At 29.6% G+C, this 72,089-nt stretch overlaps 6 protein-coding genes across 8 annotated transcripts; 3 read left to right on the top strand and 3 right to left on the bottom strand.

Moving 5' to 3' along the window:
* Positions 1–7,593: 7,593 nt before the first annotated feature.
* On the bottom strand, positions 7,594–11,604 carry LOC114173841 (thioredoxin reductase NTRB-like). Its single transcript, XM_028058490.2, has 2 exons — positions 10,545–11,604; positions 7,594–7,940 (listed from the first exon to the last, which is right to left on the bottom strand). The coding sequence occupies exons 1-2, from the start codon at positions 11,569–11,571 to the stop codon at positions 7,870–7,872; spliced, it is 1,098 nt and encodes a 365-aa protein (XP_027914291.1). The 5' UTR covers positions 11,572–11,604; the 3' UTR covers positions 7,594–7,869.
* Positions 11,605–24,967: 13,363 nt separating this feature from the next.
* Positions 24,968–31,739, bottom strand: LOC114174214 (AT-rich interactive domain-containing protein 6-like). The gene is made up of 13 exons (XM_028059005.2): positions 31,494–31,739; positions 30,261–31,116; positions 30,117–30,156; positions 28,742–28,794; positions 28,168–28,213; positions 27,533–27,625; positions 27,195–27,302; positions 27,037–27,088; positions 26,866–26,947; positions 26,603–26,669; positions 26,465–26,515; positions 25,801–25,893; positions 24,968–25,410 (listed from the first exon to the last, which is right to left on the bottom strand). Exons 2-13 carry the CDS (start codon positions 31,076–31,078, stop codon positions 25,309–25,311), a joined length of 1,605 nt encoding a protein of 534 aa, XP_027914806.1. The 5' UTR covers positions 31,079–31,116; positions 31,494–31,739; the 3' UTR covers positions 24,968–25,308.
* Positions 31,740–36,631: 4,892 nt separating this feature from the next.
* On the top strand, positions 36,632–39,861 carry LOC114173060 (protein PIN-LIKES 3-like). 2 transcript variants are annotated; one of them, XM_028057267.2, is made up of 11 exons: positions 36,632–36,800; positions 37,024–37,200; positions 37,299–37,378; positions 37,463–37,587; positions 38,032–38,153; positions 38,241–38,471; positions 38,681–38,773; positions 38,857–38,957; positions 39,106–39,158; positions 39,260–39,445; positions 39,546–39,861. In XM_028057267.2, the coding sequence occupies exons 2-11, from the start codon at positions 37,066–37,068 to the stop codon at positions 39,668–39,670; spliced, it is 1,251 nt and encodes a 416-aa protein (XP_027913068.1). In that variant the 5' UTR covers positions 36,632–36,800; positions 37,024–37,065; the 3' UTR covers positions 39,671–39,861. The 2 variants fall into 2 exon arrangements, with proteins under 2 accessions (XP_027913068.1, XP_027913069.1); XM_028057268.2 differs by lacking the exon at positions 36,632–36,800 and having other exon boundaries at positions 36,807–37,200.
* An 803-nt stretch (positions 39,862–40,664) lies between these two features.
* On the top strand, positions 40,665–45,322 carry LOC114170029 (protein FAR1-RELATED SEQUENCE 5-like). Its single transcript, XM_028055499.2, has 2 exons — positions 40,665–43,462; positions 44,865–45,322. Exons 1-2 carry the CDS (start codon positions 41,264–41,266, stop codon positions 45,030–45,032), a joined length of 2,367 nt encoding a protein of 788 aa, XP_027911300.1. The 5' UTR covers positions 40,665–41,263; the 3' UTR covers positions 45,033–45,322.
* A 961-nt stretch (positions 45,323–46,283) lies between these two features.
* On the bottom strand, positions 46,284–53,775 carry DGAT2 (diacylglycerol acyltransferase family). 2 transcript variants are annotated; one of them, XM_028058176.2, is made up of 9 exons: positions 53,364–53,775; positions 53,208–53,282; positions 53,048–53,133; positions 52,147–52,253; positions 51,903–52,058; positions 50,625–50,711; positions 48,482–48,579; positions 47,563–47,650; positions 46,284–46,614 (listed from the first exon to the last, which is right to left on the bottom strand). In XM_028058176.2, the coding sequence occupies exons 1-9, from the start codon at positions 53,543–53,545 to the stop codon at positions 46,513–46,515; spliced, it is 981 nt and encodes a 326-aa protein (XP_027913977.1). In that variant the 5' UTR covers positions 53,546–53,775; the 3' UTR covers positions 46,284–46,512. The 2 variants fall into 2 exon arrangements, 1 of the variants encoding a protein (XP_027913977.1); XR_003602534.2 differs by lacking the exons at positions 46,284–46,614; positions 47,563–47,650; positions 48,482–48,579 and adding an exon at positions 48,591–49,122 and having other exon boundaries at positions 49,278–50,711; positions 53,364–53,773.
* A 760-nt stretch (positions 53,776–54,535) lies between these two features.
* LOC114173755 (Uncharacterized conserved protein UCP015417, vWA) lies at positions 54,536–56,856 on the top strand. The gene has a single exon (XM_028058337.2). It carries the CDS (start codon positions 54,746–54,748, stop codon positions 56,657–56,659), a length of 1,914 nt encoding a protein of 637 aa, XP_027914138.1. The 5' UTR covers positions 54,536–54,745; the 3' UTR covers positions 56,660–56,856.
* Positions 56,857–72,089: the final 15,233 nt, after the last annotated feature.

The raw sequence follows: 72,089 nt of genomic DNA, 5'->3' as shown, positions 1-72,089 counted from the left end.
TGAGACATGTGGAATTACCGATGTATTGGAAAATTCACGTTAACATTCATCCAACTAATTTTTTATGCATATCTCCATATGTGCACTGTTCCTTTTTTTTTTTTTCACTATGTGTGTGGATGGTGAGTAAACATTGCATTCCAAACCGGTACAAATACTTTTGTTATGTTCTTAGCAGCTATATTTTTTTTTTACGAAAAAAATATTTTTTAACAAATTTTTGATAATGTATACATGATAATATCTTAATGGATGAAAGAAAAGTTTGATGTGACTTAGAAAGAAAATAAAAAAGTTTGATGTTTATAAAAACAAACTTTATAAAAAATTTTGTTGTGAAAGTATCATGGTACTTTTTTCACATAAGCAATTAAAGACTTTTGAAATTTCAAGTTTTTTAGAGTCAATTCAATATCAATTCCTTTTACTTATTATTAGTTATTCAGAAAGATTAATACCGGTACATTATGAACAAATCCATACAAAAAAAATAAAACACTATTTTTAATCCAATACAAGTCTTTATATTTATAAATTTATTTATTTTTATCCAATCTGGTATTTATAACTTATCTTGAATTACTACTTTATTATACTCGTTTAAGTTGTCACAAATATAAATTATCTCTAATATTACAAGGTTTTTCAATAAGAGATTCCAAAAATATTCAATATTAATAAGTCATATAAAATATCAGAACACTACTCTCAATCAAAATTTGTAAAGATAATAATTTTATTAGTTTTTTTTATATCTTGTCATCTTATTTAATTTTATTTGATATGAAACTTTCAACTTGAATTTCTTAACTGTCAAACGATCACAAATGACAATGTAATTAAGTTTCTTTGCTATGAATATTTCAAAATTGGTTCTAAATAAAAAGAAAAGGATATCAAAAGAAGTAAAAAAATTCCCTTTATTGTATCACGGAGTACTTAATCTAGAAAAAAAAAAAATCTATATCACTCAATAATTAAGACAAGACCGTTTTGTGTTTTATAAGCACTTCTCACACCTTCTTAATTAAGAATCATGTTTTGAAGGTTGAGATTAAGTTTCCTTGATTAGGAGTTCCCAAACATAAGGTTTTAGTGATTCAAATTTAGTCTTTAGTTGGTATTTATTGGTCAATAAAGACAGCTTAACTTACTTTATGTCCCAAATGTTATCTCAGTATAGAAACTACCAATGGAATTTTAGTTATTTTAGCTTATGTTTGTTATTTAACAAATTTTATCATTTGAAGGGCAAGTGAATAATAATGTGAATACTTTTGTAAGAAAAATACATGTATTGAATGAGAAAAATTAACCAGTGTTTACAAAATATTATAAAATCAATAAGATAAATTATAAACTTTAGTTACATACTCAGCCTAACAATTTAATCTTAATTTTAAATCCAATCTTTGTGCAGTATTAATTTTAATACAATTTATGCATGATCAACGTTATATATAATAATTCAAGTTTCTAATGCATTTATTTTTTCTTCACTCTCTTTCAAAATTACAAACATTTCTCGCCTCGTATTCTGAAATTGCTTGTATCTATTTTCAAGCTTTTCACCCTTTCGTTTATAGAAAGTTAATGAAACAGATATTGACCCATAACTAATGTACGAAATAAATATTTAGAAAAAAAAAATTGTAAAACAGTGTGTTATAATTAGAGAAGAGCACTATGGGTGGAATATTGACCCATGAATGTGGGTCAATCTTACTTTCCATCACCACTAAATGTCTAAATTCCAACATAACCATTCAAAGTAACATCAATGAACCTTCGCGTTCCACTAAAATATGATATCAGATCAACTTGGAAAATAATGAATAAATATACCTACTCTTATAGACACATAGGTGAAGAATAAAAATACAATTAATAAAATAATAATGAATATTATTTTTAACTTTCAAAATAATAGTAAACAGAAATGTTTTTTTTTTTAAATGCAACTTTGAAAAAGGAATTGAGGAACTATAAATTAACAGGTTATTAATAAAATATTATGATAAAAACTTTCTTAATGGATCATTGAAAAAGCAACTAAATAGAGTTGTTTTATGGTATAAATTTATTGTTTAGAGTTATTTGTACGAAAGAGAATTAAAATTTATAAAAAAAAATTATTGCATTAAATAGGTACACGTAGCATTAAAAATTAATGCGTGTCTAATTAGAAGTTATTATGGAGAGGATTTGCAACGTTGGTGCTATAGTTAATCAATGACTTAATAATGGTATAACTACTAATTTTATAGAGCGTTCGATTTCACATCCTTATAGTTGTATAGTTGCATAGTTGACGTGAAAACTTATAAAGGGAGTGTTGAAATTTTCGTGCGTTTGAACGAGTAATGTTATATTCTCTCGCAAATTGCCAAATTATTTGAAGGTTAAATATGATTCTGATTTTTTAACTTTTTAATGAAAATTAGAATTAGTTTTTTTAGAAAATTTTGAACTAATTTAGTTTGTCATATTTAAAAATATGTGAATTTAATTATTTAAATCAATTTTTGTAAGTTTTTGAAGTTTAATTGACATTTCAAACACGTTATTAAAAAAAATGTGTCAACCGGTATAAACAAACTAAAATATGATAATTAAATGCGTTTGAAACGTCAAATAAACTTAATAAAATTTGATTAAAATGATTAAATCAATACATCTACAGAGTTAAAAAGTTAAATTAGTTTAAACTTCTGAAAAAAACTAATTTTAATTTTCACTCAAAGTTTGACAAAAACATATTTAATCCATTATTTTATTAGTTTGTGGAAAAAAAAATTAGAGAGAAACAATATATTCATTATTCTAAAAAGTTAAATGCATTTATTTAAGATTACGTCAAAAGGGAAGATGGGAAGCTTAATTAAAATTTGTTAATTTTGAAACAATCGTGAATATTTATTAAATTTTGGCGAGGAAGAACGAAACAAATATGTCCACTGTTACAAAAATTAGAAAGATATCAGTTAAGCAACGCATTGACCAAAAGATTCAGCTCATCAGGTTCATGACAAGATATTTTGTTTTTCAGCTCTTTATTTCATACCATTTTTATTTTTCTAGTTTCTTTTTTATCAGTGAAAATGAAAAAATTATTAGGATTTTTATAGTATCCCACATCCCTTTTTAATCCTGTTAGTGTTTAATCATAATTAATTATAAATTTGTTCTTAACTTATCATTACTTTTATTTAATGTAATGGACACGTTACATTAATTATTTAGTTTTAACAACTTAAATAATTTAATATAATTATAAGTAAATTATGAAATATGCTTACTGTGTAGAGTTGTCACAACAGCTATTAGACTGTATTTGATTTAGTTCATCACACGTTGATTATTCGGTATAGGTCATTCAAACTCAAGTCACTTATTAACTTCATTTACTAATATTTAATATAAAAATTGGAATCAATATTCAATTTATTGGAATAATCATGACAAAAATAATCAAATCATGATATTAATATACATAGAAACAACCATGACATATGTTAATATATTTATTTTAATATGATTTTTGTCGATATGAAAATTGTAACCAAATTCTAAATTTGTGGAATAAAAATGCCAAAAAAAAATATCATATATTAACATACATATATAATGACCATGCCATATTAAAACTACTAATGACTTATTGATATTTAATATCTTTTAAGAAAGTTTTAATAATGATATTTATAATTTGTTTTGGTGTTCGATTCGGATAAAAGCAAAACATGTTTCTTTATAGTAAAACTAACATAATAAAGTTAGGTAAAAGGGAAATGTGTTGATGTTCAGCAAAAATAGACATGTTATGTTTGGTAAAAACCTAAATTAAAACTTAATTTACTTTATAGAAAAATATTATAAATTCAAGTATTAGCCTTATATTAAACAAAAATGAGAAAGATAAATAACATATAAGAAATAAATATACATAAACACATAATCTTTATATGATTGTAATGTCAAAACTTCCTGTATAATTTATTTGTCATTCATTATATAAATCTCAATTAAAATTATTGTTTATTATGTAACTATTTTACAAAAACAATAAATTAATATTTTAAATTTTAAATTTTACATTTTGTAGAACATTTAGAAAAAACAAACACCACGTCCACATCAACTCCTTCTAATAAAAAATATTACGACTCTTATTATTTCGTTATAAAAAAAGATGAAGGTTTGAGCTCTGGTGACTTTGATAAAGAAAGTTGATAAAAAAAAAAACTTGTAAAGAGAGGTGAGAAGGGAAGAGAATTTTTTTTTACCATGCAAAGAAAGAAAGAATGAGAACGAATGAAAATTGAGTTCTCCTTTAGACTAAAGTTAACATCCAAAATTAGGGTTGCAAATGATTTTTTATTTGTTATTTGGCATGTGTCATGTCGCCAAATTTGAAGATAATAAAGACACCTAATTTTTACTATTATCATATATTTAATAAGTTCTTTTATCAATAAAGTAGTAGAATTTTTTTTAGATTCCATTAATCAGTCTATTTAATCATAGTTGTGAATTTGTTTAGATGTAATTAACAAAAAGTTAAATTTCTAAATTTTGAAAATGTATTCCATTTTTAATTTTGATTATACAATGTTGTTGTTTTTTTTAACTAATTAAAGTTTGTTATAAATGTATGAGTCAAAGTTAAGACATTTAATCCACTTTTACCTATAGTTTTTAATAGTTGACCAACAAAAAAATTGTTAAATTTATATAAAAAAAAAATATTTGATTGACTTCAATAATTTTACCTATTTATAGTCAACTACTTAATTTTACCCTATAAATATTAATCCTAAGTATAAAAAAATTTGGAAATTACTAATTAGTTGAGGTCTTCAAAAAAAAAAAAAATACACCTATCCCAACTTGCGTTTAGAAATTAATGCTACACCCACACATTTATACTTGTAATCCAAAAATTAACATGTAACCAATCACATGATTATACCCTTCTAATTGCAATCCAAAAAATAAGATGCAACATCACATAATATTAGTGGTAATACATAACAAAATTGGTATAAAGATGAAAGAATAAATTTAAGTATTTATAAAAATAAGTACTAAATTGGTATAAAATTTTGAAGAGAAACTAATTCTAAAACTCATTAAAATTTGAGAGACAAAAAACATATTTAACCCTTAAATTATTATATAATTAGCTTGATATTATTTTATATTATAATTAAAAACATTAAATTGATCTTTTGACCCTTATATTTTATCACGAATATTTATTGTTTGTTTGAAATTAGAATGGATGAGGCTTAGAGAAAGATTTTGTGATATGTCTCCTATCTTCCATCTTCCATCTTCCATCTTCCACCCTCCACCCAACTCTTTAATATTTTCTTCCTTCCAGTCACATGGAGGACAGTAAACTTCCCTAACAAATGAAGCATATTAGAGTGTATCATGTGTAGGAAATCTTTTTTTATATGATATATTTTTAATATTAATGATGAAATAATAAAAAAAAATGTTTAATATATAATTTCAAATTTCAAATTACGATCAATGATTTATGTTATTAAACGATACATTTAATTATTTTTATTTTTTATAAAAGTTATTGAAATTCATATAGACATAAAGATGTAAATAATTAACTAACATAGATGGATTGCGAAAAAAATGAATATTTAAATAAATACAAAACATAACTGGCTTTTAAAGGTTGTGAAGGAATTTTTTTAAGTTGATTACTCAAATAAAAATAAATTATATATATATATATATATATATATATATATCGATATTTTAAATAAAAAAAAAATTACATGCTTAATTTAGGATTAAATATGTTTTTAGTTCATAAATTTTGTAGCTAGAATAAAATTCATTAATGTTTAAAATTTTGATATATTTTTGTCTTCAAACTTTAAGAATGAATGGATATAGTCCAACGTTTGAGTTATTTACATCATTTGGCATGTTCATGTTTCAATATCAGCATAAAATAAGTTTAACACGTCAAAATAATTTAATGCACTGCAGTTAAAAATACTATACTTATTCATTTCTAAATTTTGGAGACCAAAATATATTAAAGTTTCACACATGAAGGAATTTCAATTTGCACAAAAATTCAAAAGTTAAAAACATATTTAAGCCTTTGCAAAAATAATTTTTTAATAATTTATTCTTTTTATACAATTAAGAATATCAATTTATTTATCATTTTTCAATCTATAATTTTCTTTAAGATATTTAACTCTGCAAATAAATCCAATTCATCAAGATCCAATAAATTATCACGTTTCAAAAAAGTTTCTAGGTTTAAACATTTTTCAAGTGCTAGAATATTTACTTTGAAAAATCTATAGAAAAGGCAATTATAATCTGATAAAATAACATACAACAAGTATCTACAAAAGACAAATTAAGTGATTAACTAACAAAAAAAATTTAATGTTTGACTTTTAGCATTTTACCTCACATGATACATTGGTGCAATGAAAGAACAAAAATGTCAACTAACAACTTCTAACACTTGGAACATAGACAGTTAGAGACATGCTCAATAGATAAGAAATGAGAATAAACTAGTCAGAGACACACACAACAGATAAAAGATGAAAATAAATTAATGCGTACTAACAAATGTTTAAAACTAAACTAGTGAAATAATGTTAAAAAATAAAACAACCAATATTTTAATGAGCCTAAATTTGAGAAAAAATTTTAATGAGCCTAAAACAAGAGGTTACTTATTTGGATGTTAAGCCGGTACCTCCTCCATCAATAGAACACCCAACCCATAAATCAATCGAGATGTTGTGTTTTCCGTGTGTGAAGGAAACGAACAAGCTTAAATATGAGAAGGGAAAGAGAAAGTATGAATGTGGAGATGCACAAGCTTAAACGTGAAGACGCGAGGAAACAATGGAAAGTCTGTGAGAGGGATAGGGTTAAGGGTTTAAACTTAATTTTAATGAAGGATATTTTGAGAATTAAGTTTAATGGGGTGCAGGAAGAAACAATGGGAGGTGCAGGATGAAATAACTGCTTTCCAGTTTTCTCTTCAAAATTCATAAAGTAAACCCAGCAGTGTTTCCGAAATACCGCAAATTCTCGTTCCCCAATATTAACTTTAGGGACTGAAATTTGAATAATTAAAAAAATTTACCCCTACAGTTTTGACTTCAGTTTGGAAAACGCTTATTTATCAGTGTAAAATGGTACTGGATAAAATTTAAAACATGGTAGAAAGAAAATACCGTTCTTCAAAACCCTCTTTTAGTCCTTTATGATTAGACTAACATTTAATAACGACATTTTACTTATCAAAATTGAAAAATTATCAAATTCACACCATTTAAATAATCGGTAGACTATATTCATCAAATTAAAAATAAGAGAATCAAAACAAGATTTGATTAAAGATTCAGGTGATAGAATACACTTTTCCTTTTAGAAAGGCTGCATGAAAAACCTTATGAAGTTTGCGCTCGTGTTCATCTACGCCTACCGGGTAGAATTGATAAAAAAACAATAGACTAATTACGACACTAAATAAAATTGATTGGGTAAAAAGATTTGTAATCCAAGATCAGAGCATAGTTTGAGTTACTCGTGTAAATCAGCAAATAGTTATATTTTTCTTCATAGCAGACTATGAATGATAGTCCAGAATAATGCACGCAACATAAGCCCAATAATCATAATACATGTTCGTGAGCATAGCTGCTAAAAAATATTGCAAGTGCATCTCTGCAATGAAACTATGAATAGCACCGCATAAATGAAGGTTCGACAAGAAGACAGATTTTTTCATTCTCCTATGTTTCATTAAACATTACTTCTGATTAAGCTTCTTCTGAACTCTGGACCCTCCGAAGCTAGTCAATCACTCTTATCTTGTTGTACACCAACATCTTGCAGGTAATGTTCTGCATCCAAAGCGGCCATGCATCCTGCAACAGTCACACGACTTGCATTATCCTTTGAACGAAAAATGTTAATGAAGCGTACAGAGTAACTGTGATTTCTAATTCAATTGTAGTGTAAATTTTAAAAGCAATGGCAATAATGACTATCGAAGCCAAAGACAGCAAACTGCATGCTTTTTTTACATTGGTATATATTACTTCCAGTTCAAATGTAATTCATAATACGTAAGACAACAATTTAATTTAACAACTTCCAATTCTAACAATTTATCCTCTACCAATGAATAACCATATATTCTCATTTGGTATAACTCCAGTAACAAAATCAAAGTTTGAAAATGTCTACATACATAGTTAAACAAGGATTAAAAGCTTCGAAATATGGGTCATCATATCAATATTTCTGAAGGAAGTTACCACATGATTAACCAAAGGTCGCTGGAAAATCAGGGGCAGTCACATACTTAGAATCCTTTTATAGTTCACCACACTAGTACTACTAATGACAGCAAAGACGAAAAGGAAAATATTAAGCAAGAGAACCAAATCTCAGGGACTTAGAAAGCATGGAGAAAGTAGAATGGAACATATATGAGAAGTGTAAAACAGTATATTATAACTAACGCATACGTTCAAGCATAACTATTATGTCAAAAAAGGAATTCCAGATTCAGCATAATAAATTAAATAGTATGTTAAAACCACGAATTGACTAGGCATTAGATTATAGCTAATTGGTAACCGTTACTACTATGAAAACTACAAGCTGATCTTATATTTTTAGACATGATTATACAAGAACCATCTGCATCAAAATGGATTAAACTCTACAAATAACGATATCTCGGCAAGTAGAATTTAAAATATAACGACTCAATTTACCAACATGAAAAATTGGCCATCCCAAACCTTTATACACATTAAATTTTCTTTTGCACTCTTATTTAGACAAAAAACGTAGATTGAGTAAGATCTCACAAATTAAAATATAATAAATAAAAATACACGAGGTTAAAATACTTAAGTGTATGTGTGTTTATTATCAGACATTCATACATACTACTTGAACAAAAGAGTATGATAATGCGAAAATATGATAGAATAATGATAATTTTATATAGATGTTGTAAATACATGTTAATTATTATCCTATGAGTGATTGTGAAGAAAATTTATTAAAAAAGAAAAAAAAATGGGCTTGGGCATGCAAATTGTCAGTCTGTATTTAAGCCGCAAAACAGGTCAGCCTGAATCGGCTGAAAACAGTCTAAATTGTCCATAATCTAATACAACATGATCGGACCAAATATGTTAAGCTTGATGGGGATTTTATCAAAGATAACTTGACAAAGGTATTGGGGTTACAATTCATGTCCCTACAAGACTTATTTTCACTAAAGGAGCTTCCCCTTCATAGATTTCAAGATCTAGTAAACATGTTGGAAATGATCAATATCAATTTACCAACATGAGGGAGAGTAATGTAAATAGAGAATTATTAGGATAAAAATATCCTCAATATCTCCATAGTAATTAGAAGAAAAAATACCTTTAGAAACTTCCTATTCATTTACTTTGATTATTACAAATAGAGCTGATGAAAATGTATTTGCGTGATTGTTCTCTGTTCTCGATAAAATAGTTCTTCATTTCCTTAGATAGTTTGTTAATGATAAATCATATCCCACTAGGTTAGCCCAGGATGACCTATCGCAATTAGGTTTGTCAAAAATCCAAATTCTTGGCGATATTTAACACCACAAGATCTGTTTTAACAATTTCTTCAAAATGTCCTTATCGGTGTCCCTCTACCCCTCTCTCCTCAAGGATAAAATCCATGAGATGTAGTCTACTCACCAATGTCTCGAATTGCCTTCTTTACATTATGTTGTCAAACCACCATAATTGATTTCTTGTCTTCTCAACATGTGTTACACTAATCTATCTACTCATACAATCATTTCATATCCGGCAAAGAAAAAGGCCAAGACAAAAAACTTAGTTAAAATTAAATATCCTTAAATTAAAGCATCATCGGATAGAAGCGGAACACAAAGATGAAGAAAATGAGGCACCAAAATCAATCAATACATTTCAATAAATGGCATCAATATATACTATACAATACTTGTTATCATATATAATATACCCTACAGACTAGGATGTGAGCTCACTCCACTGCTGTACGCCAAAATCTCTCTTGAACCAGCGCTGCCTCATTTGAGAAAAAACTCTGCTAACTTGGTTTACTACTAAGTCAAATAACGGGCACTCAAGAACTCAAGAACTTACTACTCGTCAGGAAAACTACCAAAATCAATTCTTTTCATTGTGACATGTACTCCATTATAAAATCCATGACCGAGATTAATTTAGGCACATATTCTATTTTAAATCACATTCTTCAATGACTCGAAATTAATTTCATTCATCTTTTAAACAAGGAAATCTTAGTTAAACGAGAATCCTTGATAGGGAGCATACCAAATAAAAGCCAAATCAACAACCTTAAAATAACAAAATTGGCAACATGAGGCTGTGTTTCAAATTCAGGGTCATTATACACACGCATATACCAGTGTCAGTCCAACAAACATCCATATCAACTTAAATAAAACTATAACATACCAGAGCCAGCAGCAGTAATAGCTTGCCTATACTTCTTGTCCTGAACATCACCAGCAGCAAACACTCCCTCAACACTGGTCTTCGTAGTCCCAGGCTTGGTAACGACGTAGCCATCAGAATCCAGTTCAAGCTGACTGTCCAAGAACTTGGTCGCAGGCTCGTGCCCAATTGCGAAAAACAAACCAGATACCTTCAAATCAGACACTTCCTGAGTCACCACATTCTTCACCTTCAGTCCCCCAAGCACCCTCTTGTTATCTCCGCCCCCATAGGCTTCAACCACCACCGAGTTCCAAATCACCTTGATCTTGCTATTATTCATCACCTTGCTCTGCATAATCTTCGAGGCCCTGAACGTGTCCCTCCGATGAATTATGTACACCTCGGAACCGTACTTAGTGAGGAACGTCGCCTCCTCCATGGCCGAGTCCCCGCCACCAATCACGGCTAGCGGCTTGTTCCGGAAAATTGGGGCGGCGCCGTCGCAGACGGCGCACGCGGAGATCCCGCGGTTCCAGTAGCCATCGGGACCGTCGCCAGAGCCAGCAAACGGAAGGCGCTTGGCGACAGCGCCGGTGGCGACGATGACGGAGTCGGCCTCGACAGTGCGGGAATCGGTAAAAACCCTAAAAGGACGGTTCGAGAAATCGACCTTGGAGACGGTCTCGGTGTGGATTTCGGTACCGAAGCGCAGCGACTGCTTCCGGCAGTTTTCCATAAGCTCACCGCCGAGGATGCCGTCGGGGAAGCCGGGGAAGTTCTCAACGTCAGTTGTGGTGGTGAGCTGGCCGCCGGGGGCGATGTCGTTGGCCATCCAGCCTTCGAAGAGGATCGGCTTCAGCTCAGCGCGCGCGGCGTACACGGCGGCAGTGTGGGCGGCAGGACCGCTTCCGATGATGCAGAGTTTGGTCTTATGGATCTGAATATCACCCATGGCGGCGGAAGCGTAGCCAACACTGATCAAGTTTCGCGCCTTCGTTAGGAGTTTCTTCCAGTTATGATTATTAGGGCAAATTCTAAATTTCATTTCCCTCCTTCCTCTTCCTTCTTTTAATCTTTAAATTATTATTTCCATACTGTTTTATTGTTACGCGTGTGAAATTTACGCTCTCATCCACAAATCGCTGCTCTTCCATTCTCTCTATAAAACTTGTTAATTATCAAAATAACTATAAATAAATAACACAAGAAATATTTAACATATTTGATTTACCTTTTACTCTTTTTGTAAACTATGGTACTTTATTCTTTTTCTCAAATTTTTTTCTGTTTGTGGTGAATAGATTCATTCACTCACTAAGTCCTTCTTCTAATCTCTTTTTCTGGTGTGGTGAATTTTATCCTAGTCAGAATGCTACTACTACATTGACTTTGGGAATTTCGAATCCCAATTCATGCAATACATTAATCATAACAACCTTTAATCAAATAAACAATCACAACTCGTGAATGGAATGTAATATTTTATTGTCTATTTTTTATTTCAACGTGGTGGAAGTATCGATGGAATTGTTTTAGATAAAATATTTCAAATCTTCGACCTATAGTTATTAACAAAGAGGTTCTTTCAATAACTAATTGTACCTAATTGTACCGTATTATCTATTATTCCAGCTATTCTCTCAGTTAGGCGATCCAAAGATAAGCAGTCAAAAACTGTTCATTATAGACGGACTGTTTTATGATTAGGATTAAAATTTGTGAATTTTGTTGATGTGTCAATTTCTCCGGAGTGATTTTAGGGAGCTTCCAACCAAACGGTCCGAGAAAAAGCGGTCGAAGGCTACCTGTTACGATTGGTCGGCCATAAGTAATTGAAAATCACATTGAGATCCTTCTTAATTTGAGCGTCAACGACACCGACCATGATTTGCCATTCTCATTCCAACTATTTGGGTGCAAGAACATGGCCAATCGGTGTGCAATACGCCTAGCAGCGTCAGCCAGGCGGACCAAAGGGTAAAACCTGAAGATTAAAGTAAAACAAGTCAGTAATCAGGTTTAAAAAACAATTGGGTTGAGATTAAGAAAACCATAATCACAGACCCATGTAGAAAATTATAAATGTAAGTTGGTAAGGACTTTTAATTCGCATTTGTTATAGCATTAATTGCATACACCCAAACGGACTTGAACGGACTTAAGCATTGAAGCCTAATTGACAGGTAGGTACTCTGATGGTCTGAACAATCGAACTGGAAGGAAAGGAAGGAAGACCAAGCGGAAGAATCGTCAAAACTAAGAAGGAGAGTAAAGTGAAAACTAGTTGAGTGTTTTAGATAAATGTATGCTCCTACACCCAAAACACCAATTTATATCTTTTTTTATATCTACTAATTTAACTATATTTAATTTAATATTTTCATACAACTTTTAACTAAGATAAATAAACTTATGGATGAAAAGAAAAAGAGTATACACATGGAAATAGTTGAAGTCACACTGTTTTTACATGAGGATTTACCACTTATTTTAGATTTACAAGAAGAAACATGGATTAGACCAAATTACATGTTTAGTGGGATGAATCAGAGAGTTATAGACCAGATCCATAGGGCAAACACCTTTTTCAATGTGAAAGTCATTATCAAATGCATGTCACATTTTGCCATGGAAATGATTATTTATACCTTATAATTTGGGGAGACTGTTAATTAATTTATCTGCATGACTTGCGTGTGAAACTAAACAATAAGGGAAAGAAAAATAATAGTCAATTAGTTAATGTGTTCTCTTATTATAATATTATTCTTTTTGGTAAATGTTCTGTTTATATTATTAATAATTAATAAAAATATTACCAAAGCTCATTCTTCGTTTTACTTTGAAAAAAACTCGGTCTTTCTTTACATAATTAAACATTCTTTTTTTCTCCTCTGTCCAGTCAAAAGTACCTTCATAAATTTGACCAGCAAAGGGACTAGTGTGTTTATTTGGTATATGATGAGGGTTTTGAGATAATTTTTATAAGAAAGTACCTTTTAAGAAAATTAAAAATACATAAAACATAGTTGCATTAAAAATAAATTAAACTAGTGATAGATAAATCTTATTGAGGAAAGATATAGAGGAAAGATATAGATTAGGTTAGTGTGTAGGCACACCCCAACCTACTTTGGTTACAATATCAAGTTAGGTTAATTTTTTTATCGAATTATAAAACTTAGGGTTATTATGCTAATTACGACTGTCCTATTTAAGTAAGCCTATGACAAAAATATATAATATGTAACTCTATACTCATATATAACTTTAACTACATTTTTAACATAGTTTAGTATGGACTAAATGCAAATTTATTCTCAGGGATTTTGTTTTTGCCATAATTGAATTTATCCATTTTTAAAATAATTTTTCTCGTGATTAAAAAGCCTTAAATTACAATTTATTCATTTGTTTGAATATCAAAGTCCCTTATAAGAAACTTGGTATACAGTACAAAAATTTTATATAATCAATTTTTTTTATTAAATATTAACTTTGCGGTTGTTGGGTCGGTAAATCCTCTCATCAAGTGAAATTGTTTTGATTAAAATCCATATAACTAATAAATGATTGATTGCTGAATAAGTAAGTTTCATTTGTGTATATGGCTTGTTGACAAATCTTAGTTTAAAAAACTCTCAATTTTGTTTTGTTAGGTGAGCTTGCGTGTTCATCGAGCAAGAAAGGGATTTGGGTGAGTAAATTAGTATTTTAAGATGTTAAAAGTGTATTTTAAATATTTTAAATTGTAATAAATGATAAAAGTGATGATTGTATTTTTTTTGTGATGAATTGAATTGATAATTGCGATAAAAATGCATGTATATATGGTTGACGGTGAGAAAAATTGTAGTTATTTGATATGATATGATCATAATTATTTTTAAGGAGAAGTACTATGTTGAGAGGTTGTATGTTGTATATCGAATCAAGATTTTTTAACATCCTGACATTACAAATATTGAATTCATATAAAAGAATATATTAGATTGTGCAAAATTGATGAAGATTCTTATGACTTAGTATGTTATATGAAAAATAATTGAAATGACAATGAATCTATCATTCGTATACGAGAAGAACTTAATTTTTTGATGTATAACTCTATTTGTGTGAAAGTATCATGAAATGTAAAATCTTTGAATCTAATTCAACACACAAGTCATATGAAATGGAGTAAGTGTTTGTGATGATATTTTGTAAGCTTTTTATGACATAAAGGTAATGAGTTTGATTGAATTTTTGTTAAACACTTGATTTTGTTATTGTGAGATGATTTGATTATTGAATAATATCATATAGACGAATGGTAAGATGTTAAAATGTGTCCTTACATAATTTTTTTAAATAATCATAGCTTACTCTATTCTTTTGTTTGTGTTGTTTTTTAACTATTATAATCGCGTTCTACACGATACCAAATAATATTTTATATGACAAGCTCAACACCATAAAGTTACAAGTAATAGAAGAAAATTATTGAATATTAATTAATAATTCTAAGATGTTTTTTATCTATTTATCTGTCTTTTTTTCTCTCTCTCTATATAGATATAAAATTTAATTTCTCTTTAGTTTTAAAAATTTATTTAAAGAATGTAAATATAATTATATTATATCGATGAATTAATTGCAATACAAGTACAACTCCGAAAAATGTGATCATTTCGAAAAGTTGGATCATTGGGACTGCTGAAAATAAATCATTTCTAAGATTATATGAGAATTTGTTAAAAGAGTTAAAACAAATTGAATAGAAATTAAAATTAATTTAAATATACTTACTTTCGAATATTACTATATGTTTTTATTATTTATTTTACGACTCTATTTGTGAAATATGAATTAATATTTTTGAAATTTTGAAATTTAAATTATTTAAAAATTAAAATTTAGACAATTAAAATATAAACAAATATTAGACTCGTTAATACTTTTAATAAACTTATAAGATTGCATTAAAATTTTATATATATATATATATATATATATATATATATATATATATATATATATATATATATATATATATATATATCAATAATTATTATATAGCACTCACTTAATACTGAGTTGTGAGAGACGTTTCCAGTCATATATTTGGTGGATGTTTTTAATTTTCGTGGGATCATTTTAAATTAAAAATTAACCCATAATGTTAATGAGTCGAAATATTATTAATTTCCGTGTCAATTATTTAGATTTAAATTAATAAATCAAAGAATTTTAGTTATTTAAAATAAATAAATAAATTGTGTTTGACAAATTTTGTAATACTATATAAACACGTTTATTTAAATAAGGATATTCTAGAATAAAAAAGATTATATTTCTATCTTTTGTACACATTATATCATGTTAAAAAGTAATAACTATAATTGTGGATATTAACAGGTAAAAAAAATAGACAATTTTTAAACATAATTTATTTCATACAGTTATCGTAGTTTATGAATACGAACAATCCATTCAAACAATTATTGGAAAATTATTTTTGCATGTAGAAAACAGTAATACTTCCAACAAATATATCATTATAAACTTAGTCTAACTATTATAATCATATCACATTATAAATGAAAAACCCCAAATATTTTTTTTAAGTTTACTCGTAAAATGATTTTTTTTATCAGTAAAATTACTCGTAAAATGATAACAGTTTGTCACCTCAATAATTACAGATCAAATGTCACTTTTACTTTTATCTTTATTACAACTATAATTAAAACATTAGCGTTAAACATGTGTTATTTTTTTTATGATAACAAAAGATAATAAAATCATAGTTATAAAAATAAATATAAATATTTATTGTAGTTTTATTGTAAATAGTTTTTATTTATTTTGTGAGTAATATTTTTACTAAAAATATGTATTTTAGTTTTAAAAAATATTTATTTTAAAAGAAGATCAAATAAAAATAATAATTAAATTAAAAAAATTAATAAATAAAATTGATAAAATAATTATTTTAATTTTAAAAAATAATTACTTATATTAAAATGGGTAAAATTGAAAAAAAAGATGTATATCAAAAGACTGAATCCTTTATATAATGTTATAGATTTATTTTATCAATTTCAAATTCAATAATAATCTTCATTAAATTTAGTTTTCTCATTCTGTTTTTGTAAAGAATAGGAGCTTGTTAAACTTGTCTGTAGTTCTCCAAAATATCCACAAGAAAAATGAAAAAGAAAAAAATGCATATTCTGAAATTAAAACAAAGGTTTGAGATCCTTTCCGATTAGTGAAGAAAATCATAATGATTTAAAATTTCAGCTAAAACAACAGGTTCATTGTAAAAAGAAAAACATTAATGATATGTGAATGAAAAGTCAACATTTCATAAACGAATTTAAATGCGAAAAATTATTAGTAAGCATTATTACAACAAAAGGGGATAAATAAATAACTCTTAGGAGTACCGCAAGGAAACAAATTAGATTCGATTGACCGGACAAATATTCGTGAATTAGATTATGATGGTTAAATCAGTTCAAGTTCATTTAAAATTAGTAATTAATGTTATAATAAATGTAAATTAAAAGTTTGTAGCAATTTATTTTGAGTCATATTTATAATTTTTTTTTATGGACCTATGATTAAAGTTTTTTTAATTGAGGTCTAATTATTTTTTTAACTTGATTATTGACTTATTTTATTTTTATTACGAATCTTATCTTTTTATTTTGCCGCCTGACTGATATTGTTGAGCGTGCACGCGTCCAAATAGAAAGATGAGAATAACAAATCATGTCAACTAGGTTGCCTGATCGTAGCACACGGTCTTCGACCACTTGTCCTTAGATCGTCGGTCGTGACCTCTTTAATTTCATTCCAGATAAATTACCACATCAACTAGTCACGACTTCAACTCCAATCGATGGATAGTTCACTCCTAGTGGACGACCTTCGACCGCTTATCTTTAGACCGTCCGGTTGAGAATGCTCATCGACTCTACGGTACAAAAATCAACATGGATTATCTATTTTGTTTTAGAAAAACACACATTCCTTACATGGATAGACAAGATAAGATCCAATTACCATGGAAAAAACTTATGACGAAGATAAGAAATGTTTTATGAAACTTTTAATTCAATGAATGATTGAAAGAAGTTGATAATGACCACACACAATTACTTGAAGTTAGGTTTTTTAACATTATTAGAAGAACCCATAATACATGATACTGCTACACCAACAAGAAAACAAAAAACCTATGTCGTCACAGCATCTAAATCAAACAATTTTGTGGAAGAATGGTCGGTTTTAGAATTTGAAATCCCATATTATTTTGGACAGGGTCGGTAAGTAGAGCCAACCTGTAAGCCAATTTAGACACAACATGGCCTTGTCATAGCAGCCACACCATGGCCCACCAACAAAACCCTACTTTATTACCTCTAAAGCTAAGCATTAGTGGATATCTAATCACCATCAACACCAATATGCAAACAATTTTTCCTCATTTTGTTAATATAATGGAATTCATGTGTGTATATATTAAATTCTGTTAAAGATTATAACTTTATTCAAATTCTGGGATATGATTGCCACCATCTTTCTATAATGTCAACAATAATCTTCTCTTTAGACTCGCTTTAGGTTTAGATTAGTCAAAAACAAGATTTTAGTGTTTGGTGGCAATACGGTAATACCAGCTTCTTCCGAATCTTCAAATCTTCCAACTAAGAAGAATGACCCGTTCAGACGTTGCAACGTGCAATCAAGAAGGAGAAAATCTATCTTTTTATTATTCTAATTTGAATGTGAACTTGTACACTTCAACTTTTTATGCAAGAATTTGTATCTGAATCTTGTAGAAAAGGTAATTAAAAAGATGATGAGTAATTTTTTTTAATAAACATGAACCATTACTGATATAATATAATGAATATAAAAGAAGGAAATGCTGTAAATTGTAATTCACTGAGATTTATAATCTGAAGGAAGAATATTTTACACGTTATATTATATATGACAATTTTCACACTTTGTTCAATAACCCATTACCGATGCAAAACTTCAGAGGAAATCAATATATACACAGATGACTATATATTTTATCTTATCTTATCAATGCTTCTTCCTAAAAACTAAAGGAAGAAAAAGAAGAAGATAAATTCATAACAAACAAGAGGAGACCCAGAAAGTGAAAACAAAAAAAGGCTAATACTTTGTATGATTTTGTCTACCAAAAAGAAGAAAAAAAGAAGTCAAGAATTTGTATCTTGAATATGACGAACTGGGTCTTGGATTTGGTCGATGGAAGAAATAGACGTTCGTTTGATGAACTCCAAGCAATCTGCAATGGCTTCTGCATAGAAAGAGTTGTTCCTTCCATAAGAAGATACCCCAGAATCAGATTGGCCCTTGATTCTTTCATCTCTCACCAAGCCACTTCTGCTGCTGTTGCTGTAGTTTCTTTTGAAGCCATTTTTTCTGCGGAAAACCTTCTTCAGAAGCTGAAGAGCCTGAGAATACGAGAGTTTCCACGTATCAAAGAGTTTGAGCAAGAAGGTGAACCTTTTCCTGAGACGCAGGAAGTAAAGCCTTCTGAGGTTTAACCTAAACCCTCTGCATTTTCCATGGCAATAAGATGATGATGATGATGATGATGATGATGATCCTCTCCCACTGCTAACCCTATTGTAACTCATATGACCCATATGTTGTAGGGTTTGGCCTAGGAACAAATATATAAGGTTTTTGGATGGTGACTTTTTGGATGATGGTGAAGGAGAATGAAGGAGAATGAAGGAAGAAGGTTGGAAATGTCTGGTGCTGCAAAGACAAAAGAGTTTGAGGTGATGAAGACTAAACTTGAAAAACCTGTGTGTGTTTAAATATTGGAAAGAGGGTATAAAGAAATAAAGAACAAGGGTGTTGAATCATTGATTGGTGTGGTAGGGTCAGGGGAAATAAGCAAAAGAGAAAAATGGCATCTATTGTTTTTCAAAGTAGGTGACTAAAAGCGCCACAAGAATATGATATGAGTAACAAATTGGTGAGATTCCGAAGATGAGTTGCGTAGCATGCATTATAATATATGCCTATTCAAGCTTTGTTTGTTAGTCTAACAACGTTTGACTTTTGAATGATTGGCTTTTATGGTAGCTATAGATCGTAGTGCCTTCCTTTTTCTCCTTCTGTGATCCATTCGCTCCTCTGTGTTCCATTACAAAACTGTTTCCTTGTTGTTTACCTTTAATGATATAACGAACTTTGAGAGCTATATTATGCAGATTTGTGGTGCCTTTAATCTCTACAGAAAACTTTGTCAAAAGATCCACTAATCTTCCAAAAGAGTAGCTCGTGCACAGTTTTCATTGAAAATTTATGTTATCTTTATCAACAACTCGTAAAGTAAATTAATATTATTGTTCATAACTGGACAAACTCATCCAATTTAGCTATAGATAAAACGATGTTTGTTCTAGAGAATGGGATTGGTAATCTCACCATTGTTGTCTTGTTCTCTATTATGTGTTGAAGATTGACATTCATTGGATGAAAAAAATGTTTGATGTGTCTTGAAAAAAGAAGAAAAAAGTTTGGTATGACTTGAAAAGCAAAAATTGTCAAAAAAAATGTTTGTGAAAGTATTATGGTCCATTAAAATTATTAAAAACTTATTCTAGCGAGAGTTATTATTTGTTTGGTTCGTTGTTATTGGATTACCCATTAAAGTTTACGTTTGAGATATATATAGCTAAACATGGAAAGTGTGTAAGAAAAAAGAGATTTACACTATAATAAAATGTTTCATTATGAATCAATTCAATTTTGGTGATCAAAAGTTGTTAATCAATATAGTGACCAATTTAGATACTAATTTACAAAATAAAAAATTATTGGTTACTAAAATAATCACTATCATGAATAAAAAAAATTATAATTGATCGTTAAATTGGTCACTAATTAATTAAAGACTAATTTAGAAACCAATTCCTTTGTAGTAAAAATATTAGTAATTAATGTTTAGAGACCAATTTTGTTTGGTAGTTAAAACCTTGGTAGCTAAATTTTAGAAACTAATTATAATTTTTTATTCATAATAATGATTATTTTAGTAATCAATAATTTTTTATTTTGTAAATTGGTTATTACAGTGACTAACAACTTTTGGTTACTAAAATTGATTATTAATGAAGAATTTTTTACAATGTTATTTTATGTAGATGGATATAAACCTCACTTTTCAAATCGATTTAATAAAATTTTGAAATAGTCTTAAAGTATAATTCTTAACATTATTGGTAAATACCTAGGTAAGTTATCTTTGACAATATTTGTTTATATATAAAATTGAAACCAGAACTTAATGAAAGAAACTCATTTTTCCTTTGTAATTTCTGGGTGTCTACGATGCATAACTAGTGCCTTATATTTGGGATAATCTTCAACTGTGGAAACAAGCTTTGTTAGTGTTAAAAGAAGAGCTTGGTTTTGACATAAATAGTTTGAGCAATTTATGAGTAACCGGTTATCCATTTACTTCACTTATTCAATTCCAAACTAACATGCAAATATTCAAAAGAGTGCCGACTTCTTAACTACTTATTTGAAGTTTAAGGATAATCAAAAGTAACAACAAAACATTATCCAACTATAGTTCAATGTGTTTTAATGCTTTTTTTAACTTTTATTACGCGCCAAAGTTTTTAAATTATTATATGCTTTTGACACATGTTCATGGTTTTTATCAATGTGAAAGATTATATGTATATACACCATGGCTGAGTTTTAATAATTTTAAAATGAGGAACTTGAACATTCAAAGCATGTTTGATTTTGAATAACCTTGAATAAGCTTTTGTGTACTTTGCCCTTTTTCCAATGTTTTTGTGTAAAGCAAGAAAATTATCTGCTTTCGGTTAAAAGTGCATTTAGGTATCTCAGAACAGAAATACACACTGAACAACGAAAAGAAAGTACCAAAAGTAAAAAAAAGAAAAAAGAAGGGAAATGTTTGTTTATACTGAATATAGTGTTGAACATACTATTTGATAATTTAATTATTAAAAAGGTTAATTTTTACATTTGTAAAGAAAAAAAACAGATTAAAGATTAAAATAATAGTTATAAAGTGTGTAAAAATTTGTTCGGTGTAAAAATAATATCATCCAAAACGGAAATTGAATATGATTTACTGTATACTGTAATATCATATGAGAAGAAATTCATCATTTGCAATTTACTCACGTGGTATGTGATGATTATTATTTTAAATATTTCAAAATCATTTAAAAAACATTACTTTATTTCGTAAAAAAGAAATTAAAATTTAATAATCAAAATATCATTGTTCAAATAAAAATTAAAATTTTACATAGAAAAGACAAAAACTTATTTTAAAATAAAGGAATCAAAACTTATCTATTTCACGTAAAATTAATGATTTAGGTCAAAGTTAAATAACTTAATTATTTAAATTAGAAAAAAACGAATCTCATAAATAGAAAGAAATTTGTTTGAGGGAGAAAAATACATTAAAAGTCATCAATACGGTTCTTCACCAGAAATTGGTCATTGATAAAGTTGGTGAATACTTCACATCAATTGAAAAATTATTGTGATTATTTTTTTTTTTTTGTGAAAATAGATTTCCCATTTATTTTATTATTTTTCATGTGTAAATTAACCAATTTTAAGTGTTTAGAAAAAATTTCAGCGACGAACTTAAGCATTAAAGGCATACGAAGTTATTTAAATCGTGAAAGTACATTGAATTCACATTAAAAGTCTAGAAATTTTACATATTTTATTTACATGAATTTTTTATCTCAAAATAAAATTTAAATTACTCCATTTCTGCAAAATTATAGGTTTATATGTTCTTTGCATCTTGAAAGTGTTAGTCTTTTAGTGCACGTTTTGAAAGTCTCACATGAATTTTGAGACTACGAAACTTTTATTTTAAAGTCAATTAAATCTACCACAAATTCAATTGAAACATAACCTAATTTCAAAAATCCCTTGATGTGGAAGAGAACCATTATTGACCGTTAAAAAAGTCAACCTTACACTTGTGATGTTATATGCATCGAAAGTCAATATATCATAATTAAAGAAATACCTTCCGGAGAAAAATCGAAATTCAATTTAAAACAATTTTTTCTTCTTTTTTTTTCTTCCCACGAGCACGGAACTTGACTAAACAACAATAAAATAACGGTTCTCACAAGGTAAATAGAAAAAATGCACCAAAATCCATGTATATGAATGTGTTAATATTGTTGACCTTTATCATCTATTTATGTACGGAGTTTGTTTAAAATTGACCAAATTATTGTTATTATTATTACTCTTTTTAAATTAAAAGTTTAAAGATAAGGCATGTCGTGGGGCTTTTCTAACCAAAGATTTTCATATTTTATTTCATGGTCATTAAATTGGGAACACAGATTATTACTTTTCAATTGAATCAATCCTAGTGCCATTATACAGCTTTGATGTGGCAAAAAATATTATTTAAGAATAGTTTATTGAGAATTAAAAAAAAAGTACTGCTGAAAGTAAACTACTTTTTATATGAAAATATAAAATTATTTTAACACTAGTATTTTTAGGTTAATAAAAATAATTAATAAAAGATAATAACTTCTCATTGATTAACACACTTAATACATCTATTATCAAAGCCACTTGCACCACGTACTTATTCAAGAATTGAACCTACATCTACTGTATTGACACTAAAAATGCAATAAATGAAGCAAACTATATTCAAGAGGTACATGATTTATTATACTAGAAAATACTAGACTTAAATACCTTTCGTTCTCATTATCGTAGTGTTTGTTGCAGATGATCCTCATTTTGACAGAATATTTAAAATGATCTTCATTTTTATCAAATGTTTAAAATGGTCTTCATTTTTGCAATTGGTATTTTATTTGGTCCTTTTCTGTGTGACGCCGTTTAAGTCAGTAACGGAACACTATATAGGTGGCACTGTTTGTATTAAGTTGCATTGGGGTGTGTTACGTGTACTGTACAGATGGTTCCGTTACAGATTTAAACGGCGTCACAGAAAAGAACCAAATAAAATATGAATTACGAAAATGAGGACCATTTTAAACATTCGGTAAAAATAGGACCATTTTAAACATTCTGTCAAAATGATGACCATCTACAACAAACACTACGAAAATGAGGACGAAAAAGATATTTAAGCCAAAATACTATTATCCATTTTGAACAGTTTACAAAACTTTTTAATATTAATGCTTAGAACAAGGAAATTTTCTTGAATCCTTTGTAGAATATATAGATCACATAATTTTTGTTCTCAACAAGTGGACGAGAGTTATTGCTCGCAAATTATTATTATTATTATTATGAATATTTGAGTATTGTAAATTACTTTTAATTTCATATTATTTATATTTCATTTTTTTAAGATTATATATATTTTTAATTCTTAAACTTAAATATAATATTAGAATCCGTCCATATTTTTAATTTTAATTTATTTTGATCCTAAAACAAAAAAGTTGAATAAATATTATCTTTTTAACTTAATAACGTTAATTTTTTATGGATCAAAGAGTATTTCAAATATTTCAACTATCACGTTTTAACTTAAATGTCATTCTAAAATACCATTTAACATAAAAGAAAAAAAGTTAACATTGTGTTTTCATTCTGTTTATACGACAATTATTGTATCAAAAAGTGTTATAGTAAAACTCAATAAAAAAAGCACACATATAATTTTAAAATAATGAAAATTTATTGACTTATTTTCAACTAAAATCAAATAATTTGGTATAACATGAAAATAAATTTACATATGAAAATTATACTATTTTATCTAAATAAAAAATTTAAAACACTTTTCCTTATTCAAATCATTTTAAAAATAAAAATAATAGTGTAAGAAATTAGATTCTCGTATATTTTAAATTCTTTGAAAAATCTCAGTAAATATTCCTGGCAATTTGTTCTAAGCATGCCAAATGACATTTTGCTATCCATGACATTTAGAAATAGAAAATTTAAAGTATTGAATAACAGTAATGTGGTTTAAATAAGAAAATTGATAATAAATTAATTTGAGAAATGTAATAAAATTATGAAATCCCAATTTCCGTATAAAAAAATTAAAGTTCTTCAATATCTCGTTGCGTTGCTAATATCATTATCTCTTCAATTATATTAAATATTTAAAATTGACTAAAGTTTGATTTTAAAATTTCAATACAAACGTGTCTGTGTTAGAGATAAAGAGAGCATTAAATTAAATTACCCATCTAAAATCCATGATTTAAAAAATATATAAAAAATTAATTTGATTTATACAAATAAAGTACTAATATAAAAAAAAAAAAACTTCATATTGCAAAATTTCTAAAATTTCTCATTCAAACATAACATAATGTAAAACCTACTAAATAATTACTGCAGAGAGGAGTATATACAGCAGATTAAATGCAATAGGAGCGACACATAAAAGGTCAAAAGTTTAATGTAATCTCACTATGAAAGTTACAACAACCCTCCTCCCTAGCAAATACAAATACAGAATTCTACCTAGCTCGTATTAACACGGTTAACAGTTAACTGAACTTCTTTGAAATAAATGCTACTCTAAGCCAGATATTGGCATGAGTTTTACAGACAGTAATAATTCTTCTACATGGTTTTGGGGTCAACTATCCTACATATATATATATATATATATATATATATATATATATATATATATATATATATATATATATATATATCATGGTCAAAGAGAAAGTCATCAAACCAGAAGGAACTACTATTCGGACAGTTCAAATGGTACACGAACAAACAACTGCCCATGCAGCGTCACCACCGCCGATGTCTGATGAGGATCAATTCTTGAGGGCAAGCTAACCACCTGAATTTATAAAATTTCTTGTGTTAAGAGTGAGAGGGAAGAGTAACATCACATAATATTCCTGAACAATCGAGTAGAAACCCCAAAAAGAGGGGGTTTAGATGAGGATTGTATTAATGAGCCTATAACCGTAGAATTAATTACTAATACCTAAGAATTTTAGAAAATAAACTTGCAAGTGTAGTGAAGCAAAGTAATAGTTTGATACAGACACAAAAGGTTGTTTCACTTTATATTCTTCAGTGTTTTGGTATGATGACTATAGTAGCAGGAAGAACAGACCACTGATGTTAGAACATGTAAACAAGACGGATTGAAAGTTGAAACAAAAGCAGTATTATTTTTAAAGCAAGACACTTTTTTTCATTGTTGAAGAGAAGTTAAATATACCTTTCTGAAAGGTGTCACGCCCCAAGGATTGTTGGGATGCTCAGGCTCACCACTTATGACAAGGCGTCCTGCTGGGTCTGACTGTACACGAACCTGGTTTTGAAAAAGCATCCACAGTTCCATTTCAGATTTTCGGTATTGTTTTTCAGTATTGTAACTAAAGCATTTAATGTTGAAGCGTTATTGCATCAAAAGTAACAAAGTTCAACAGAGGAAAAACTTTGCCTACAAAAGGAAAATGTAGAATACAAATTTTGAATTTATAAGTCAATTCTGATGGTCATCTGCCCGAGAATCAAAATCTCTAAATGAAAGTTGAATGTAACTATTATTTTCTTTCTTTAGAAGAGAAGTGGCTTTTATGAAATAGCTATTTCTTGAGATCACAACTTAAACCAATAATCTTTTAAGTGTCCTATGTAGCTCACAAACAATAGGCTGGATATGAAACAATTTGAAGTAAAGAACCGCAAATTTTCCAAGGCTCAAGGTTCAAGGGGAATATTCCAGAATATCCAACAGGTAGGCTTGTCCTAATATATGTTGAAATTTGCAATCGCTATAATGAATTTGGTATGCCTACCATACTGCAACTTCCTCTCAAGTAAAGGGGAGAAATAGAAAAAGTAATATGCTTAATTTTCACCATAACCAGAATGCATACCTCTTCCCGCAGAAGGCCAGGAACTAAAGCATATACCTCAAAACAATCTTTCTGCACGGAAGAGTGTTTATTTAAATCAGTAATTAGTAACTAGATACATGGCTTTTATGCTATCTCATCAAAGGATACAGAACTTACAGTTTTTTGTACATTGACTTTTACCCAGTCAGCAGGAGGTCCTATGTCAATCACAGTTGTGTCCAATCTAGCAGCCACGCAAATCAACAAAGGTGAGCAAGTCAGCAGATAAACCAAAGTCCTAAAGTAAACACTTCCTAATTTCAAGTAAAGAAAGTGGCTGGCAAAACGTTTCACTAATTAATTAAACAAATATATAAACAATTAATAAATACACAGAAAACACAAGAAAAGAGATTGAAAATGAAGTAACCGGTCTTAACTGTGGTTTAGAAGGTTTACTGCGTGCAGCTTTGACTGCATTATCCATGTAAGGTGAAGATGGCTTTTTACGTTTGTGCAAATCTGAGACAATAAGGAGATAATCCAATTCTGAGAATTGTTTAAAACCTGCTATACTGTTAAAAATGGAAGCAATAGGACGAAAGACATACTGATGCTTTTAAGCTGCTTTTCACGCTTTTGCACAGACATGGAATTCCTATCCTAAGAAAAAGAAAAGTATTAAACAATTATATGGAGGTCAAAACAGAGTAACAGACAATAATAAAGAATTCAGCGAACAAAAACAATAATTCAAAATCCTCCAGACCTTAATAATAGGGTCACTAACTTCACCATTCCCTAGGAGACGCTGTGAGTGCCAACCCTGCATAGCCCGTGCTGCAGCATCTCTCCGGGCTCTACCTGATGCTGAAGCCTGAATTTGCCCATCATTTAAAAAACAGTTTCAATAAACTGACGGTCACAGGAAAATTGACAGAGTGACAGTACAAAATAAGCAAAATTCAAATGCAGAAAATCAATGAAATTATGCAGATGTCAAATGTGGTTTTCCAATAATTCCTGTTCTCATATCCGCGACTTTTATGAGAATGGGCCTTATATTTGTTCATGAAACAGAAAGCAATGGTATAAATTACACATTACCTGATTTTCAATATTTACTGGCTCTGGGAGAGAAGAAATTGGCACATTTAGCTCACCACCTTTTATTTTATGTCTTTCATAATCAAGAAGTGCCTGGGGTAGGATATCACAAACAGCATGAATGAAGGTTAAATAGCATGGATGACAGCTGCATACTTCTAAAGGCACAATATCTGATCAATTTTCACACATTAGCAAATAGGAAAAATAATGAAATAAGCCTTTATTTCTTTTTAACATCTAAAACAAGCATGGCTAGATATTTATAGGTAACTGTGAGAAAGCAAACAAATATGAAATGTATCCCATGTCACTGCTAACTACTAAATGAAGAGAAAATTTGGGCACAAGAAAACTATGTAAAAGGTGTGGGATCTTCTCTGATAGGGTCATAGCATGAATGTCACCATCGTAACAAGCAGGAAAAGAATGATAACAATGTAAACAAATTGTAAAAGCTATTCAGGTATGCTTATTATCTACATCAATGTCAATATTCAAGCACATATAAAAAGCCTACTTATAAGCCTTAAAGGAACATCAACCAAGCACATATATAAATCATGTGCAATTAGTGAAAGCAATTAATAAAAAAAGAGAAACTGAATTATGACTAGTATATGTAGAGTAGTCACCTTCTCATAAAATCCCCGGAAAGTCCATGAGACAGTGGTGCATGTCCTGCATAGTTGGAGAACATTGCACTGAGTTAATATATTATACATTATATTATCTATAATTATCCATTCAGACAGCTCAAATTTTTCTGAAAAACTCCCCAACGCCCAGCCACCCAGTGAAAAAAGGAAAAGAAAATTGAAAATGAAGTCCAGTTGAGTAGGATATGGGGAAAAGCCAAAACAGTGACGAAATGTTTGAAGCCCACAAGTTAACCATGTCTTAAATATTGAAATCAAACAGCTGGTTCAAAGCTAAGCTAATATGCTTCTTAATCAACCATTCACAGTCCAATACATGCATCCAGCATTCTTTGTTTCCCATCAATACTTAACTTTAGAAACACTTCAAATTCTCGCAACTCCCTTACCAATAGATACTACCATTCCAGAGAGGCTATGCTTGGCAAAACAAACAGAAGAGATATAAAAACTACGCAGAAGACAAATACAAAATATGCATATATAACAAGATTTTGATTTCAGAGCAATAAACAAGATAAAGACACTGTAAGTGAAGAAAAATCCATACTTCGGAGGTTTGAAAGACTCTCCCACTTGCCGCCATAACTTACATGAAGTCACCTATTTATAAATATGAGCCAGTTAGGTGCATGACTTGGAAACATCAAAACAAGAGATAAATAAACAATCTAATTGCTTAGAGAGTAACCAATGTTAATTTGGCCCAAAAGACAACCCCTTAACATTTTGCTCATCCAATTGTAAAAGTACAGGACATCTATTCAACAACTGAAAAAAATTAAACAATTTTTTTAGTAAAATAGTAGACAGATTTACAACGTGTCACGTGCATCATGACAAACTATTCATTCATAAATTAATTAAACGAAAACAGATTACAGGATTATTAGGTGAGTATTTGGCAAGCTGGTATCTTCACGCCACTAAGAAACTGCATCACCTAGGATTTCTATGTCATGAATGCTATCATCGATACAATTAGGATACCAGGAATCTTATATCTCAAAATGTATGATGTTCTAAGTATATTTTGAATTATGTTCTGTTGACAGGATTAGTGACAAAAACAGGTTAAAGATGATAGTACCCCTCGGTATCATGTTGAGAAAAGGCAAACCGAGAGGAAATATAAAGAATTCATGGGTTATACACAGAACTATTCTTATTTATTTATAATGAAGAAAAGATCCAATAATAAGAAACAAAATCAATGTCTAAAAATGAAAAGTATTTGGTAAGATATTTCCCTGTGAAATCATATCAGATCTCCCTATTTAATGTATTTAAATCATATCTCTAACATGTTTGGTTTCATACTATACCCTAGCAATATAAAATACCTACAGTGTGATAACAGAGTATAACACGTACTGGTGTGAAGAATAGTTAACATGTAAAGCCTGTACATATTACTCTTCCTTAATTAGATGGTTTTGTTGCCATATTCTGTTAGGAATTAATTAATTAGACTCAAGGTATTGGTTGTCAGATTGATTATATAGTTGACTTCCGTAGAAAAGGGATGAGTATTCTGTAAATACACTTTCTAGTAGATGGAATGAACAACTCAGCCAGTTTTTCAATTGCAATAAATATATGTCACATTACTTATAAAAACTCAAGATTCTCATCACTCACTAGTCTCTTCTACCGTATATATGTGTGTGAATGCATTTGTTCACTTCATTTTACTAGGACAAATAACATTGGTCTTCCAACGGCTGGTGCCTTGCAAGTGACAAAAAAAATAAATAAATCATGTTACATGCTAGCTAGGTAGCTCATATGAAGACTGTTAACAAGCTAAACCAGCAACCTCCATGTGAAATTACAATGAACTTCTACTGTATCTAATCGTTCATCCAAGATGTGCTGCATAGTTTTGCGTAAGAGATTCAACAGGGAATAAGAAAAACGAATACCTTATCATAGCCACCCAATCTTGTTACAGCTCTCCACAACCTAATATTCAGCCATAAGTGAGCTTTATGCCAAAGTGATCATACTATGGACTAGTGTATTTATTTAAAAACAAGTAAAAGTTTAAATGAACATGAACCACTCACTTGAGGCAGTTTAGTCCTTCTCCATAAAACTTGGGATGTTTGAATTCCATGCTCCTCTCCCTAAAAAAGTTTTCAAGCTCCTTCATGAATGCTGACTGCTCCTCCTCTGTTCCTGACTCATTACCATCGTAGGAATGGTCAGCATCCAAGAAACAGAAGTGCTTTGAGTTTGAATTCCCATTATCAGCAGGATCGGTAGCTTGCTTTTCATCAGCCTTATTCTCAACTTCTAATACATTCACAAACTCAGTGTTTGTATCAGCAGGAGCAGGTTGTGATATAGGAGGCTCATTATGACTTGCAGGCATTGGATCACCATTGTCACAATTTTTACTGTCAACCACTCCACAGCCTTCAGGCTTCACTTCCACAGCCATTCCAACATTATCAATACTATTCTGACGAATATCATCACAATTCTCAACCTTCTTATCACTTGTGGGAAATTCTTCAGCTTCACCCTTCGCTTTAGACGCTTCTTCACATTCAATCGTATCCAAAACCTGAATATGAGACTCTACTGGGACAGAGTGAAAAGTATTTTTAACATCTTCTTGTGGAATTCCTTCTGAAACAACCTCAGGTTCCACATTTTTATGCTCAGCAGATGGCTCTTCCTTCTTAATTTCAGCAGGATTTGACCCACTTTCAACATGATTTGACCCATTTTCAACAAGGTTTGACGCTTCCTCTACTGGAGCAGGAGTAGAGGCCGCTTCAGGCTGAACTCGATCCTTTGTATCAACCAACACCTTGTTCTCTTCCACGACCGAGGACTCGCCCTGGGCAGCCTCTTCGTGTTCTTTTGCATCACTCATTTGACAATTTTAATCGTGCATGAGAACACAGCAACCTCCTACACCAACCCATTACAGTAATTTAAAAAAAAATAAAAAATCACAAGCTCACACTCAAAACACAGGCACCCAAAATACACAGAAGGGGATTTTTAAAAAAGGAGAGAGGGAGAGAGAGAGAGAAAAAAAAAAGGTTTAAAACTCCATGAACCAAACCCTACTGAGCGCAGACATTCACGGTTGAATTACCGCCATTAAAAGATGAAACAGGTGCCACAGAACTATGCGCTTATGAAATTCACAAAACGGGAAAATGTGATTACGAAATTCTTTGCAGGCATTCGACAACAGAATAAATCAATTCGAAGACAAAAAAAAAAAAAAAAAAAAAAAAAAAACAGAAAAAAGACTGGAAAACATCGCAATGTAGCATTACCTGTACAAATTGCAATTCAAGGGCAAGGAAGCAGTGTGAGCAGGAAAAAAAAAAATAACTAAAATGGAACACGGAGGTTTGAGGAATTTGAAAAACCCTAATTGTTTGTCCTCTTCTCTGCGGTTTGCAGGAATTTTCATCCCAACACCAATCGCTGGTTGAAGCGGCAGATTTTGATGCGTGTTTGGGTACACGCGCCACGCGCCGAGCAACTACAGGGTTGACCATACGACGTCGTTGCTGCCAGGACTCCGAGACGATCTGAGAATTTGGGCCTAGAACTTCGTTCGTATCGTATTGCGGCCGAAGATGGCCTTTTTCGCCTGCACCCTCCATGTCACTTTCTGCATCTCAATTAAAGTTATAATCTCCAAACTACCCCTTTTAAAATTATAATTAAAATCTCTACACTTTCTTATTTTTTATACTTTTTAGATTTTATGTTTGAAAAAATATTTTTAAATCCAGAAATGTCGAAAGTTCACAAATATTCGGATTGAATATTCTAAAAGATATTATAATATGCAAAAAGGACACTTTGGAACAGTTATTCTAGAATATAAAAATATCTTTAATATATTTAATCCAAAAAATATTAAAAAAAAACTTTAAATATTTTTATTATAATATGAAGGAAGGATAATTTAAGGATTACAACTTTTATTGAGGTGCAAAGGAGAAAACACCCCTGAAGATCGTGAGTTTCTTCCCTGCCGTAAAGATTTAGTTCTGCACCTCCCAAAAAGTGTTAAATCATCAAAAAAAAAAATTTTACCGAAAAAGTTTTTTTTTAAGAAAAAATATATTTGGATTATAGAAAATTCTGAAAAACTTAAGAACAAATTATTTTTTACACTTCTTTATAAATGAGGGACAATATAGTCATGATGGAGGTAGAAAAAGCAATTGGGCCCAGCAAGAAGAAATTTATAAGAGGGGCCCGATCTACAAGATACGGCCCAATAAAAATTTGTAGTGTTGGAATATGATTTTTGGTAAAAATGTTCATACCATTATTAAAAAAATAATAATGATATTTTAATTTATTTTTTTATTGATTTTTAACCTATTACTTCAGTTACAATTAAATTATTTTTTATAATTTCTTCTAATGATGTGATGCAATAACTTAATAATAATTAAAATGATAGATTAAAATTGGATAAAAATAATGAATTAAAATACCATGCTTGAGAAAAAGTAAAGGAGGAACACACCGACCTAAGGTATTATTATTCATCCACCAATCCAGTTCACCGATTCAATCTTATGCAAACCACTTTATCATAACTGAAAATTCGATGAAATAGTGAAAAGAAAAAACTCTTGATTTTTCAAGTTGATCACTTTTCTCTGTATTTTGAACAATTAATACGTCATTTTCTTCCTTAAGGAACAATTAATACGTCATTTTCTTTTTAAATTATTTAATTCCATTTTGGTGCTTGTATATCGAAATATTGGATAAAATTTATGAGAATGTAAACAAGTTGGAGAACTTTATTCCATAAATGTCTTCTTCCAACATTCTTGGTGATTGTGATAAATTTCTTAAAAAATATTTTGCTTCCAAAAAGCTTTGATACAAATAGGCCCACACTTTATACCCACTTTCTATCATTGATATAGATGAATCCAAGAAAACTTCGCAATCTATAAATTGGTTTTCGTCAAAATAAAAATGTGAAAAATAATTGAATACATTTAAAAAAAAAAAAATCAAAGTTGAAATGAATTCACACGATATTCAATAACACCATTTTAATTTTTAACACAATTAACACGATGATTACGCATGAATCTGAATTGTTCTATTTTTGGTCCAAAAAATTTTTGGAAAAGTCAAAGTGATCATGCATTTGGATGAAAACATATAAATCGTTCTGTCTCAATAGCTAAAATTTTCTGTGACAGTTTCGATCACGTGTGTTGATTGTGTATGTTCTACATAGATCCACCATTATGTGGTGGATAAAGTGAAAATCGAAAAAAAAAAACTAAAAATAGATGGATATGATAACAGCTGTAAAATATGGATTTAGCGAGTATAATTGACATAACGAGAATACTTTTAAATGATTATTGTAAATTATATAATTTTATTTTATTCTGTTTTGGTTTAATTGTCAGAAAAAAAAAAAGAAAAAAGTGTAAATAGGTTATTCATATACAAAAAGAAGATGACAAATTATATTTACACGATAACGATTAATTCAGTGATAATATTTATTGTAATTTACTTTCATTCATTTCTTTTATGAGTTTTTGGTCTGCCGTTGATAATTTATTTATTTTTATTGATCAATGTCCTAATGGCATAATTAATATATATCGAATTCTATAAGTGTAATATTAAATTAAGTCTGACTTAATCACATTAATATAATTTTATTTTATTTAAAAGATAGAAATACTCATAATTATTATACATATATGTTTCATATTTTATTTTACATTCATCAATAAAAGTTAAAGATAATTAAATAATAAAATAATTATATTTTAATGTTGTTAAAAATTAAATATAATTAAATATAAATCAGTTTAAATTAATCGTACAACCATAAAAAAATATTTTTAAATATCTACAAAATTTATAAGAAAAGAAACAAAAATAAAATATTTTAGAAGAAACCTTACAAATTTCAAAGTTATTTTTCTGTATTAGTAAGTTATTGTTTAAATCTTTAAAAATGTGTTTTTGTCTTTATAAAATTTATTATATGCATTTATACTATATTAATTAATATATTTAATTATTTCAATTTTTAATATAAAAATAAAAGAACCAATGCAAATTAATTATCCTTAACCAGTGTCCTAAGAGTATTGATTAGTATTCTCTTTTCTTTTGGGTATTCATGTTTCGTACAATTTAAGTTTCGAGTTACTTAAATATCTAAGTTCACCATTTGTAGTCACTATCTCACTTTCCTTCACACCATTTCACATTCATCTCAAAACACAAAAGTCTAATTATTAAAAATAAATGATGAGTTCCTAATTAATATTTACATAAAAAGAGAATTAAGTGAATAATTGGATATCTTTATAGAATTTACCCATAACAAAACATATGGTAAAACTACTTTGTTAATTGTAAAATCTTAATTAAAACACTTTAATTTAGATCGAAAAACATTTATTTGCTAGTACTATTTATACAAATTTCTCATGGAGTTGATATAGTTCACCCAAAATCGATTCGAAAAGGGTTGGACCAAAATTCTCAAAAAACACAAAAAGAAATTACAAACATTTCAACCAATATTCATATATTTTATTAAGATTAAAAAAAACTCCAAATTTTACACGAATGAAAATGAAGAGAAAAATTTATAAATTTAAAATAAAACTAATTATGAGCACTAAAAATATAGTTAAATTTATAAACTAATTTTTTTCTTATAATTCATTAAATAAATAAACTTTGATGAAAATGTTCTTCAAACATCCGAAAACAAAAGTTAATGAGAAACTAAAACGCAACCTAACTCAATCCTATAGTATAAAACAGTAATCATAAATTATTTTAGACACAAAACTGTTATTAAATTGACTATGATAACTTGTTTGTCTCATGATCTGTGTTGCACTGATTTTTCTATACAAGAATATTTTTCTCAATTGATCTCATTCACTGAAATGAAATAAATATAATGTACAGACAAAAAACAATTAGATAACAGATAATATAAGACATATATTTAGAAAACTAATTATAAACTAAATATATGTTTATCTAAAATATAATAACAAAATATATTTATATGTATCGTAACATTTTAACATTTTATAACTGTATGTAATCTAAAAAACTTTTTTTAAGTAATAAAAAAAATGAAAATTTTCCAAGAATCGAGAAACTAAAGAGATACACAGATACGGTTTTCATGAATGTGCGGACAAGAATTGAGGTTGCTTGATAATGAAGGACGAATACAAAAATTATGAATTTCTATGCGTCACAATCGGCCAATTTATGAAAAACAAATAAAATGCAAGTATATATTCGGAAAATTATTTTTTGATAATTTCTTTTTATATTTAACAATGGTAACTTGACAATATTTTATTGGATGAAATAGAAGTTTAATATAACTTGAGAATAAAAAAAAAGTTTGATGTGATTAAAAAAATTTTTTTGTCAAAGTTTATAAAAAAGAAGTGTAATTTTTTTTTTATCAGTACTAGCAAATAATTGTCTCTAACATCTTCCCCACCCACATTATGGATTTGACAATATGTGGTGCTTTTGTTTTTTCGGCTTAAGAATAAATTATATTAATCAATTCCCAAGTTTATAAAAATCATATAAACACTTTTAGTTTTTAATGATCCAATATCGAAATATTTTTCATTAGCAATTTACTTTAAATAAAAAGTATTCTTTTCATCTTGTATTTAGTGATAAAAAATATCATAAAACCAAATTAGTTAGCTTTTTGATTATTTGGAAGAAAAAATAAATTTGAGTATATTTATTTAGATTTCAGTCTTACATGAGCATATAATTTATTCTCTCTCATTTACTAAGACGACAAATGAGCATTTGTCTTAGACACTTCTGGCACATCATGTGAGGCATGCCTCTTGTCCAAGTTGATCCTTGTTCCAAAGTTTCTAGGATAAAAGTAATACAACATCAAATTCGTGTTTTTCATGGGTTTTAGAAAATTTCTACGGTTGAAAACAAGGTTGACCACTGTGAAATTGTCTGTGAAATTATCTATGAAATTCTCCTGACTTGTATATCATCGGCCTCTAACACATAAAATAGATCGGACACATTTTTTTAATCGAGAAATATGAAATATTGGATGAAAATTAGTCAACTGAATAGGTAAAACAATCTTATCGGTCACAGGTCCAATCCTTCTCAAAATCTAATAACGGATCAAGAAACTTAGAAAAAAAGCTTACTTGAGCACTAGGCTATATTAGTATTTCAAGAAGTTTTTAATACACTTTAAAATTTTAATATCAACATATAACAAAAAAGACAGTGGATAGAAATCCAGCAAAAATTCAAATTTCTGATTTTCACGGTATGCATAAAGTAATAAAATAGATTATTATATTCTCTATGAAGTTTGTCTCTTTTTTTTTTTTACATGATTGGTCCCGGTTCCAATCATGTGGAGTACGTGTTCATGTTGTCGTCTTGGGCATTAGTGGAGGTCATAGTTTTTTGTCCACTTCAGCGTTTTTCTCCTTTTTTCTTTCCTTATTAATTCCGATAGAAGGAAGTAGCATCTTGTTCATATATACTGGATTATGCTCATTGGCCTCTATCTGCTGATTCGTGTTAGTAGAGTTTTGTTATTTTTACCTTTTTCTTTGGTTTATCTGTTATGTATTCATATAATTATATTTCTTTTGTCTGTGATACGTACTCATATTCAGTGCAATCTACAGTTTTCATTTTCTTTACATCTGTTGGGACCTTCTTATAGTACAATCTTGGATCTAAAGTTTGTGTTCTTCCAACATCTGTGTGGTTTATTATTTCATTGTTGTTTGCGTGTAGGATTTGTAATCAGCACATATTTTTGTTGGAAGAATCGTGAAAATGGGACTTGTGGAGCTTCTGTGGGTGGCATCTATGCCGGTGATCAAAGTGCTGCTAATCACTGCTGTTGGCTTAGTTCTTGCACTGGAAAACATAAATTTATTGGGAAAAGATGCAAGGATACAAGTGAATAATGTAACTCCATGAATTCTTAATGAACTTTTCTTTCTTCTTTTTTCTTAACTCCATTATTATACATGTTGCTCACAACAGTGTTTCATCCATGACGACAGCTTGTACATTACGTGCTTTATCCTTCTCTGGTGGGTGGCAATTTGGCTGACACCATTACTTTTGAGAATGCTGTTTTACTGTGAGTATTTGATTTCATCCAGGTTTTGCTTTATTTGTGATCCTCTTTCGAAATATCCAATGACATGTTTTATTTGTTATTTAGGTGGTTCATGCCCGTCAATATCCTCATCACGTTTATAATAGGCTCGGCCTTAGGGTGGATCCTTGTAAAATTAACAAGGGCTCCCAAACACTTGGAAGGACTAATAATTGGTGTCTGTTCTGCAGGTACAGTTTTCTCCCAAACATGTAAATCTGTGTGATGCTTTCACACAGATTGATTGTGACATAAAAGAAAGAAAATTGAGTGTGAATTAGGTGTTTGGACAGTTTAAAGTGTTTATAATATAACTTAGCATTCGAATCATAATTTCCTTATATATGTGTTGCTTCATTGAACTATTATCATAAATGGTGCTTACATGTTCATCTACTAATGTTGCAAACAAAGCAACTTATTGCTATAATTGGGAGTCCAAATATTTCTCTGTTTCAAAAAGAAATGAAACTGCATACATGAAAGTTCCACAAAAACTTCTTCCTTTTTGTGGTCGTGTTGTTATTTTCCATTGAAATGTTTCATATTTTAGCTAAAGCTAAAGCTGTAGCATATGTTCTTGCGGATACATCATGTTGTTGAGCTTATTTTCAGACTTACATGAACATGAACAGGAAATGTAGGATTCTTGCCTATAATCATTGTCCCAGCTATATGTAAAGACAAAGGTAGTCCTTTCGGAGACTCCAATGTCTGCTATCAATATGGAATGGCTTATACTTCACTTTCTATGGCGGTTTGTAACTTCATCAGATTCTTTCATGTTAAATCTTAATTTGTTTCCCTCTTGATTTCTGAAGTGGTGTTCACTGTGAAACTGTAGGTTGGAGCTGTTTACATATGGATTTATGTGTACAACATAATGAGAATTTCAGCAAGTATAGTTCCCAAAGAAGAATATAGAACTAGCTCCTTCACACAGGAGGCTTCAGGGGAGATACTAGATTTCGTCTCTGAGGAAGAAGACCTCAAAAATCCTGAAAAGGATTACGTGGGTGATGTTGATGCATACACCCTATTGCTTCCTTCAAATGAATCTGAGAAGAAAGTGAAGGTTGCTACCAATAACCCCTATAAGTATCACCTTGCATCTTTCAGATAATTATCCAAAATTTATCTCTTTCTGAAGTACTCATGATTCTAATTCATAATGATGTCTAACATGATCTTATTTGAAATTATTGAGATACTGAAATCGTTGAGTTTCTATCTTATGCAAGACTAGAAACACAATTCAAAAAAGTTTTGGATGTTTGATTGCAGGCATCAATCTCAGCTAAAATCAAAGACCTGTCAGGAAAGATTTTTGGCAACTCCAATTTCAAAGCCGTATTTTCACCGACAACTCTTGGATCGGTAGGATGCAATGTTTTTGCCTTGGACATCATTGAACTGAACTTACGTTAGTGTAATACTGCAGATTGTTTTTGGCAATGCAGATTGTTGGGCTTATTGTTGGCGTGGTTCCTCTGATACGTAAACTCATGATTGGCACCGATGCTCCACTTCATGTGATTGAAGACTCTGTTACCATGTTGGGGTATGTTATGTCAGCATCCAAAAACTTCTCTTAAGATTTTCAGATGAAAAATCTCAAGAAACCAATTCAGAAAACTCTAACACTCGACCAGTTTCTTACTTTTCATTGGTGACTCACTTCGAACCTTACACTATGTTGTTCCATGCAGTGAAGCCGCAATCCCAGTTATAACTCTTATAATGGGAGCAAACCTTCTTAAAGGCAATAGTTTCTTACATAGCCATACCCTTTTGTTTCTACTCCTCTCTGGCAATGGCAGCTTCTGAATAATTTCTTAATTTCTTGGATGAATATTGGAACAGGCTTGAAGGGAGCAAATACTTCATTCTGTACAATTCTTGGAATAGTAGTAGTTCGATATATCATCCTTCCAATTTTGGGTATTCTAGTTATTAAAGGAGCAACTCAATTGGGTTTGGTGCAACCAGATCCCTTGTATCAGTTTGTTCTTCTCCTTGAATATGCACTTCCTCCAGCAATGGCTATAGGTATAATAATATCATCAAACATCTACTTCATAATTGTCTCTGATGGATCATGCAAAACACACACAACATGTCTTTTTAATAATGTTCTCACTTTGTTCAGGAACCATTGCCCAGTTGTTTGGAGCAGGTGAAGGTGAATGTTCTGTTATCATGCTATGGACATATGGTTTGGCGTCAGTTGCAGTCACTTTTTGGTCAACCTACTACATGTGGCTTGTGGCTTAATTTTATTCATTGCTTTTATTATTATTATTATTATTATTTTATTGACATTATTTTTGCCTTATGAGTTCTCTCTTTTCAGCCATGGTTAGTGGAAGTACCTATGCTGAATGTAGTTTTATACAAGCTTCCTCAAAATGATGAAATCTGTAATATATTGCAAAATTGACCAAATATACGTGGCTTGATAGACAGTAGTATGAATGATTGACCCTTTGTATAAATTACAACTTTTTTACAAGAACATAACTTCACCATGATGATTAGAGGAGTTGAATTAAAGAAATTGTATAAATTTGTCTCCTCATAGCTCTCGTCAAATTAAATATACTGACATTACAAATTATGAGTCGCCATAATAGTTATTATTATATTCAAGTTAAATATATTTTTAAAATTAATCTATATTGAAACTTTGAACGAATTTAGTCATTATTTTTTGAATTACGTGGATTTAGTCTTTTTAATCAAATTTTGTTAAGTTTATTTGACATTTCAAACGCGTTTCATAATAGTATTTGACTTAACATTAAAGTAAGAATGTGTCAAACCGTATAAACAACTCAATTATGATCCTGAACTATGTACGAAACATCAAATAAACCTAACAAAATTTGATTAAAATGACTAAATTCACGTATTTCGAAAGATGAAAGACTAAATTGATCCAAAGTTTGAAATAGATTAATTCCAAAATTCACCGAAAGTTAAGAGACCAAAAACATATTTAACCCTTATATTTATTATATAGTCATTGTTATTTTTATTTATTTATTTATATATATATATATATATTAATTTGTATCGATAAATAATGAAATATTTTTTTTTTAATTTTATAAATGTATAGAAAGTTTATTAGTTTTTATAATAATAAATTCGGTTATAAATAAGTTTTCATAAATGACCACTACTTTTTAATTACATTTGATATTTATTTTCCCGATAAGAAAATCGAAGTCTGGTACTTAGATGCAAAATTTGACGTGCTTTGAGAAAGCATAACCAAGTAATTTTGCCTTTACACAAAACATTATTTTTCTTCTTCTTCTTCAAATTTCTCTCTCCACTTTTTGAATTGTAACGCTGAACACAGTAATTGCTGTTTCTCATTGTCGTCTCTCACTAACCTCACCCAAAACCCAACTTTGCTTCCACCCATTACTTGTAAACAATCCAGCACCATCGATTTTGCTTCTTTTTTCACTTTCATTCAACTCCAACATTTACTCCAAGATCCGCATTTCTCCCTTTTCCTTTTCCAAATTTTACTTCTAAATCGTTATTCCCCCTGAATAATTCGTTTCCGCCATCTTCATGTCGATTCATTCTCCCACTCTTCTTTCCTCTGTTCTGATCATGCATGCATCTCCATTGTGATGGTTTCATAGAGGTCAAACTGTGTCCTCCATGCACATAAACGATGGTGGTGGTGACGATGAAGGATTGGTATGTTTTCTTAATGGCTTGAGATGTGTTTAATCATTTGAACCCTTTAGCCCCTTTTCAATTATGCACCTCTACTCTCTAATTTTCAACAAAGATAGTGTCTTGTTGAGAGGATAATGCTATTTTGATTCCTGGGTTTTCTGTAAAATGGAGTTTGAGCCTTTGAGTCTAAGCAACGAGGTCATTGAATTTGATATGATTGGTTTGGGGTACGATGCTACCATTGACATGGAGCACCCTGTTGAGGATGGTGAGGACCTTGTTAATATTGATTATAGTCCAGCTGCTGCTAATTCTGTTCTTGCTGCTGGTGTGGGGCCTCACATTTTTGGAGGGGACACTAACCTTGAACCTTGTCAAGGAATGGACTTTGAATCGGAAGAGGCTGCAAAGGCGTTCTACAATTCCTACGCTCGCCGTGTTGGCTTTAGCACGCGGGTGAGCATGTCTCGGCGCTCCAGGCGTGACGGTTCTATAATTCAGAGGTCCTTTGTGTGTGCCAAGGAAGGTTTTCGTGTGGAGAAGGAGAAGCATTTGGTCGATGGCAGAGTCAAGCGGCCACGTGCCGAAACCCGCGTTGGTTGCAAAGCCATGTTGGTTGTGAAAATTCAAGATTCTGGCAGATGGGTTGTTTCTTCATTTGTCAGAGAACATAATCATGACTTGGTTCCACCTGATAAGGTGCATTGCCTTCGTTCTCATCGTCATGTTGCGGGTCCGGCTAAGTCATTGATTGATACTTTGCAGAGTGCTGGAATAGGCCCAAGTGGAATAATGTCTGCTCTGATAAAAGAATACGGTGGAATTAGCAATATTGGTTTCACTGAGCGTGACTGTAGAAATTATATGAGAAGTAGTAGGCAAAGGACCCTTGGAGGTGACACTCAGATCCTTTTGGATTACTTGAAGAGCAAACAAGCAGAGAATCCTTCATTTTTCTATGATGTACAAGGTGACGATGATCACTGCATGAGTAATATCCTCTGGGTTGATCCCAAGGCAAGGACTAATTATACTTACTTCGGAGACACTGTCACCTTTGATACAACATATAGGTCTAACCGCTATAGATTACCTTTTGCACCTTTCACTGGCATAAATCATCATGGACAGCCTGTATTGTTTGGTTGTGCTCTCCTGATAAATGAATCCGAGGCATCTTTTGTCTGGCTTTTCAAAACCTGGCTTGAAGCAATGTCAGGTAGACCTCCAGTTTCAATTACTACTGATCATGATAGGGTGATCTGTGCAGCCATCAACCATGTATTTCCCGGTACCCGGCACCGATTTTGTAAGTGGCACATTTTTAAGGAGTGCCAAGAGAAGTTGTCTCATGTGCTTTCTGAACATCATAATTTTGAAGCTGACCTGCATAAATGCATTAACCTGACCGAGTCCATTGAGGAGTTTGAGTCTTGTTGGACCTGTCTAACTGATAGGTATGATCTCCAGAAACATGAATGGCTCCAATCAATATACAATGATAGGCGGCAGTGGGTACCGGTGTACTTGAGGGATACATTTTTTGCAGAAATGTCAATAACACAGCGAAGTGATAACATTAACTCTTATTTTGATGGATATATCAATGCATCAACAACACTTCAGCTTTTTGTGAAGCAGTATGAGAAGGCTCTGGAGAGCCGTTTTGAAAAAGAAGTCAAAGCTGACTATGACACTATTAACACCACTCCAATTCTGAAGACTCCATCACCTATGGAGAAACAGGCAGCAGGAGTTTACACAAGGAGGTTGTTTATCAAATTTCAAGAAGAGTTGGTTGAGACATTAACATTCTTGGCAAACAAAGTAGACGAAGAAGAAATGATTACCGTGTATAGAGTAGCCAAATATGGGGAAATGCACCGAGCCTACTTTGTCAACTTTAATTCGTTTGAGATGAAAGCTACTTGTAGCTGCCAGATGTTTGAGTTTTGTGGTCTAGTTTGTAGACATATATTAACTGTTTTTAGGGTGACAAACCTTCTTACTTTACCATCTCATTATATTTTAAAAAGATGGACCAGGATTGCTAAAAGTGGTGTCATATTGGATGAACGTACTTCTAATTTGTCAAATGGTGCTCACGAATCTCTAACCATCCGATTCAACAATCTTCGTCACCAGGCTCTTAAATATGTTGACGAGGGAGTAACCTCTTCAGAAGTTTATGACGTAGCAATAAGTGCTCTTCGGGAGGCTGCGAATAAAGTGGAATCTGCAACAAAAAATGATGGAAGACAGGTTATTGTAAACGGAACTTGTGAAGAATACCTTCATCAAAGCAATGGAGTAACAATAAGACGCAGTGATCCTCCCTTTGGCTCGCAACAATCTTCATATAAGGTATGTTGTTTTTGGTAATTTATGATATAGCATATTTTTCTCGTTTAAGACATTTTATGTTATGAGCTAAGATTAGATATTTTTGAAGTTTCCATTCTACTAATCATAATGACGTTGTTCCAAAATTTCTATGGATAACATCATTCGTTGTGATTTCTTCTGAAAAAGATTAACAGTTCAATAGTTAACTGTATTTTCATTGAGGGTCCTGTTCCGGAATTTCATTATTTGAACATCTGCTGTCTGGAGCCTCTTTCTGCTAGTTATAGTTGCTAAAGCTTTTCAGCCAATTTAATGTTCAATTGCATCCAGAATAACTGTTAATCTGGACCTTTTTCATATATAATCTTGTAATTGTAGTGCAAAAAATATCATACACACCGTATTAAACTGACATGCTAAAGTTAGCTGAAACCTAGTTGATGTAGAACAAAGATTTCTGATACCATTAGATTTGTGCATAGTAAAATCAACTATGAAGAGAGAAAAAAGAGAGTAGGGAAGGAAAAAAAATTATGAAGAGTAGAGAGATATGGTTATCTGATGAGAATTATGATATCCTCATTCAAACTCAGTTGTGCCAATGAAAATTACTCTCTTGTAATTAAGGGTAATCCTTTGTTAATTCTGATTCTATCAGGACAAGACACCTTGAATCCAAATCAAACAAATAATGTCAATTTTATGATTAACTTTTAAGTGTAAAATCAAAATCAAACTTTCTGATTTATTTTTCTTTCAAGAGAGAATTGTGAAAATTACAAGGAGCATTACGTGTAAAAGTATTTAAATATTCCTGATTTCCCGTCATATCTGCTAATGGTGCAGTATTTGAAGGTGATGAGCAATGGTATTTGTAATGTATAATTTTAAAATTATTAAGATGGTATCATGGATGGTCCATGATCCATAATTAATATTCTTTAAAATAATAAAAAGGAGTGGGGGATTAGAGTTTGGTGAATGAAGTTGGAAGCTTGGAACACAGATGCAGATGGTTGGGGGTGGCAATGGAATAGTTTATAGTTCTTGAAGACCATAACTGTTTGTTATGATTTCAGAGTGTTCAGTGAATATGCTGTAGCAGGTTAAAGTAAAGTTGCCAAGGGTTTGTCATATCTGGTTTAAGGAAAAATAAAGAGACAATTAAAGAGTTTGGTTTCTGAGAGGGTTAAACTGGAAGAGTTGGAAAAAATACTTTGACAGTCTATATTAGTGTTATAGTTCTGAAAGATTAAAATTTGTCAACAAAATCTTGGTCCCTTATCACAGATAATCTTATTAATTTGCTGTATGATATTTTCAGAGAGATTACACATGTATTTAGATCTTCTAAAACAAACACTTTTTGTTGTACCTAGGTCCTCTAATGTTTATAATGAACAATGTAATTTTGTTGTAGGATGAGCAGGATAGAACAATTGAGAAGTTGACACGGCAACTAGACCGAGCTCGAAGGAAATGTGAAGTTTACAGATCCAACTTGCTGTCAATTTTAAAAGACATTGAAGAGCAGAAGCTACAATTATCAGTTAAAGTCCAAAATATTAAGTTGGGAATGAAAGAGTGATTTGTTGATAATGGAGTTGATTCATGTATTTCTTTCATGTAAGTGTAGATTCACCCTCTTTCTTGTAAAGCATTTAGTTGGGTAGTGGAGTTGGAGAAAGCTTGGTAGAGCAAATTTCTAACCAGTTTTCTAATGACGATATCTAACCACTTTTACTGAGGGTTGGGTTCTTTGGTTTTCAAAACTGTGAAAGATCACATCTATCATAAGAGATCCAAGAGTAATTCATACCAAGTAACCAATTCATTAGAGTCTAAATCAGAATGAAACCTGAAATTTACATAGACTAATTTTATGCTTACGTTTTCTACCATACATTTTAATCTATCTTCTTTATATTTATTTACTTTAGAATGTTGGTTCAGCATTCATTCATTTACCTTAACCTTTTTGTTCTCTACCAATGTAGAGTATGGAATTACTCTTTTATTCTCCCATTTAGTGCTATTAATTCCCTTCAGTTCTCAGACAAATTTTTGGAAGAAATTCAGTCCTTTTTATACTGTATTTTATAATTATATACAAATTTAAGTTTTTCTTTTTCTTTTTTATCACGAATAGATATTATAAGTATCGTGTTTTGTATTGATGAATAGTGGGAAACAAATTTTAAAATCATTAATAAAAACTTTAATTTTGTACGTTGGTAATATTTTAACAAAATTAATATATTGTATTAAGAAATAAAGTTGAATTACCTTTATCAAAATTTGGGACAAAGTTAAAATATAGGTAAATCTATCTCAATCAGAATCATAAGTACCTTAGTTTAAGAAAATTTATATCCAGATTAATTAAAAATTTGGGAAGTATTACTAGTAAAATAGTAAAAAAGAACTATAATAAAATTGAAAAGAAACGGTGAAACACTAAAAATAGGGACAAAATTAAAACTAAAAAAAATGACAGAAAATTGGCGTATTCTTTTAAAAGTTAACTAATCTATAGAAGTATTTATTAAATCGTGTTAAGTATTTTCTATATTTTAAATTGATACTTCATTAAGGATGTGAATGTCAATTTTCTATATTTTATATACACGACCCGACTCAACCTGGTTTATACCATTTCAGCCCAATTAAACCCGCCAACTAATCCAGCTAGTCGCCTGACGAAAACTTTTTACTACACCTTCATAAATTTTTATTTCAGTTACACAATATGTAATATAAATTTTACATTCTGAATAATCTCCAATATATTTTTTATATTTTTATTTTTTATTTGAAAATTTAAAAATTATATTTAGAATTATATATTCTTAAAAATGTTATTGATATACAAAGAATACAATAGTTTGTTACAAACTACATACAGAATTTGAGCTGTATTTCTATTAAAAAGATAGCTACTACCTCATTTCCCTTTATTCATCAATTTTTATTCCCAAGATGGTACTAGCAATTTATAGCCTAACTCCATCCCAAAAATATAATAAATAAAAAACCATTGAAAATATGGTACAATATCAAGGCCTGGTTCAAACAATTTTTAGTTCAAGGTTTGGATAACCAGCAAGAGCTTTGTGCCTTTCAAAGAGATCTTGAAGTGCTTCCACAAACTTACTATGTATCTTGGCAACCTAAAAGCAGGTTTAAATAATGAAAGAGGTTAGAAATTCAGCAAACTGAACCCCAATATTTGAAGATATCAATCATTGTAACAAGAATTCCCATACAGAAACAATAATGCCTTATGTTAATTGAATGAATTTGATCATTCGATTAAATAAAATAAGGAAAGTAGAAGTCTTCTTTGGATAAGTAATTAATTGAGAAGAAAATAATATTGGTTGTTCTTAACATTGTATCCGAAAAAGAGGGTGATCCTACCGAGAAGGAAGATTGCATCTTACTCGAACACTATAGCCAAAGATAAGACGCAAGTTTTTTGTTCAACTACTCCAACTTCTCTTCACTACCATCTTTGAATCTAAATTACTCAATCCATGAAAATATGGATGACATTAGGTACGGAATCCCGTCCAAATTACTTGTTAGATATATGTAAAAGAATATCCCTATATTTTTTTTTATATTCACGGACATTCACAAATATTTTTCGATATTTTATTAATTTTAAATCAAATTATTCAAAAATAAAATTTTAATATATAAAAGTAAATAAAAAATTAATTTTAAATTACAATTCAAATAAATTACTCACTAAAATATTAATGCAATACAAATTTGAATGAATTATACTAAAATACAAATTTTAAAAAATTAATCTTTTTAAAAATAAGTCTAAATAAAAAATAAAAATATATTTCAAGTCAAATTTTAAATAATTCTTTAATAATTAATATTTTTTCTCTAATAACTTTATTTTAATTACTTATTTAAAGAAAAACTAAAATAAAACTCACTAATAAAAATATAAAAGAAATAATTATGAACGGATGAATACCATAATATCCTATCCGTCCCAACAAATGAATAATTAAACATATTTATTCAGTATTTGTCACGGATTTTTTTGCTATCTTGTGAATTGTATTTAACATGACCGGTGCCCAATAGGCACATACCTCATCGGTGGTTGGGTCGGGGTTTCTGGTGAGCTCAATTGGTCTTCCCACCACCACATGCATTGGGTTGCTGAACGGTAACGGAGATCTGAAAAGGATATTACAAAATCTGCTTTATAATAATAAAAAGAAAAATAATTTTTTTACTTGACAACTTTTTTTTATAACTTCAGGTTTTTATAACTTTAGGTTTCTTTTAAGTAGTTTTCATTTTTTCATGCAAGCCGGTTTATACTCTTTACTTCTGTACCATAAAAAATTGGCTATACGACTTTGATCAATTACTTAACGCTATGTGAATGTCTTCAACATAGAATGAATATTTTCACACACAAAAGCATGCAAGCTGTGAAAAAAATGTGTAAATTGCATTAGCTATATCTAAAACATCGTGAAATTACACAAATTTCCTCAGCATGTTTTACCTTTACATCAACCTTTCATCGAAGGGAACTCGCTGTAATATTTTTCAAACAATGAAGGGGAAATAGTTTTGGTATGTAAAAGATGTCGATGTAATGGTCTTGAAACAATAAATTATTATAGGATAGAAAAAAAAAATAGAGAAAGTTCGGGTAATTTCAAGAAACTTTGGGGCGGTCTGTGCAATTCATTCTATTAAAAAAAATGGATCGGGGAAAGACATACATCCCGCATAATATCATTTGAATCCACCTTTTCCAACCACATTTAGCAAATATTTTAAGCTTATTCCAACTAAACTCAAACAAGACATTTTTACTATTGTTTCTACATGTATTAGCCTAATACTATTTAGGTGCCAATTCATTCTGTTGTTAATTTAAACAAAAGGAAACATTAGGTGGGACATTCCTTTTTAAAGAATCTTTAGCAACATAGCCAGCAAAAGCAGGTATAATAAGAAAAGCTTGCAGGTTGTCACCAAAGAAACACGCACCCGAAAATTCCCCAAAAACATATTGGGGTGAATCTGATAGCCCTTGCAACTTTCAGGAAGAACTTCCCACCTGGTTTCCACCAATTATAGACATTTGACTACAAAAAAGTTATAGTAAAAAGGATAATTATCTTGAAGTTGTACTGTATGTACAAAGAAATGTCACAACAAAACACATATCTATAGTAGTGAGAAAGCCAACTGCCGCAAGAAGAATCTACAGCTAAAGGTTCCCAAATGTCACCAATAGCCACCAGATTTCCACAAGTTTGGAGTATATCATAGTGGATTGGGAAAAGGGATGGTAATGGGTCTTTCTCGGAAAAAAGGCGCAAAACCTTTGGCATATTTATTAGACCTGGGAATATTGCAACGTGGCATAATCTTTTGCTTTGTGTAATGATGACGAAGCGCAAGTGAACAATGGCTATTGGGTGAACTAACATGTCTAGTAGGAATTACAGGAGCTAAACGTAGGGATACAGACAGTGGTATATACTGCTAAAAAGGTAGAGGATAAAATCTTGGAATTCTGCGCACTAGGGACTAGCAGGAGGACCATCTCTTGGAATGACAATAATATTTAATCTGTACAGTTCATCATGTCCCAGAGTGCCCGCCAGCTGCACTGTATATGAGTCCTGCGATTTAAGAAAATAGTTGAAGAGAAGAAATTCAATGAAATTACTATCTTGAGCAAATTTGCTAATGCTAACAAAGTTCTTAGTGTCAGGAACAAGGAGTAAACTGTTGAGGACCAAAGAAGTGTGTAAATCAACCAATTTGATGGACAGACCTTGCCTATTCCCCATGACGACTTGAACTGATCTGGACAAGGGAGTGCTTTGATTTGGATGCATGGGTCAGATGTAACATGATCGGTGGTGCAAGAATCTGAAATCCATAAACCTCAAAGCCAGTAAGTAAGGACTGTGACAGCTGTGGAGATGCAGCAACTGATTATACGCAACTTTGGTCAACATTTCTACAATACTGATGTGAAGGACAGTTTCAAACTGTGACAGGGGCATTGGGCATGGAATGGCAACACTGAGATGCAGTGTTGAAGGAACAACAGCTTGGAAAGCCAGAGCCACAGCCAAAAGGACAAAGTTGGACATCAGAGGTCCCAGCCCAGGTGGATAGTAGATGGAGGCCTCATGTCCTGACTTGTGACATATTTGTCATTGGACTGGAGACTGAGGACTAGTGTCCACCACATGATCCGCTAAAACTGTTACCACAATCTTGAGTTGCATTTTGATAGTCACCAGTAGGAAACCCATAGTTAGCAGATGTTTTTGAGCCTTTGCCACTTAAACTGAGGTGGTTGAACTGAAGTTGGAACTTGTGCAACATTTGCCTAGATCGACTTAGTGAGAGAGAGATTCTTGTGCTTTGCCATTTGAGCTCTGTGAGCCAACAAAAGGGATTCAATCTCTGATTGAAATAGTATCAAGACAACTTAGCACATAGGTGACAAATGAGTCATTTATTGGGTAGCCCACCCAAAACACCATCCAGGTGATTGGGAGGAGAATCGGTCTCCAAAAGGCACTAATACATCAGCAACGGATTCCATCCAAAGAAGAAACTCAGACTTGATTGCCCTTTTCACCTGACAGTGTACTAGAAGAATTGATGTGATTTTGCGTGAGTGAAAGCATGGAAGTGAATGTCCACTTTCTCCTACACTTGCTAAGAATGATAGCAAGCCGAGGGAATCATACAAAGACGAGAGAAGTCGTGATAGAGGGAGCACATCTTGTGATTCCACTCTAAACATGCAGGATTTACTTCCAGTTTCACAATCTTCTTTTCCGTTAAAGTGGGATGAAATGGAAGGATTCACCATGAAGTCCTGAAGCCTGCGGTCTCAAATCTTAGCTTCAACTTACAATTGTCATTGGAGGAAATTGTTATCATCAAGCTTGATTGGAATCCACGAGAAAATCATCAAAGGAATCACAGAGGAAGTCATCATGAATGCATCCATGAATAAAGAAGGAGATATACCACAAAGGAAACTATGGTTCCTGATACCAGAGAATGAGCGGAAGAAATGTCGAGAGAGAGAGAGAGAGAGAGATGCAGCATATTGTTGCACAATAAACTGAAATTTGATTCCATCAGAAACAAATACCTGGCCGAAGCAGAAAACTGGAACCAAAGGTAGGCCTTTCACCATTGATATGCGGACAAATCCTCTTCGTGCCTTAAGGAAAACAATCTACCAAGAGAAGAGTTCAATCTGCTTTGTTATTTCTATGAAACAGATAACCATTTAATAGAGCAAAGTCATTCTTAAAAGGTCTATTTTATGTATGACTATATTTACAAAGTAAAAAAAAATCAAAATAACCAAGAACCAAAGCTTATTAGACAGTATTCCAATAGAAGAAGCATACTTGGTGGAGACTAAAAAACAAAAATTATATAGAAGGATCAAATAACATTGATGTAACTTACTCCAATTATTACAGTAATCAATAACTTTTGACTAGAAGTTTGTTCTCCAAATTTACCCTTAGATTGAAAGTTTCTTTTGCATAAATTATGCCCATGAAAAATTATTTTAATCCAAAACTATTTGATGCTCCATTTATATATATCAAGATTGACAGGACATACGCTTCTTAAAATATATATAAATATGAACAATTTTATCATCATCTTATTTTTGTTTATATTTAATAAAATTTAAACACACAATCAACATAATATATAGTTATATTCAACAGTTGTATTGATTAATATTATATACAGTAAAGAGTTAGAGATCATAATTTGTGTAAATTACATATATATATATTTGTAATGATATTTGGGCATTACTCACCATCTTTTCTAGTCAATTCAACAAGCTTTTACTTTCACACCCAGACATAGCTCAAGTGCGATTGGCATGCCGAAAATACAATATAGTAGGCTGAATTTTAGGGTTATTGATCATAAAACTCAGACTAAATGAAGTAAACGAACTGCGTTTCTCTTTCCTCCCTAAAGAGACTGTATAGAAATTATATAAGACAGATAATAGGAAACAAATAGTACTACACTATTGAAATTTGAAACGCGTGCAATTCTTGAGCCCCAGTGACACAAAAGCTGAGAAAATTGCCTGCACCAACTGTTGTATTATTAAACTGGGCATCCATAGCAATCGTATAACTTGAAAATACTTGAAAATCTGATTCAATTCCTAAAGTAAACCAGCACTATATAGAAGGTTACCTCCCTAGAAATAATTACTATTAATAACAACTCTTTGTATTCTTACAGTATCTTAATTGTAATAATTATAACGATTGATATAATATCTCATCCAAACTCAACACTACATGTAGAGGAAAATAAAAATTTTAATTTAGTTAGAAAAAAATCCGTAAGCATTATTGAGTAAGAGAAGTGAGTAATGCACCTCAATGCCATGCTGCATGAGGAATGTCTCTTGCACTCCACCAGGTATTAAAATGCAACTATGGCCAGACGCTAGCAAGGAGATAAAATTTTTCTTTGTTGCTGGTGTAAGACCCAACCATGTCCATATGTGTCTCAAAAATGGTGTGTAGAACACCTATCCATTAAATGTGAAGAGAAAATCTTGAAATGAAATCCTCAATTACCATAATTCATTTTTGCAGGATCCCAACTAAAAGCTTTACCGTGCTGCTAGCAAGAACTCTAACTTTTGGAAGAGGCATGAAACCAGTGTTGTCAGCTAGTGCCAGAACGCCAATTGGAAAAACCGAATGTGGTTCATAACCAAAAACTGCATGTTGGGCACACTGTTGTTACAAAAGAGCCACGAACAAGAAGATACAAGATACAACTAAACAGACTCCCAATGACTTATTAGGCCAAATTCTGCTGCAAAATTAACTTAAAACACCATTCAACCACAGTAACAAAATAACCAGGAAAACTGGAAAATTAAAGAAATAGTGAGTTTGTCTTTCATAGAAAGCAATCATAGAAATTATCCGAGGCTTAACCAACGGAAAAATATAAAGTATATTGTAAATTGTCCTAATTACACATGCAGATCTCCAGCAAGAAGGCCAACAACAGACTAGGCATGGTTAAAACTTAATCATACTTTTTATCCAGTTCATTTCAAGGTTAAGCTAGAAGTTATTTCAACAAGGACAGTGTTAGCGTGATATTTGAGGTTTTAATTTAAAGAAAATATGTGGTGTTATGAAAAGCTATATCTAAAGTTACACTAAAAATTTTAGCGTCCATTGCAAGATTGCAATAACTTCGCTAACTACAACAGAGCAGATCGAAATAGCATTTCACCAGTTAATTAATCTCGTTTTGATTTAATAAACTTTTCACAAATTAGCCATTACAGGAAATGAAGATTTAAACCTTCATTCATATATAGTACCACTTTCCTAAGAGTTATGTTTCTTCCTAAAAGCAAAGGCAAAGAATCTAAAAACAACTCCGCCCAATAAAAATAGGAAACAAAATTTATGTTTCGTTAATTTTTTTTCTAATTTATCTCTCCATTTTCAAGAGAAATTCATCTTAGGCTGGGAAGAAGGAGCGCAAACAAACCATAAGCACGATTAGGATCAAAGGCGTTCATATCCTCTACGTGAAGCGTGATGGGAAAATAATTGCAAGCGTGTTTGCAAATGAACCTGAAATGTACAAATAGAGAGATTCGAACCGTGCCTTGTGAAAAGCGAAAAAGGTAACGAGGTCGAAAAACTACCTCGACAATTTTCGGCCAAATCTGCTCTTCTCGTCGATAGGAAGCACTGCAAACACAAACAGGAAACCAAAAACCCTGGCACGCGAAACACCAAAACTCAATTAAAGTGAATAAAAAAATGAAGAACGGCGATTTGGAGAGAGGTAGAAAACGAACAACAGTAATTTGGGGAGAGGAAGGTAGAAGAGGGCGAAGAGGACGAGGGCAACGTTGAAGTGAATAGCTCCCAGCCACAGCGCCATCGCTAGAATCGCGCTGAACGTGTTGGATGAGTTGCCGAATTCTTCTCTCCCACTGATGAATTTCTCCGCCTCGCCTCCGTCGTCAGTTGCCGCCATGGTCCGAGCTCCGAGGGTGTGAGGGAACGGCGTCGTTTAGGAGTAACACAGTGCACAAGCACGCTGATGGGTGATGGAAACATGAGATAGGAGCATTATGAAATTTGTGAAAGTGTGGAGGTGTGAAGTATAAAACGACAAATTTGGTTTCGTCACGTGCTTTCAGTTAAGCAATCAGTTGAGGGTAATGAAGAAAACGGAGGAAAAGGTTCAGTTACGCTGGCGCCGTAATTAGTGATGATGCAGTGCGGCCCTCGGCTTCATCATTGCTTATGACTAATTTTTTTAATTTTACTCGTGATTATATTTTTTAATGATTTTTGGTTTTTATTTTTAAGAATATGTAACTTTGAAAAATAATGTAACTTATAATATTTGTCCAATAATTTTTATTATATTGGTATTTTACCTACGTGATATAACTTTTATGTGATTTTACTTAAATTAGTGAATTTAAATGCTTTTTTAGATGCAGTCAAATACAACTCTCCTTAACAATTAATAAACTATATAGGTAATAAAAGCTTACCTGAATGAAACTATCCTGATTAACATATCTTAATCAAGATAGTTTGTTTGAGAAACTTTTTTTTAAGTTGCATTTATGGCCTTTTGTGTTTTATTTAAATTTTTATCATATAGTATTAAAATTAGTTTTTTTTTGTTAGTTTTATCTTAATTTTAATATATGTGAATATTTAGATAAGAAACATTGTTAGTTTATATATTAGGATTCATTAGGTGTCGAATAAATTGTATTTTTAGTTTATATTAGATATATGATTAATTTTAAATTTATTATATGTTGAATATTTATATAATTTTATATTTATTAGATGTTTGATTAATTTATTAAATATTATTAGGTGTATTTCAATTTATATTAAAATTTATTATAATTTTAAATATAAGAATAGTAACGAATAAAAAAGACTAACGTAATCCCCAAGGACAGAGCAAGCTATAAATACACTCATGTCCCCATCATCTTGTTCGTGAAATCCCAGAAAGCCCTCCCTTTGTATTTGTCTACCAACATCTTTCTTCCAAATCATCCCCAAAATCCAAAATTTCACCTTCCTTGACTAAATCAACCTCATCATAACCTAAAGTTTTCATCCAAGTCTGATTTCTTAGCAACAACTCATTCACAAGGACCCCAAATTCACCATCATCCATTATCTTCGTCACCACAAAACGATGGGCAACCCGATCCTCATAGGTCCACCTGAACTCTACATCGCCGGACCCACCGCAACCCTCACCCAAACACCCCCAGCCCCAGCAGTCACATGCACCACTCCAAGTGACCCCTTCATGGACCAAATGGTGTCCAAATTCAACACCTTATCAAACCCAAACATGACCCTAACTGAAAATTTGTCCCCAACATTTATCACTACGGGGAACCCATCTCTGGATTTCTTCTTCCACGTGGTTCCGGACACACCACCAGAGATCCTTCTCCAAAGACTCGAACTTGCGTGGGCCCACAACCCCCTTACCACCCTAAAACTCGTTTGCAACCTCCGTGGCATCCGCGGCACCGGCAAGTCTGACCGTCGGAACTTCTACGGCGCAGCGATCTGGCTCCACCGCCACCACCCCAAAACCCTACTTGGTAACATCCCCTCCCTCGCTGACTTCGGATACCTCAAGGATCTCCCCGAAATCCTTTACCTCCTTCTAGAAGGATCCGATGCCCGTGAAATTCAGAAAAGAGAGTGGAAAAAGACAAAACGTGGGTTGAGCAAGAGGGAAAAACCTGAGGGTGGGAAGAAGCAGAAGAGAGAAACGGGGGCTTTGGAAGGAACAGTCGACGCGGCGAAGGACAAAATCGAGTCTTCGGAGAAAGAAATTGCGCATGTTGCCAGAGAAGAGAAAAAGGTGGCATTGGCGAAGAAACTCGTTGATCGTTATAAGAACGACCCAGATTTCCGATTCCTTCATGATCGTGTCTCTGATTATTTTGCTGAGTGTTTGAGGAAGGATCTCGAGTTTTTGAGATCTGGGGCGGTGACGAAAGTCAGTCTTGCCGCGAAATGGTGTCCCTCTGTGGACTCGTCTTTCGATCGACACACTTTGTTGTGTGAAACTATTGCGAAGAGGGTTTTTCCCCGTGAGGAATATAATGAGTACGAGGGGGTTGAGGAGGCGCATTATGCGTATAGAGTTCGTGATCGGTTGAGGAAGGAGGTGTTGGTGCCTTTGAGGAAGGTGTTGGAGTTGCCTGAGGTGTTTATAGGGACCAATCGTTGGGATTTGATTCCTTACAACAGGGTTGCTTCTGTGGCTATGAAATTTTATAAAGAGAAGTTTTTGAAGCATGATAATGAGAGGTTTAAGGCTTACTTGGAAGATGTGAAGTCAGGGAAGAGTACTATTGCTGCTGGTGCTTTGCTTCCTCATCAGATCATAAAGTCATTGGATGAGGAGGGTGGTGGTGATGTGGCTGAGTTGCAGTGGAAGAGGGTGGTAGATGATTTGATGAAGAAAGGGAAGATGAAGAGTTGTTTGGCTGTTTGTGATGTGTCTGCGAGTATGTATGGGGTGCCCATGGAGGTGTGTGTGGCATTGGGGTTGTTGGTGTCTGAGTTGTGTGAAGAGCCTTGGAAGGGGAAGGTTGTGACTTTTTCTGCTAACCCTCAACTTCATTTGATTGAAGGGGATGATCTCAAGTCCAAGACTGAGTTTGTGAAGAAGATGGATTGGGGGGGTAACACTGATTTTCAGAAGGTGTTTGATCAGATGTTGGAGGTGGCTGTGAGAGGGAATCTGAGGCCAGATCAGATGATAAAGAGGTTGTTTGTGTTCAGTGACATGGAGTTTGATCAAGCCTCAGCGAACCCTTGGGAGACTGATTACCAAGCAATCACTAGGAAGTTTGGAGAGAAAGGGTTTGGTGATGCGGTGCCTCAGATAATTTTTTGGAATCTGAGAGACTCTAAGGCTACCCCAGTGCCAGCTACTCAGAAAGGAGTGGCACTGCTTAGTGGGTTTTCTAAGAATTTACTCACATTGTTCTTGGATAATGAGGGGGAGCTAAGCCCTCTAGAAGCCATGGAAGCAGCAATTTCTGGGTCAGAATATCAGAAGCTAGTTGTGCTGGATTAGTTGATTACTCATTTTTTATTTCTTTTCTGATGCTTTTGAAATAATATAAAAAATCGGAAACACAACACATGTGATACAATTTTCTATTCCTATCTTCTATGACATGTTTGCAATTTTGTTTCTATTTTTTAGATTTTGTTACGTTAGATGTATTGGCTGATTTGTTAAGAAATGTTAAAAGAGTTGGTGGATCCTTATGTCCAGTATGCACCCTCTGAAACCATGCCATTTCCCATGGAAATACATTTGCCTTGCGTGCTTCTATTATGCACCTGTACTCTCTACTATAATTTTTCGACAAAGATAGAGTCTTGATGAGAGGTTAATGCTATTTTGATCACTGGGGTGTGTGTGCAGAAATTTTTTTGGTGTTCTTGTAAAATTTTCCTTTAGTTGGGTACTTGTTTAGGGAAAGATGCCATCAGAATTTTGAAGCTGACCTGCATAAATGCATTAACCTGACAGAGTCCATTGAGGAGTTTGAGTCTTGTTGGTCCTGCCTAATTGATTGGTATGATCTCACTGAATTTGGTAAGTTTTTTTATTAAGCTTTACATGTGAATAAATCCCATAAAAGTGAAAATGTTGCCAAACTTTATGATAATTGAAGGCTGAACTGGTTCTAAAAGTACTGTTCTTAAAGGTTGGTTAAACTGATATGATAAAAAGTGCAATATAATAAACTCCCAATTATTACGAAATGATTTCCCCTTTTAAGACATGTTATGTTATGAGCTAGATTATATGCTTTTGAAGTTTCCATTATACTAATCATACTAAATAGTCCAAACTTTCTATGGATAACATTGTTCGTTGTGATTTTTTTTTTTTTTTATGAAAAAGATTATCAGTTCCATTTTTAAACAATGGACTCTATGATCTTGTTCCAGAATTTCATTGTCTGCACATCTATCTGAACCCTCTTTCTGCTGGTTATAGTTTCTAAAGCTTTTCAGCCAATTTAATGTTCAATTGCATCCAGAATAACTATTAATCTGGACCTTTGGTATATATAATTTTGTAATTCTAGGACAAAAAAATATCATACATACTGTTGTGTAGGACAAAGATTTCTGATACCATTAGATATGATGTGAATAGTACAATTAACAATGAAGAGAGAAAAAAGAGGGAAGAAATTTTTCTATTACGAGTAGAGAGATATCTGTGCCTGGTGAGAATTATGATATCCTCAAACTCAGTTGTGCCAGTGAAAATTACTCTCTCTTGTAATTAAGTGTAACCCTTTGTTAATTCTGATTCTATTAGGAGCAGATACATTGAATCAAATACGTTTCTTTATGTTATAGATTATATATTTTTGTTGTATTGATGTTATAAATTATAGATTACAAAAGTACTTATCGTAATTTCATAATAGATCATTTATATTTATTTTGTAGGAAGTTTTTGTATTATAGATAATTTTTTTTAGCTTAAGAAATTATCAAGTTTAAAAAAAAAAACAGTCAGTGAAAGAAGAAAATGGTAAAATATTTAGGTTAAATTATTCTTTTGGTTCTTCTATTTGTCAAAAAAATTCAGTTTGTCCTCAAGCTCTTCGTTGTTTTAATTTGGTCTTCATCTTCTTACAAATGATTCAATTTGGTCTTTACCGTTAGTTTGACTAGACGGTGGTAAAGTCAACGTGACGTGTCAATTTCTATTTTTTCTGCTTTTTTTGAATTTTATAAATTCTTTTTTTAATTTTTTACACGTGTCACTCTATAGTTGTGCCACATGTCAAAGTGACTCAATTTGGTCTCTATATTTGTTTTTACTTTCAATTTAATCACAATCTTTGTAAGAATGAAGTAATATTGTCCTTCCTTAAATTGACACTAAATTTATTTTTTTATAAATCTTATGGTGATATTCTTACTAAAATTAACGTTTTTATTAAATATTTCTATAAATATATTAAATTAACTTTACATTCTATACAAAACATTAGACTTTAGTTTTATTTTGAACTTAAAATTTAGTTCCTAAACTTATGTGTGACAAGTTATATGATTTTTAATCTTCACTAAGTTTGTATAATATGATACACTTAATGTCTTTATATATAATGACAAAATTGTTAATTTTTGAAATTAAATTTGGGGTTTAACTTTGTTTAATAATAAAACAAAAAAAAAAAAACTTGTTTAAAAATATTTCTACAAATATTTAATAAAAACGTCAATTTTATTAATAATATCATAAGTTGTATATAAAGATTAAATTGAGTGTCAATCTAAGGAGGAATAATATTGTTTCATTTCTATAAAAAATGGGAACCAAATTGAGTCATGTTGACATGTGACACAACATGTGACACAATTGTGAAAGTGACACGTGTAAAAAAAATTAAAATTTAAAAAAAATAAAAATTGGTTTTAACATGTTGGTTCAGTTTTTTGTTGGTTCAGTTTATCTTCTCCAATTATTTAAAAATGTTCAATATTGATCTTTGTTAACTTGGGGTTCGTATCCATACATGACATGTGTCAAAATGTGAAATTTTTTTGTTGGTAATTTTTTTTGTTGTATTTATAAACTATAGTGTGTTAAGTTACTGTTATGTCACGTGACAGTATACCGTCATGACATATGAGAGTAGTAATTATTTTTAATTTAGTCATCTATGTAAATTTTTGATTTAATTTAATACCCTTATTTCTTAAAATGGTCCAATTTTGTCCTCTTAAATATGAGACCAAATTAATAAATAAACTTAATTACAATTTATATATACATCTTAAAATAATTTTTTTTTTAATTTATACATCAAATCACTTCATTTAAATAAAATTTATTTTTTACATTTTCATAATATTAACTTTCGGTTTAAAAATTTTATATTTTAAAATGTATAACTTAAAATATAATATTTTCTGTTTGTACTTTAGTTAATGATCTTTGAAAAAAAATCATGAAAAATTATCTGAAAGAAAAACTAGAAGGAGTTAGCATATTGAGTTTTGGAAAGATAATAATATTTTTATTGAATAAAAAATAAATAATTTTTTGTTTATATATATAAAGTATTTTTAACTAAGCATATACTTTCAATTCTTCATCTATTTTCAAATTTTACATCTAATAGTCATGAGAATGAAAGTTTGGAGATAAAATTTCTATCCTTCATTATTTTTCTTGTATAAGAATGACAATGTACAATAGTAGGTCTCTTTTCGTATAATTTGCATGTTGGACATATCACATTACAAAAAATGTATTATACCCAACTTTTTTATTTTCTTATGCTTTTGTTATATTTTTACTTTATGTCTTAATCTATAAGTTAACTCCCTTCCTTACATTTAATATCGGTTATTATAAAAGTTTTTTAATAGTTTTATTTATTTTTTGTTCATAAAAGATTTAACTTTAATGTATTTATCTGATGTGAAAATAAATCTTATGTTTATTTTATCTTATTTTAAGTATTTTCAACATTTATATGTAGTTTTTCTAATATTTACTTCTAGAAACTGATTCGCAAACCTATAAGGTAATCATTTTATTTTATTTTATTTTTAGAAGTACATGAATGTTTATTTATTTATTTATTGTACAATCTACAGAGTCTAGTCAAGCCATTGCAACCTTAAAAAAAATGCTTTTAGAATTAACTTCAATTCGGACCATGTCTTTCTCTTTTATCCTGAATTCCTGCACCATTATCTAAAAGCTGATCAACAAAATGAATAGCATTATTTTGACCATGGTCACTATATATTCTTGTAATTATAAAACATACAAATAGAGTGAATAAGATTAAGTTTGAAAGTGAAAGGCTTAATAAGGTCCGTTTTAGTTAAACATGTATTTTACTTTATACCAGATGAGATCATTTTTATAAATTAATTGAAACACTATTTGTAATTTATTGTTACTGATTTAATTTTTAATTTTAATTCTTTTAAGTTGCGAATGACAATAAAGTGAAAGAAGAACGATTCTACTCATATTTGATTTCAAAGCAACAACTCAAACTTATTTTATAAAATTTATATCTCTTAAGTAGTTTTTATCCACATCTACACTAATATTTGTTAAATATTTTTTTAAAATAAAAATAAAAGCAAATGAAACATTATATGATCGAAGATTCAATGTGAAGACAATATATATACTTTTTCCTGTATAATGTTAAATAATAATGAAAAAATATTAATTGTATAAATTTTAAAATAAATATCAAAATTAATATTGTTTTAGTAATTTAAAATAGAGACAACACACATTTGTTCTGAAAAGTTATATTTGTCAAACCCCTTTTCTAATTATGGAGGAGCTTGTGTCAAATTTATTATAAAATATTGAATCTTTTAAAAGAAAATTCAAGAAAAATTCTAGATTAATGAGATATGAACTATACTTATATAAAAGATCATTTATATATCACCACAAATTCAACACTTTCAAGTAATGTATTTATAAGTTTTTTATATATTTTTTTTCTATTTAATATGGAACTCAAATATATATATATATATATATATATATATATATATATATATATATATATATATATATATATATATATATATATATATATATATATACCTTGTCACTCTTAAGTTCTTTTTTTTCTTTTTTTAATATTGAGCTTTTTTAGGGTTTGAGAGATGATTTAAAAAACTAATATTTTGGTATCGTGATTTTGAGTGGTTTGACCAGCTTTTACATAATGTGACAGTTGAATACAGATTCTCACTACATTAATTGTCTGACAAATTACAAACACAGTTTTCAACTGCCAACAAATAAATAAAATAAATTTTAATCAACATTTTTAATTAGTGTAAAATTAAATTTTGTTACTTATATTTGATTACATCACCGATTGTATACATTCATTGGTATATGGTACAATATATCACAGTAGTATCATAGTATCATACACTGAATATATAAAAATAATATAATAAAGGAGAATCTGATATATGATCTAGGGTTTGCATGCATGAGAATATATGGTGGGCAAAACACCATCATGTTTGGACTATTTTAATGCAAACTCACCCTATAAATCGTACCTTAACAAGGGTAAGTTTCTCAGAGCCTTGAATTTGCAGGTCTTAATTAAGGGTATCCATGGAACCACCTAAAAAGGTTACAATCCAAAATGTTCTTTGTCCCAGAAACCCTCCACCTTCAAGGAGCCAAAATGCTTTAAGCTCTGCTCTTACTAAACCACCACCCACTATACAACAAATCTTCTCCAAAAACACTACCAAGAAATGACTCATTAGTCATCACCTTCATCACCACTATCTCTCTTCTGAGATTCTTCTGTAGTTTCATCCATGTTATATCCAAATCATGCTCTTTCAAGTTTATTAGGTTATGGCTTTTCATGTGTAATAGCAATCACCTTATGTTATAGCTTTTGTGATTGCCCATAGTTTACTAAATAATGTGAATTTTCATTTGTGGTGGAAGAAGATAAACATGTAATATTTTGTTCTCAAAAGAAAGATTATGTAATGTATAATGCTGTTTTTATTTTCTTTTTCTTCATATAATTTTTGGTTGTCTCTTTTTTCTTTTCTTTTGATAACTTTACACTACTAAAAAAATTCATATTTTCTGTTAATTTTGTTTTGAATTATTTTTGGTAGAAAATACTTATAAATTTTGTTGTGAAAAAATTTGCAAGAAATTGCTATCAATTTTTTGGCAAAATATTTTGTATAAAACATTTTTTGCAACAAATTTTGTAGAAAATACTTGCAAATTTTATAATTTTGTTGGAAATAATTATCCACAAGGAATTACTTGCCAGTTAATATTTTTAGAAAAAAATGGTAGAAAAAAAAATTCTTGCAAATTTTTTTAACAATTATTTCTTGTAATTTTTTTTCAACAAAATTGTAAGAAAATATTTCATATGTAATATGAAAATTTCTAATAGTGTAATTTTTTTTTTCGCTCAACCGGTTGTTTTAGAAAGTGTATTTATTCTTTAGTTACCTTTTTATGGTAGCTTAAAGTTTTCTAACTAGGTTCTTACGTTTAGAGCATTAACACAGTCCTTTAAATGGTAAATTAAATTTAAAAAAGTAGGTGTTTAAGATGTTTCTTAGCTTTGCTTTTTTTAATGTAAAAAATTTACATTTTTAATTTGTAGTTTTTATTATTATATTTATTTCTAATCACAGATAAATTTTGTTTAAAATTTCACATGAAAAAGGAGAGTCTTTACATGGTGCTATGATAAGAGGAACGTAAGTGATAAACCATGATTAGATTAGTTTTAAAGACTCGTATGTAATTTGTGCTAAAAGTTAAAGTTCAAACCTAGTTTCATTGGGTCAAAAGGCTCATATTTAATATTTTTCTTCTAAAAGGAGATGTAACTCATATGTACAAAATTTTATATATTAAAGTCAAATTAGGTTATGATTAGGTCAAACTAAAAGGGTTTGATTTAGGTTGTTCACGAAATTTTAAGTTTTTAAATCCAATATGGGTTTCTAAATTGAATTCCAATCCCAGTAAAAGAAAGTATTTTACCTAAATCTAATTTTGGTCCAAAATTTAAAACATAAATTCACAGTTTTATCCAATTGTTCAAGTTGAATCAGTTGCATGTTTGACCATCAAAAGGGTTAAAAACCTGTACTTAATTCGAGTTTCTAAAAAGTTCCATGAATGTTATTCAACCTGCACAAATCTTTAGACTAAACTAACAAGTTTCAAATTCAATTTTTAATGCAAAAGTTTATAATTTTTCATTTTAATAAATTTTTGTGTGGTGACAAAATTGATGAGCATTCATATGTCATATTTCATAATAATATCTAAAAATAATCTCATTTGAGAAAGTTCATACATTTGTTTTCACTAATTTTATCATTATTATTTTTTTTTAATTTCATCCTAAGCTTCTAATTTCAAAATTTTCTAATTACATATATATATATATATAATTATTAACCGGTCTTCTTCAAGCTAATAACTCTTCTTATTTTTGTAGACTTTGTTGCGATATCTTGCAAATGTTTAGGGCTGTTATCAAGAATTGGGTCTCTATTAAATGACATGATTAATAATGATTCTTTTGATCATTATAAATTAAATTTTCTTTTATTGCCCATGTTTTCCTTTTGACCAACAAAAACAAAACAGAAAATCATATAATATATATATATATATATATATATATATATATATATAAACACTACTAAAAAAAATCTATATTTTTTATTAATTTTGTTTTGAAATTTTTTTATAAGAAATATTTATAAATTTTGTTATGAAAAAAAAATTGTATGAAATTGTTATCAATTTTTTTACAAAATATTTTATATAAAACACTTTTCACAGTAAATTTTGTAGAAAATACTTATCAATATTATAATTTTATAGAAAATAATTATCTATGAATAAATAAGAAATTACCTGCCAACTAAAATTCTTATGAAAAATTGCAGAAAAAAAATATTTTCTTGTAATTTTTTTAACAAATTTATAAAAAAAAAATCTTATGTAATATGAGAATTTTTAATAGTAGAAGGATTAATTATTTTATTAGACGTGAGTTATAAATTAAATCACAATTCTTGTGGATATATGATTTTTTTTCCCACAATTTTATACCAGTTTTCAGTACACTTCATTAGAAAAAAAATTGAAAATTTAATATTTTGATAGAACTTAAAAGGAATTTATATCAATATATACTTATAATTAACATAAATATTAAATTATAACGTTATGTTATGTACGTTGTACATTAATTTCGCTGGTTTAAAATAAAAGATTTAAGAGTAACAAATTTTTCTTTTGGACATAAAGTTGTAAACATATGCACAACAATATGATGAAAAATTATATCGCCCCAAAGTTTTACATCTTAGTGTAATTAAAGCACTAATCTAAATTGTTAATCGTACGCAAATAGTTTTATTTCAATATGTTTAATAGTTTTATCTAATTTAATTAGGAGTTGAGACTATGTACAATTCAAACATATATTCATTCATTTAAATTATGATAAAATTTTAATCTCTAAAACACATAATAACTCTAATGAAGTAATTGATACCAGTCATAATGCCTTGATGAACTTAAAATTTGAACATTGAGATAGTTTGTGAGAATGAAAAAATAATTTTAAAGATGAAACTTCATTTTCCTTTATTATCAACTATGTAATTTATTTAATATGTCTAATGATCTCTCATCTTTTAAGAATTAAGATTAATGACAATTTAAATATACTTTAATAATAAATTTGTGACAGGACCATGAACAATACCTTAATAATGTGAAGAAATCGACAACTTACATGGTAACCAAAACACTACAATTTTTTTTTTAAAATAACAACTAAATTTAGATAAAAAAAATTAGTAATATAGTAACTAATTTAGATACTAATTAATAAATTAAAAATTATTAACTTTTAAAAATTATTATTATGAATAAAAATTATAATTGATGACCAATTAAAGTCTAAATTAGTTATATTATAGTTATTAATATTTTAGTTGTTAAATAAATTAGTGACTAAATTATTAGTAACCAATTTAAACACTTTGGTATATATACTTAGGAATATTAGTGACATAATATTCATTAATTTTGATATGATTCTCTCATGTGAAAATATGATTTTAGGTAGTTTCTTTTAATAAGCATATGATCTAAAAAGGATGTTGCAAATAAGCAATGTTTATTATCTTTTCTCTGTATAAGGAATCTCAACTTTATATTTATAAATATATAAATAAGATAAGATAAAAAGTTTGTGTGAATTTCTTCTTTTATATATATAAATATATATATATATATATATATATATATATATATATATAAGTATATAAGTGATACATTGACTCGAAATAAAATAAAACTAGATTAAAAAATTAAGCAGGATAGCTCGATACAAAATTTCAAGAGATAACTAATTTTATGTCATTTAATATATTTTATATTTTAAAATTCTCAAACTACTTTTTCTTTGAATTATTACAGCAGTCTTATAAAAACGATTCATTGTTATATTTTTATCCTAATTCTTAAATGTTTATATCCATTTTTTATATATATTTTTCTTTTATATATGAAATCCTTGTTTTGAAATATTTTTAGAAGTTTGTAAAACTATAAATATAATTATATTATATATTGAACACTTATTACTGGATATATCTTATAAACATTATGTTCGTAGAATACCTTTATCACAAGGTAGTATGAGATTAAATCTCGCTTTTCTGTGGTCCCCTATTATCCCACATTATATGTTTTTAAGATATTATATTCACCTTTTGTTAATGTAAAGATTTTCTAAAACCTAGTTTAGGGATATGTTTTTATACTTATACTTAATCATATATTTATTATTATTATAGAATATTTTTATGAAACAAAAGTTATTTTTAATGTAAAAACAATTTTTTATTCTGATGATTTAAAGTTTTATTTGAGATGTATAGAATTTTAAATTTATTACCATCATTCTCTAACAATACAAATATCTTATAAAACTCATATGTGAAATATTACCCAGAGATGATCTTGATGAAAACCTAAGTACAGAGAATGATGGAGAAATGAAGACCAATGGCTAAAGTTTTAGAACTTTGTGTTTAGTCTTTTTTATATTGGAAAAAAAAAAAGTGACTTGAACACACTTTTTCAAACAAACAATTACCTTTATTCCTTGTGTTTTTAAAATAAAAAGGTGTTTTGAAAAAAAAAATGTTAAATAGGGTAATTTTGTGATTACTTGCTCTTTTTAGATTGCTGAAGATAGTGCAAGCTGGAACACTTACTAGCTGTAAGCCAAGATTCCATCAAACAGAATATAGAGAGAATAAAAAGTCACAGCTGTATCGCTTATAGAAATTTAGAGATGCAAAGTATCAAGTTTTTTAAAAGAAGTATGCAATACACATTCATGTTAACAATTTCATAAAAAAAAAAATGTTACTTATAATCATTCCGTTAAAAAGTTAAAAAAATAAAAAACTTATTTTCGTAAATTAAATAAATATATTTTTAGAGTCTAAACTATAACATGAAATTAAAATATGTTTTTATTTTAAACTTTAATACATTTTAATCATCAAAATTTACAAATATTACCTGTTATCTTTTTAACATGTTAACTATTTTTAGTTATTAAACGATATTTCTGGTGGTATTTAAGATAAAATGTGTCAAAAAATTCAAATGTCAGATTGGAATATTATTTAAGAGAACAAAAACTTAATAGTATTTAGATTAAAAAAACTGGATAATGATATTTTGATATATTTTTTTTAACATATTTTTAATTCACTATTTTAATCATACTTAGATAATCACATCATACTACTACAAAAAATTAAAATATATAATTAAACAGTAACTGAAGTAGTAAAATAAAAATGGATAAAAAAATAATCAAAATATCATTATCCAAAAAAAAAATTATTCATGTTTAAAATTTAAGAATTAAAATGTACCTAAATTTAAGAAAAAAATTTAAAATTTAAATATAATTTAATAACTAAAAACATATTTATTTAAGTCTCAATGATAAAATTAAATCATTGTTTCAGTACGACAAAGTCAATAATAAAACTAAATTACACGGTTAGGACAATTGTAATCCTGTGTAAACTTTGTTAACTATTTCAAGGTGTATTTGATATTTACGAATTGTTTTGTGACATATGTTTATTAATGACAAAATTAACAATTATATATTATTATTAGTGTTTTTAATAAATACATATGATATTTTTAAAAGTAAAATATATATTTAATTATATTAATTATTAATGAAGTTCATATAATATTATAACGTAATTAAAGTTTTTACATTGTCACGGTAATTTTTTAAAATAAAATATGTTAATATTTATTATATTAAGTTAGTTATTTATATCATGTAATAATATTTGCAAATAGTAATAACAATCTATAAATTTTACAATTCACATATTTCGAAGCTATTTCTTATACATATAAATAAAAGCTCACTGTAAATCTATAAAATTCAATAAAAACTAATTTATTAACATTTGTAAATATTTAAAGATTAAATAATTCTACTTTAGTCTAAAATACCATTAAATAGTATATCCACATTTAATCATGATTGGACTCAAGTATAACTTAAATAAATATATTAACTAAATAGTTATTATGTAGGTGACATCAATTGTCTCGAGTTTAAAGTGGACTGGGTTACAATCGAATCGTGGCCGTTAAACTGTTATTCTATTTAATTAACAAGAGTTAAGTCCTGATTAATAATGGCTATAGTTTTTTGTCTAATGGTAGGCATTCGATCCTAACAATTGGTATCAGAGTCAATGAATTATTACATGTTATACAATTATTTTTACCGAAAGTTAAGGGACCGTAAAAAAGAAATGAGTTTGTAAAAATCATCGAAAAGTTGTCGTTACCTTAATATAATGGGAAGGTTCACGCTAATGACATCGATGATAACTAGTTAAGGTTGTCGATGAAAGTGACAATGTTGGCATGATCAAAATTACTTGGATCGATGGTGGTGTGATTTTCGATCATTATTACTTATAAGGAAAAAAAAAGCAAAACAAAAAGAGAAAAATGAGACGATATCACACATTTCACTGACAGATTTGAGAACTTCAATAACTACCAAACAATGTATATCATCATTACTTATCGATGATGTCTTTATCAGCAAACTTTTGTCTATTGATAGTTCGTCAATAAATACGATTTACCGATGAATATATGCTATTACGAATAAATAGTTATAGTCAATAACATGCAAAAGTTTATAAAATGAATAAAGATTGTCCAATTTAAGATAAAAAAAAACTAAATATAAAAGAAATATAAAAAGATGGCTAAAATACTCATCTAATTAGGCAATGTAAAACTTTGTGTTCATTAATTCAATTACATAAAATCATTAGTGCCAGAAATATATATATATATTTCAAACATTCATATAATGCATGGTTTATGAATTATCACTGCTCCACTTTTAGATACCACGATCTATGTCGTTTCACTTTAGCTATGTGTGAAGAATTTAGAATCGTTATAACCTAATTAACCTTAATTTTAATTAACTGTTTTAGTCAAATTATAAAGACAAAGGTTCCTCTAGAAGCAAGATTACAATCGAATATATTTCGCGTCTTCTTGTTAAAAGTTGTCATCCACTTAGCATCCATTATATGTTTCAACTACAACAGTCAACATGTTTTTTGTTTGTTTAATATTTGATTCTAGTGTTTTGATATCTCATGTTTAGTACTTTACCCTACTATATATACACACACATATATATATATATATATATATATATATATATATATATATATATATATATATATATTATCTTTAATACATGTGTTTTTTAATCCACGTTCGTATCTGTGACATTATTTCTTGGAAAGGTACTACGGTTATAAAATATGCTTAAATTCAGTAAAATTTGTATACCTTGTTTAGTTCCTATAACGTATGGATCTTAAAACTTTTTTTTTTTGTCGAAGCTTTTGTTATTAATGATAATGATAATAGAAAGTGGTGGATAATATATCTTAAGTCAATAAAATTAATTAGATATTATTTAAATCTCAACTCAGCAACATATTAAATATTTTAAAGTAAAAGTAAAAAATTAAGAAGATAAGATTAGGAGAGCAAATATATAAGATGAGGGAGGACAAAATAATTTTTTTATCAGGTATTAGATAATAATTTTAACAAAATTAGGGGTATTCTTACTCATCCTCATATACATGTAAGTTTGCCATTGATAAGTGTATCTAAATAAGATATATCATATATGTTGACATGATATATTTAGATATATAATAAACTATATATTATTTAAAATTAATAAAATTTATTACACTTTTTTTATTAAAAAAATATAAAATAGTTAAGGAAGAAAATATATTTAAATTATTTTTTATTTTAATTATTAGGTCATGTGTTACTAATACTATTGAGGCGGGAAAAAAAAATCAAATCGCCATAAGCAGTCAATAAATGAATAGCATAATATATTTAAAACTAATTTTTCACTGCTTACATGAGTTAAACATAAAAATTGAAAATACTAAATTAAAGAAAATTTTATATGTACTGCCAGTTGCAAGGATAATTTTAAAATTTATTATAAAATTTAAAATTGCATGTTTGAAGAAAAATATTAATATTAAAGGATAAGGAAAGGAAATGCTATAAGAAAAAATAAAATAGAATAAAATTAGTTGTATATTGAACGGTACATTCAACTATAAGCCATAATTTGTAAGATGACAAATAAATTTATTTATGTGAGTAATGTCCCAACTCATTTATGTTTTGATAGAAAATGTTTTCATTGATTTAATATGAGTATAAACATAGATAATGCCTTATCTTTTTCAATTGAATGTTCATGTATATATTGCTCTGCCTCCGTTTAAATTATTAAAATACTAATAATTTATTAAATATAATATATATATATATATATATATATATATATATAATTCTTAGTCTCTAGTTATATAACTTTTTTTTCTTTTCAACTACACACTTTTTTCTCTCACTTCTAATTGTTTGGCTTGCTTTGAAATCTATTTTCATCTCCAATATAACTTTTTTTTATCGCAACTTTTATGCTTTTATGTTCAAATGATATATGTGAATCAAATATTTTTTATGTTATCCCTTTTTAATATTTTTATTTATTGTTTATTTTCTTCATTTGGTAATGTTTAACTTTCAACTTAACTACTCAATAGCATGAACTCTTCATTTATTAGATAATATGAAAAACTTATATTCTTTATTCTCTTATTCTTAGTTTTTGCTTCATTTGAAGAAGTCTTTTTTTTCCTAAAACAATTTTCATTATGTCTCAATAGTTCAACTAATTTGTTATCTAAAAAGTTTTCTTAGATTTCGAAAGTATTTTTTTATCTTGTAATACCCATAATTTCTTTTCCTTAGTGCAATTTTATTTAATTGTCTATCAAATTGTTTATAAGACACATATTGATCATTTTTACTTCTTTTTAATATTTTTATTTGTTGATATTTTTATCATATAGAATCTTGTTTTGATGTTTTTTATATATTTATTTTTATTTTCTAACTCATTATCATTGCAATAATTGTATAAATAAATTTTATTTACTATAATAAATATAATAATTTAATGTTATTGTCATGAATCTTGTTTATATTTTTCAATCTACAATAGTGCAAATAATATACTTAACTATGCATAATAAAATGCGGTTTTAAAAACGAAGTCTTTTAAAACACATTGACATTTTTTACATTATTGGGAAAAGCATATACCATGACTATTTGAAATAGAATAATGATATCATGACTCTCATCGTTTTGACTCCCATCATTTATTTCTTCAGGGGGTTTAATGTGGATCATTGATTAATATACCACTATATTTTTTTCTTTGAACGAATTAATGACCTACACTAAGTCACATCAGGAAGTAAATAATGAAAACTAAAATATGGGAGTCAAAATATAACTTTTCTTTAAAATATCGGAATTCTTCTTTGAAAAGTTGGAAGCCTATACCAACCAAGTTCCTAGAAGATAATAGGATGAAAACTAAGTTTAAAGGGAGCAACAAAGATTTGACATGGATCAAATCGTAAGTTCAATTGAGTAAAGAAGCTAAACTAAAATTAAATAAAGATAAAAGATAGAATTATAAGGTGATACAGTAAGTGCATGCATGAGAATATTATAGAAGAATATAATATAAAGTGGCGAAACAGGTCACATGGTTTTGGCTTCTAACATGTCTATAAATTGCGGTTCATCGAAGCCTGGGTTTCTCAAAAACACAGTTTTAGGTAAACAAGTGTAGTGTCGATGGAAACACCAAAAAAAGTCACAATCCAAAGTGCTCTTTGTCCTTCTCCTTCGAAGCCACCACAACCAAAACATTCAACCTCTCAGCCTGCAAAACCACCCACTATACAACAGATTTTCTCCAAAACACCACCAGAAAATCATGATTCTTAATTATCTCAGTAAACATGCATGCATGTTCTTCACCATCATCAATCTTATATTTCCATGTATAACGGTATCTTCACTTCTGTGCGTGATTGCTTCTTTTCTAAAAAAAATACTTAATTATCTCATATATATATGTATGTAATGCACCGGAAGAAGTTCCGTGTATGAATAAAGAATGTGTGTGTTTTGGTAAAATAAAAATAATAAGAATGTGAGTATGTTTATTTTGTTTCCTTCTCCTTTATGTTGTTTCTCGATTTTATGGTATCTTATTTCCTTACAGGTTTTATGGGCCAGAGATACTCAAAAACTCAGCCAAATATAAGAAATACACTCTTTGGCTCACAAACGATTAACAAGTAATCCTAGGAGATGACTTTTCATTGAAAGTTTAATTATAATAAATGTTCAGTTTTTAAAAATTTGTTTTTGT

Source organism: Vigna unguiculata, chromosome 2 (assembly GCF_037176805.1).
Source record: "Vigna unguiculata cultivar grain cowpea cultivar isolate G323 ecotype 2 chromosome 2, ASM3717680v1, whole genome shotgun sequence".
In the NCBI taxonomy this organism is placed as follows: domain Eukaryota; kingdom Viridiplantae; phylum Streptophyta; class Magnoliopsida; order Fabales; family Fabaceae; genus Vigna; species Vigna unguiculata.
This window is presented reverse-complemented; position numbering and strand designations above follow the sequence as displayed.

Coding starts and splice junctions, on each gene's coding strand:
- LOC114173841 (XM_028058490.2), bottom strand. CDS start 11,571: ATGAAATTTAGAATTTGCCCTAATAATCATAACTGGAAGAAACTCCTA. Junction 7,941..10,544: donor TATTACTGCTGCTGGCTCTG/GTATGTTATAGT, acceptor TGACTGTTGCAG/GATGCATGGCCGCTTTGGAT.
- LOC114174214 (XM_028059005.2), bottom strand. CDS start 31,078: ATGAGTGATGCAAAAGAACACGAAGAGGCTGCCCAGGGCGAGTCCTCG. Junction 30,157..30,260: donor GAAGGACTAAACTGCCTCAA/GTGAGTGGTTCA, acceptor GCTGAATATTAG/GTTGTGGAGAGCTGTAACAA. Junction 26,516..26,602: donor AAGTCAATGTACAAAAAACT/GTAAGTTCTGTA, acceptor TCTTCCGTGCAG/AAAGATTGTTTTGAGGTATA.
- LOC114173060 (XM_028057267.2), top strand. CDS start 37,066: ATGGGACTTGTGGAGCTTCTGTGGGTGGCATCTATGCCGGTGATCAAA. Junction 38,154..38,240: donor ATACTTCACTTTCTATGGCG/GTTTGTAACTTC, acceptor GTGAAACTGTAG/GTTGGAGCTGTTTACATATG. Junction 38,472..38,680: donor AATCTGAGAAGAAAGTGAAG/GTTGCTACCAAT, acceptor GTTTGATTGCAG/GCATCAATCTCAGCTAAAAT.
- LOC114170029 (XM_028055499.2), top strand. CDS start 41,264: ATGGAGTTTGAGCCTTTGAGTCTAAGCAACGAGGTCATTGAATTTGAT. Junction 43,463..44,864: donor CGCAACAATCTTCATATAAG/GTATGTTGTTTT, acceptor ATTTTGTTGTAG/GATGAGCAGGATAGAACAAT.
- DGAT2 (XM_028058176.2), bottom strand. CDS start 53,545: ATGGCGGCAACTGACGACGGAGGCGAGGCGGAGAAATTCATCAGTGGG. Junction 53,283..53,363: donor CCTCTCCCCAAATTACTGTT/GTTCGTTTTCTA, acceptor TTCGCGTGCCAG/GGTTTTTGGTTTCCTGTTTG. Junction 52,059..52,146: donor GAGTTCTTGCTAGCAGCACG/GTAAAGCTTTTA, acceptor TTTAATGGATAG/GTGTTCTACACACCATTTTT.
- LOC114173755 (XM_028058337.2), top strand. CDS start 54,746: ATGGGCAACCCGATCCTCATAGGTCCACCTGAACTCTACATCGCCGGA.